The sequence below is a fragment of the Elephantulus edwardii genome, unplaced genomic scaffold, assembly GCF_000299155.1.
Source record: "Elephantulus edwardii isolate Elephantulus edwardi_28Jun2011 unplaced genomic scaffold, EleEdw1.0 scaffold00028, whole genome shotgun sequence".
Lineage (NCBI taxonomy): Eukaryota > Metazoa > Chordata > Mammalia > Macroscelidea > Macroscelididae > Elephantulus > Elephantulus edwardii.
In genome coordinates this window covers 14311770-14383326 of record NW_006399778.1, presented here as the reverse complement: position 1 = coordinate 14383326, position 71557 = coordinate 14311770, and the positions used below count along the sequence as shown (strand labels likewise).

General features: G+C 48.7%; 1 protein-coding gene across 1 annotated transcript; it reads right to left on the bottom strand.

Annotated features, from left to right (window-relative positions):
• Positions 1 to 14384: 14384 nt before the first annotated feature.
• On the bottom strand, positions 14385 to 61039 carry IFFO2 (intermediate filament family orphan 2). The gene is made up of 9 exons (XM_006883595.1): positions 60387 to 61039; positions 24875 to 24935; positions 23683 to 23778; positions 22436 to 22576; positions 21336 to 21475; positions 16696 to 16816; positions 16484 to 16576; positions 15680 to 15810; positions 14385 to 14490 (listed from the first exon to the last, which is right to left on the bottom strand). Exons 1-9 carry the CDS (start codon positions 61037 to 61039, stop codon positions 14385 to 14387), a joined length of 1542 nt encoding a protein of 513 aa, XP_006883657.1.
• Positions 61040 to 71557: the final 10518 nt, after the last annotated feature.

Sequence of the window (71557 nt, the reverse complement as noted above, 5' to 3'; positions counted from 1 at the left end):
AGGTTTCACTGCAGACGAGGGCTGGCTATGCTGGCTCCATACACGGGTGGGGAACTGAACTTGGGTCTCCTGCATGAAAGGTCTTAATTCCACCACTGAGCCACCACCACCCTCGACATCATCGTTATGTGCTGTCGAGTCAGAACAGACTCAGTTGGCCCTTCGGTGGGTTTTCAGAAGGTGTAAATCGCACAGGGAGACTGCCCATCTTTGTCCTGCTGGACAGCTGGAGGATTCAAGCTGCCTTTGGACTGGCAGCACAACTCCTTACCCACGAGGCCACCAGAACCTTATTTCCTACCCGAGGACAGACAGGGTTGCCCAGAGACAGGCAGTGCCTTGTCTGAGGTTACACAGCTGTCCACCAACACTGCCAGGCTCATCCAGGCCTTTTCCACGCCACAGCGCTGCCTCTGCCAGGGAAGGTTTGAAGCCAGGGGAAGGACGTACAGAAGGACAGATGTCTCCACCACCCGCTGACCAGAGTCAACCTCAACATATTTGCATCTTGGTAATTAACTGGAATAAACAAACTCATAATAAACATCAGAGGTCCACACCTCTCACCCTGCCACCCTCCATGCACTGCTGTTCAAGGACAATCACTCAGGGCAGAAATCAGAACGACACAGGCACACACTGAGTCTTCCAGATGCTTCAACGTGTCTTCCATGTGTGAACTCTTAACAGAAAACATATGGTGTGGTTCCTACTGTTATTTTCCAGATAAGAACATAAGTACATAGAGGACTACAGAGCAGCTAAGTGGTTGTTGTTGATTGTCGAGTTGAGTATGACTCATAGCAACCCTATGAACAAAAGAATTGAAGCCTTTCTATAACTATCATCGTTTCTCATAGTTCATAGAGTTTCCAGAGGCATGTTGTTTAGGAAGTGGATGTCACTCCTGCTTCCAAACCTGTCTTAAACTGGGAGCTCCTCCAAACATTGTCCACCATGGCTAACCATTATGGCATTTGACACCCCAATGACATAAGGTTCAGTATCACAGCAACCCCAGGTTACCTCAGTACAGCAAAGGGACAGATACCATTTAGAAGAATGTTCCTCCAAAATAACTAACTTTTAAATACAAAGGTCTCCCACGAGGTCTTGTTGGCTCTAAACAAGAGGCTTTAATAAAAAAACAGCCAATATGTTGTTGTTATGTGCTGTCACCTCATCTGAGACCCATATCAACCCTATGTACAACAGCTCTGAACCCTTCCCTGTCTTGAGCCAGTCGCACTAATTTCAACCTCCACTGTCCCATTTACTGTATCATCTGGGGTCTTCTGCTGCGCTGTTCCTCCACCATTCCAAGCATGATGTCCTTCTCCAAGGATCTGTCACTCTTGTTCACATGCCCAAAGTATGTGAGTCAAAGCTTCAAAATCCTAGCCTGCAAGGAGAGACTTGGTTTCACCCTCTCCAAGACAGAGCTATTTGTTTTCTTGGCAGTCCATGGTATGTTCAAGACTCTTCTTCAGCACAATTCAAAGGCATCAGTTCTTCTGTCCTCCTCTTCTGTCACTGTCCAGCTCTCTCAAGCATAACAAGTAATTTCAAGACCATGGCCTGGATTAGGTGCACCTAAACTAAAAGGTAAGGAGGGAACCAAATTCAAAACTCAAAAACCTAAATCTCGGTGGCCATCAAGTTGATGCTGACTCATGATGACCGTAAGGGTACAAGGCAGAACTGCGCTCCATAAGGATTGCAAGGGTCCCTGGTGGAGTAATGGTGATGTGATGGGCTTCTAACCCAAAAAGCAGGGCTTCAAATCCACCAGCTGCTCCATGGAAAGACGAGACAGTGTGCTCCCGTTACGTTTTATAGCCTCAGAAACGCAGGAAAACAGTCAGGTGGAATCAACTCAGTGTCAGTGGGTTCTGTTTCTGTTGACTATTACAGAAGCTGATGACCAGGTCTTTCTTCCACGGCACCTCAGGGTGGGTTTAAACTGCCAAGCTTTCAGCTAGTAGCCAACAGTCACACATTTAACTATGTGTGTACCCTCCAGGGACTCCAGGAGCCAATCCGCTGGTCTGGAACCAGCCCACGGTCTGTGTTCTACGAGTGCAGGCCATCCAGCACCTACTATGTGCTAATAAGCAAGGTGCTAGACACAGAAAGCCGAGAGCTAGAGCTTCCTCCAGCTGGTGGGAGGACACACACTTTTAAACCACAGCCCTATACGCAAGTCTACAGTGCTGGGGTAGTATGTTCCGAGGGCATGCCCATGTCAACCACAGCCTGAGTGGGATTTTAACCCCTTTAGAAAAAAGTATTAAGTATAAACTGTAGGTTTCATTTGCGTGTTGTGAATCTTGGTTCCAGCTGGAGAGACAGCCTCTCACATCTTGAGGAGGAACACATACGAAACTTCACTAGGGGGTCTTCTGGCTTTCTTTTTGTCCCAAGTGGGTGTTAGCAGAAGAGACTTGCCAGATAAATTGGGGGTCTCTGGCCCAGAATACGCCAGCATTTGGTCGTGCCAGAATTGTAAAATATTGAAATGTTTGGTTACGCCCTCGGGCCTATTTTTAATTGTTTTTTGGTCTAACATACTTCTGCGTCATATAGCCCTGGTGTGTCCATTTGCCATACAGAGGTAACTCATGGTGGCTGTGAAGCTGAACACTGTGACACTGTTGTGTCAAATGCAATAATGGTTACCCATGATAGACAGTGTTTGGTGGAGCTTTCTAGTTAAAACAAGTTTGGAAGCAGGAGTGGCATCCACTTCCCAAATAGTTTGCCTCCAGAAACTATGAACCTGGAGAAAGGGCGAAAATTATACAAGTGTTCAGGTCTTTTGTTTATAGGTTTGCTGAGTCGCCTACAACTCAACGGCACTTAACAGGTTTCATTTACTACACATCTACTCAGATGCTTACAGAGCACACACTAGGTCCAAGGCTTGTCCCATTATCACTAATCTTTGCCATCAGCTTCGAGATGGCTTGGCAGTGACTGTGACCATGGGCTTAAGCAAAGGACAGATTGTGAGGAGGATACAGGACCAGACAGGGATTCGTTCTGCTGGGCATAAGGCCACTACGAGTCAGAGTGGACCTGATACCATCTGACAACACAGCGTCCATTCAATGATTCCCATTTTACACTTCAGGCACATCCTGAATAACTTGACTAGAAAAAACATCAAGTGACCAAATACTAAACCTGCTCTTTTTGAGCCACTAGTGGTTCTCATTTTGCCTCTTAAAGGACACTTGGCAATGTCTGGAGACATTTTCCATTATCTTGACCAGAGGGGGTGCTACTGGCATCTAATGGGTAAAGACAAGGCTTCGTGAGCATTTTCCAGTGTAAAGGACAGGCCTCCCTCCCCCCACAAAGGGATTATCTAGATAAAAATTTTAATAGGGTTGAAATTGAGAAATCTTGTCCTATGGCACTGTGCCAGCTGCAGCAGTCGAAGTGGGACGTCAGCCAGGGAGCTGGTTGCAAAATGCTCTCCCACCTCAGGAGGCCTGGAAATTAGAAGCAGGAATGTGGAATCGGCGCCACTGTGATTTTACTTTAGTCCTTGCAGCTGCCTTAACTGGTAGGTAAGTGAAGTTTTCTCATCTGCAAAATGGGAACACAACAGGGCGGATGAGCACAAAGCCTGGCCCTGGTGCTGGACTGCTTGATGTGTCCTGTCACTATGCACTCTTCCTTTAGATTAAGGATTCTGTTCAACCAGATACAAAATCAGTTGCTGCTGAGTAGTTTGATCCATGCTGATCTAAATGTCAGAGTAAATCGGGTTCCACAGGGTTTTCAACAGCTCGTTCTTCAGAGGTAGACCGCCAAACCTTTGGATGTACACCACCTTGTGGGGATGCTTATGTAACTGTTACTGTTGTTAGGTGCCGTCAGGTGGACCATGGATCATAGTGAGCTTATGAACAACAGACTGATCTAACCTGTGGCCATCCTCATGATTTCTCTGATATGCTTATGTCCATCATAATAATTCCTACATACTAGGTTGCTGTTTTATTGTGTCTTATTATCTAAGCCTTTCACTTCCAGGTAAGCAAGCTTCTTGAAGGCCCTATGCACACAAAAATCCTCGGGGGACCCTTCATCTCCAGGGGATTTAGCACAGCAGCTGCATGCGACAGAACATCCGTCAACGTGAGGTACTATGATGGTTACACAGCCTGGGCTTCCATCTACAGACTGGTGGTCTCAGAACGCATTGAGAGGCTCGCAAAGGGGACCACACTGAGGAAGTGGCATGGGAGGCCTTGATTTGGAAGAAAGATCCTTCATATCTTTTCCCTATTCCCTCCTATTAACAGAAGATGCACAAGTGTGTTGAAACTCACCCAATTCTATCCCTTGGGGGCTGGGAGGAAAAACAAGACACTGATTAACTCAGAAAAGGGCATAGCTTAGCAGGAGGGTGGCACAGCAGGCCACAGTCCTAGGGGTCAGGCAAACAAAACTCAAATGCAGTAAGAGCTGCCCAGCTCGGAAAGGCAGGCTAAGAGCCATGGGTATACAGAGATCAAAGGCAGCCCCACCAGAATGTAAGCCCCTATAATCCAGAGCTAGATCCTCTCTACCTAGTCCAGAGGAGAGGGGCTCTGAAAATTGTCAGTGAGCCAGGTGTGAGTCTACAAATCAGGGTCTGAAATGCAGTTCCATCTCTGAATTGCCCCTCAGTCTCTTCACCTGTAGTTTTAAATAGGCCCACATGTGAACAGTTAACTTCGAGGTGAAATGAAGAGGGTGCAGGTGTATGGTGAAGGGGTCTGGTGATTGGCTTTGGAAAAAAATAAGCCATTAAAGCCATGGAACAATTCTACTGATATAAGGTCTCTGAAGTTGACAGGAATCAGGTGGTTTCATATGGAATATCTCCTATAGCTGACAGAAGGCTTGATGCCTTTGAGTTGTGGTGCTGGAGAAGAATCTTGAGCATACCATGGACTGCTAGGAGAGCAAATAGATCTGTCTTGCAGAGAGTGAAACCAAGTTTCTCCTTGGAGGCTAGGATTTGAAGCTCCATCTCACATACTTTTGGTGTGTGGCCAGGAAGGCCCAGTCCTTGGAGAAGAACATCATCCTCTTAAGGGTGGACAGATAGGTTGGAGGGGGAAGACCCCAGCTGAGATGGATTGATACAGTAACTGGGGCAATGGGATTAGGTGTGTCAGAGTCAGTGAGACTGGCTCAGGATGGGGCAGGGTACAGAGCTATTGTACACAGGGTCGCTATAAGTTGTGGTGACTTGATAGCACATAGTAACAACAAAACAGCTGACTCAATGGCACTTAACATACAGGAGTAACTAGTTTTAAAACACATAATGATAATTATAAATGACAGCTGGGTACTTTTTATACACCAGGCAGCTTCACACACTTCAAAAATTAACTCGTTTAATTCTTACAATATGAGATATGTCAAGTACCTAGCAGTCTTTGGTGCATTATACCTACTGTTGTGAAGTTGATTCCATCTCCTAGTGACCCTAAAGGACAGAGTCACCCTATAGGCACCCTAGGGCTGCCTCACACTACTTTTACTTTTTTGACCACGGAGCTGGTGGGTACAAACTGGTTTGCTTTTACTTAGCAACCGAATGCTTGCTTAACCGCTGCACCACTAGGACTCCTCAGTACATTATAAGCACCTCATATTCCTACTGGACCCCACAAAGAAGTCCCTCTTGTCCCTGCTTTTCACCCAACATTTAAACTGGAAAAGGAAGAAGAGAGTAGACTTTGAAACACAGTTTAGGTTCCCAACGTGTGTAGAGGGTGTAGAAGTTAGATTCGTGAAGTGCTAAAAATAGGTGCGTCCCTCGTGCAAGCTAATGCATTCTGGAGCGGGAAAATGTTTAAAATCAATACTGTTAGGTGCAGGCGAGCCGGAACCGACTCCAGTGGGTTGGCACAGGCAGTAAATTGCACGGGAGAACATGGGACATCTTGCCCCGCAGCGGAACTGAGTGGATTCGAACTAAGTGCCCTTGGCTCGGCAGCGCAACTCTTGATCCCCGAGGAAAGAAAAGAGAATGGAAAGCTACTTTCCGAGAACGGGACCTGGAAGAACCCCGAGGTATCCCAGGATTCAGGAAGGGAGTTCCTCTCGGTGAAGGTTAGTTACTACCTGATGGAGGATAGGGGCAGAGGACTGTAGATTTCCTGCGGGAGAAAGACCTGGGTGGAAGGCAGGTGGCACTGGGGGCGAAGACCTCGAGAAGAGGAGAGAGATTTTGGGGAAACTCGCAGGGACGGGAGCCAGGACTGTGAGACGCCCAGCACGGGGAACTCTGGAACCCGGGCTAGCAGTGGCCGCGCTCGGGCGCTCCTGGCCGGTGCTCACTCACCTGGCGACCCTCCAGGAGCGGGCCAGCAGGGCGCGGCGGAGCGCTGCAGGCGGTAACAGCATCGTGATCTCCCGGGGAGGCTGTTCCTGGGCGCTCCGCCGGGAGCCTGATAGAACGGCACGGCTCCGCCCCTCCAGGACCGCACCACCTCGGAGAGGGGTGGGAACAGAGAATGCCCGCCTTCCTCTGAGAGAGAACTCAGTTTCACCTCCTCCCTACAAACCTTCTGTTAGTAAAACTCTATGTATAGTGCCATTAAAAAGGGTCCTTGTGCGATACAAGAGAGGAAAAGCCAGAAGGGGAACCTTAAAATCTATACGCTGGCTCCCCTCAATCCTTAATGGAATGACCCAATTAATCCTTGCGGGAACGATGGGGAGAGCCGTGCATCTCATTGACCAATCAGAGTGAGTCCTGCGCCAATCAGCAGGACAGGCTGGTTGCAGCCTTCTTAGGCCGCTGAAAGAGCCAATGAGAGAGCGGAGATAGGACACGTGCTGGGGTTGGGCGGAAGGACCTGCTACGACAAGTCTTAGGTCAGCGTGGTAGGTGCAGGGAACTAGGGTCCTTTTAGTGGAGTTAGGTTTAGCTATTGGGACACTCGAAATTTGTGCATCCACCAGATTTCTCCGCTCTGCGTGGCCACACCTTGGACAGCTCCTCGGTCCAGACTCTTTGGTTCTGTCTCTTTGGCTTGAAACCCGAGCAAATCTAGGCTCCCGGTGTTTCTTTCAATGCCCTGCTGCAGAGCCTCAGTGATTTGACCCTTTCTCGCTTCCTTTAAATAATTGGGAAGAAGTAGTTTGCTTGATAAATGCCTGAACGTTATTTAAGACCCAGATTCTTCCCGAGGTCTTTCCGACGATGGAGACTTAGGGACTAATTCTGTTCCTAAATTAGTAATGGCTTTTCTCATACTGTTAGGTATTAGTTTATATTTCCTTAACCTGTGTGAAGGAAAGAAAAGTTCCTGTTTGACGGGCACAACGTTGATACGGATTCTAGTTCCTCATAAGCAAGTCCGCATGAGGCAGACCCAGGCCCAAGAAGACAAAAATAAACAAAAGTAGAAAACCTGTTGGAGGCAGGCCCGGGCCCAAGAACATCGTTGTTATTATATGCCATCGAGTTGCCTTGGCTTCAAAGGGACCCTATGTACAACAGCTCTAAAGCTTGTCCTATCCTAAGCCAGTCTCCTGATTCCGACACACCAGTTACTGTATCAATCCATCTCATCTGTGGTCTTCCTCTCCTGTGCTGTTCCTACAACTTTCTAAGCATGATGTCCTTCTTCAAGGAACAGTCATCCCTGCCACAGGCCCAAAGCAAGTGAGGCCGAGCCTCAAAATCCTAGCCTCCAAGGAGAAACTTGGTTTCACCCTCTCAAAGACAAACTTTTTTTCTTGGCAATCCATAGTATGTTCAAGACTCTTCTCTAGCACCACAACTCAAAGACATCAATTCTTCTGTCACCCTTAGTCATTGTCCAGCTCTCTGACCCATAGCAAGTAATTGCAAAGACCATAACCTGGATCAGGCGTACCTTAACCTGTAGACTGACTTGGTTGCTTCTCAGTACTCTGGAGAGCACCCTAACAGCAAATTTTAATCTTTTTAAAAAATGTTTATTATTATTATTAATTTTAATGAAAATTTACAGAGACTTTGAATTTTCATTCATTCATTGTTGCACTTTTCTCCCTGCCCCCTCATACACTCTTCTATTTGAAACGTAAAAAAAAAAAAAAAATTCTTTCATTGTTTTACAATCCCTCCCCCCAGGTCCACTCCACTATGCAACCTTCATTCTGAACTCCTGTTATGACAATAATACCTAATCACATATCACTTTTAAAGAGTTTTCTCCCTCATCTGTTTCAATGCAGCATACATTAGTTATCCCATCTTTCTTAATTTCCCCTCCACTCCAATGTCAGTCCTGTTTTACAAGAGTGGCACAATGCAGTATTTTTGACTGAGATATTTCACTCAGCATAATGTCCTCCAGGGTCACCCATTTTGAATAGTATTGCATGAGTTCCTTGTTTTTCAATGCAGCGTAGTATTCCATTGTGTGAATATACAACAGCTTCTCTATCCATTCATTTGTTGATGGGCACTGAGGTTGTTTCCAACTCCTTGCTATTGTGAACAAAGCCATGATAAACGTGTGTGCCTATATCTGTTTGGGTGGCAGTTAGGGTCTCTTTGGGGTATATTCCCAGTAGTGGAATTGCTGGGTCAAATGGTATTTCTATTTGCAACTTTTTGAGAAAGTGCCACACCGCCTTCCACAGTGGTTGCACCATTTTACACTTCCACCAACAGTGAATAAAGGTTCCAGTTTCTCCACAACCTCGCCAGCATTTGTTGCTTGCTGTTCTGTTAAATTTAGCTATTCTGGCTGGGGTGAGATAATATCTCATAGTTGTTTCAGATTTTCATCTTTTGATTTCCTAACTGCTTGTGCCAAAAGAAGACATTAGCTAAGAAAATCAGGAAACATGTTTAGCAGACCCCAGAAGCAGTGGCAGCTCAACAGCTCTAACCGTATAAGGGAGATATCAATTAAGTAATAAATACCAGAAAAACTGGCCCAGAAGCTTGGGGGGGTTGTCTGACCAGTAATCGAATGAGGGAATTTTAACTAAACCATGACCTTTCTCCCTGTGTATGGTAATTGACAAAAGGTTTAACTTACCAGTCATAATGTATGTCAAAAGTAGCCAGTAGAAAAGAGACCCCAACCACTATCTTGTAAGTACATAAAGAGAGGGCATTTTGAGTTCAGGGAGACTGACTCTTGAGAGGCTGTGGTCTCTGTCAGTTCTCCCTGTGGATAATAAAGTCTTCCTTGATTCATCAAAAGAGCTTGGAGCACTGTTTCTTCACCTGGAGTTGCTGTAAATGAGGTTGAATTCCTGCAACAACCAGGCCTCAGTTTACAGCTGGCTATAAAATATGATTAGTCACTGTTGTTAGTTGCTGTGGAAGTGACTATGACTCATAAGGGCCCTGTTTGTAACAGAGCCCTGAGCCATTTTCATGATTGTTACTAAGTGCAGGTCTATTGTGTTTATCTCATTGAGAGTTTTACTCCATTTTTTGTTTGTTTGGGGGGTTTTTTGGTTGTTGGTGGTGGTGGTTTGGTTTTTTGTGTGTGTTGGTAGCTTCAAAATGCCCCTATCAGCTTCCTTTTCCTACAGGATATCACACCACTTAAGAAATTTGGGGGGGGATGGAACTTTTTTAAAATGGTAAACTAACCTGAGTACAAACCTTAAGAGAGGGCAAAAAGCAAATCCTGGAATTGGCAGTGGTTGTTTCTAATTTTCCTTGCAAAAGATCATAGTCAAGTTGGCCCAGATGGGAAAATTAGGCCCTGAATTTGGCCACTACAGAAAGAAATAAGAGCCTGTCAAACCTAGAGCCTCTCCAGGACACTGTGGAGGTTTAAAATGTGGGAGTAGTGTGGTTATTAAGACTTCAGTCCCAAAACAGTCTATGTCCATTATTCTGCTTATGACCTCCCTGACCCTGTCTTCTACAAAATGTTTCCAATAATTCTTGTCTTGTCTCCTTCCAAAGAATCATTGTGAGAAGCAACTTAATGGGTGATGTGAGATTTCCTTATCATAACTAATTGGCTAATAAGTTTCAGGCAGTGTTTATGTGGCCCTTTGTTCTCTTGTCCCTCTCAACCCACAATTTTCATCCTCAGTTTAAAAAACAAACACCATGAATTCTAAGACATTTCTCTTTATTTAAAAGAAGCCAATATACAGGATATAAAGGGCTTGATATTTACAACAGTACAGTAAACAGGTTGATGTCCCGTAGGATCAGTAGTCTTTCAATGAGTATAACCGATCCCCCCACCCCCTTCCCCTTGATGCTAGACCCAGCTGGCAAACAAACAGCAACAATGGGGACAGACCATGGGATAGTAAGTCTCCCTGGACGGGGTTAAAAACCAGGTAGATGTTCAAATGTTCACACAAGGGTCTGCGGCAGGGGCACTGTGACTTCATTTCTTTGAAAGATCTGCTCAAGACTATCATATAGCCCGCTCTGAACCTGGGGTATTCCTTCTATGGAAAAAAAATCCCCTCAGCCATCTCGACTCTCACTCAGTGGCTGAAAGTGGAAGACCCTGGAGGGAGGGAGCCCCCTGCACTCATCCTTCAGCCTGGAGAAACACAACCCAGACTGCAGCTGAGTCTCCCTGGCCCACAGTGAGCACAAGCCAGGCCTGGGCTCGGAGCACCTCCTAGCATTTTCACTCCTCCCTATGACAACTTAGAACCCACTAAGATCCAGGCACAGAAAAAGTGTGTGCCCTGGAACCCACAGCCCGACCACCACACTCTGCTGTTTCTTGACCCTCTCCCAAATGTAACCAGCTTGGAAATGGATCTCAGCAGATCAGAGTTAGAGTAACTAAGCAGAGCCTACGGCACAGGACAGGGCAGGGTTCATGTCAGTTGTTCATAGGGTCACTCACTATAAGTCATACTCAACTCCATGGCACCTAAAAACAACAACCAGTCTCTGAAGGGGAGATTGCTCCAAACCTTGGTACTCCTGCCCCGCCTCCACCATAAATTACTAATTCCCCCTGCCCACCCACTTCCACATGCTTCCACCTCCCCCACCCCCCACAAGACTTCCAAGGGCCAAAGAGGAGGGGGTTTGGAAAGAGGAAAATGGGTGAGATGGGTCCTACACACACAGAAGTCACTCATGGCTGTGGATACAAGGAGGTGAGGACAGGAGGGTAGACTGAAACCCCCAGCAGCAGCACACACAGCATCTTGTCCACAGGGGAACGCTGGGCCACTACCACCACTGCCTATCCTAACTTAAAAAACCTTCCCTTTCATAAAAATAGACGGGAGTCTCTTGCTTTATAAATAGATTACATTTAGCTTAAATTACACCACATATTATTCCCTACCCCAATCCCTCTACCCCCATCTCAAGTCAAAGTGGTTTGAGTTCCTTAGAACTGTGTTATAGCCACAGAGCTAAGTCCATGTTGAACACAATTTCTGCCTGGTTCTTCAGCAACTTCAAAATACGCTACCACAAGAAAACAAGATGTGTTTGTTTGCCAATATTTTTTTTCTTGTGTTAAGTCTCACGTGTGTGTGTGTGTGTGTGTGTGTACATCAGGAGGCCAAAAGGAATCTACTCTCTCTGCCCTTCCCCAATCCTCTCTTTTTATAAAACCCAAAAAAAATAGGAGAGTGAGAGAGGGAAGCAAAGGAGAGTCCATTTGCCTCTGAGAATGATTCTAAAATACCAATGTCAATATGACACTGGGCTTAGAGATAGAAAACCAAACCTAAGTATTTACAGCTTTACAAAGGACAGACCAGATCGTGCTAACCTGGCCTGGTGCTGCCCCAGTGAGCGTTGGGGTCTTTCTTGGCAAGCTGTGGGCTCATGGTGAGGGGATAAGCAGGGCCCACCGGCAACTAACTCAAAAAAGAACTTGGTGAGGAGGGAGGCAGCCAGGCCAAGACCCAGGAACCAGCCCAGGATGCAGGTTGACCACACCTTTGCTGTCCTTCCCCAGAGTCACCTGCCCCAGTCCTCATTCCCACACGGAGAGCAGCTATTGGAACCCTGCAGGAAGGAGCTCTTGGACCAGCCTCTCTCTCTGGCTCCTGCATCGCCAAACTCTAGACAAATTCACAGCACACTGATGTCCAAAGACAATGACCTATGTGTATGAGGAGAGAGCAAAAATTATACACCAGACACCAGTCACCACGGTGACCTTCGTTACCCTCAAAGGCTCATACTGCTGCTTAACTGTCTTAACTCTAAGATATGTCTGTCACCCTCCCACCACCTTGAGGAACAACCAAGGGCTGGCATCCATGCTGCCCACCTGACCCATAAAGCATGCCATTCAATGTTCTCCTCAGCCCTGGAAAGAGGAGACCCACCGAGGGCAGCCATTGGCCTGCCCTCGTGGAAACGGAAAAATCTTTTCAGCAGCTGAGGTCCAAGCCCAACTGGCTCTGATAACCTTTGGTTAAAATAAAACAATAATAATAATAACAACAACAATAGTAATAAGGTGTGTTTGAACCCTGTTACCTTTAGAATGAAGGCCGGTAAGGAGGAATGGGAGAGCTTCCCTCCCAAACCACCAGCCCTCCGAGTACCCACCTACCAAGGGACCCTTTGGCTAATAAGAGATGCTGAGAATGGAAGCCCCTCAGTCAGACTGTCACAAAGAACCAGTGGGGTGTTTCCCCAACAATAAAAAAAATGAGAAAAAAAAATTCATGATAAAGGCCACCAAGGTCTGATAAGTTATAGTCACTAATTGACTCTCCCGCTCTTTCCACATACATATATGATTATATACAACAATTAAGACTGCAAAACAAAGAGAGGAAATGGAAGTGAAAGAAGGGCCTATGCTGGTGCCCTGGAGAGGAAAGACAGGGACTGCTATCCCTCCCCCTCCAAAGCCAGAGCCTCCAGACATAGGAAGTGGACAGTAAATTCTGGTCCTCCGGCACATTTTGCTTCTTTGACCTCCAGGGGGCGTTCCTGAGCCAACAATAGCAAAATGATAATTTTAAAAGTCTGCTCAGTTGGCTCCAAACTGAGATTTGGTGTGGTCTCAACGGAGCCCCCTTAAACTCAGGTCCACTCAAATCTTAGGGATCTACTGGCTCAAGTGAACACCCTACTTGGTGAGTGAATTATAAAAACAAGTTTTCACCAATCCATGAACAGAATAGAGGATGGTCCTCATTCAAGCTCCTAATCCCGCCACATTCAAGCTGCCAGCAGCCTTCACTGTCTCCCTCCTCTCTCCCTTCCAATGTCTCTTCCCAGCCGGTGGCCAAACAACAGTCAACTTGAGAGACAGTGGGGAATCAAGCTGATGGCAGGCCAACCTTAACCCGAGCTCCACTACAAAAGGGAGTGGACACCAGGCCTGGGTCCCTTCAGACTTTCTCACAGAAAAATCACAGGTCTATAACCCCTTCAAGTTGGCTGGAGAGGGAGGAAAGAGCATCAATCAGGTCATCAGGTCAATTCAAAACAAAAACAAAAAAACAAAAAAAACCCAAACACCGGTCCCAAACCAACAAGGTCCCAAAGCAAGCAAGCAGTCAGGCGGGCCAAGGGTCTTACAGAACCCAGGCGCAGCTACCAACCTGGACCGAACTCTCCTCCCAAAACAGTGCTCACCCTCAAAGGCTGCAAGAGAGATGGTCCTAGCTTCTGCCTCCCTCCCAGACCCCAGGGGAAGCCCTGGATCCAGCAGAGGGTCTGCCTTCCACAATGAAATAAGGCAAGCTGCTTTTTGTTTGGTTTTTTGCATAGTAATATAAACACAGTGAGGCTCCACCTTCCCTCACGGTGCCTCATCCCTTCACTTTGCCACTCAATCCAAAAAGAAAGAAAAAATTTATATTTGCTCCCTCCTTCCATTTGCCTCGCCTTCAAAGAATGAGGTCCCCACACAGGCCTGGAACTTTGACAGACGCGAACAGCTCCTTCCTGGGTGAGGCTGAGGACCCCAAACCCCACCTCAGCGCTGGCAGGTAGAAGAAGGGAGGGCAGAGCTCACGGCCAATCAGAGGAGCAGGTGGGAGGGTAGAAAACCACGTGATACCCGCCCTCACCTTGGAGTTTTGTATAAAAACACCTGCAAGGATTCTTTGGAGCTCAAAGTGGCTCAGCTTAAGGGAAAAGGCACAGTTAACACTGCATCGTCCGGACAGAAGTCTGCATTTGTAACGTGGAGAACAATAGAAATTGACAGCACCATTCCTTGGGTGGAAGGACGGGGAGGGGCCGACTGGTCGGAGGTGGGGAGTGTGGAAGGAAAGAAGGAAGGAAGCAGCAGTCTCTCGAGGCCTCCAGAGAAGGGAGGGCGTAGGAAGTCTGCGTCGTGAGGGCGTGAGCCCCACCCCTGGAGCCTTCGTGGCCCCATCGAGGCAGGGGACAGGGCCCGATCTCCATCCCCACCAGGCACTCGGGGCCTCAGTCATCAGCTGACCATGGGCTCCACATCTGCCTCCCGCTCGAACTCGTCCTGAATCTCATCTGTACTTCCCGAGTCACTGCTGGCCACGGAGCTCGGGGATGGAGAATTTCTGGAAGGCAAAAAGAATGGGGATACTTAGAGGGCAGCCTGGGGACCCCTGAAGGATTTGGGGGGCCAGAAGGGCTGAGTAACCACTTGTCTTAAATCTCCACTCAGAGGAACCCGACTCTAGGTCTCTACCCGATTTCTGCGCAGAAACTTCTAAGTTCTTGAACTGAATGTGGCTCTCAAGACCTCTCCAGGCCCCAACTAGCCTTGAATTGGCCAGAGTACTTTGACTTCTCTAGACTACAAGCTCTTTGGGGGAAAGAACCATGGATCTGGGGTTTAACTTCTCAGTCACCAAATACAGGTGTGGGTACACCTAATGGTGTTGGGTTCCACCGAATACATTCCAATCCACAGCAGCCCCAGGGAGCACAGCAGAACTGCCTCCAGATGGTTCCCTAGCCTGCAATCTTGGTGTTTGCCAGTCTTCTGAGGACAGACCTAGCCAGCCTTAAGTGGGAAGCTGGGAAAGAAATGGCTTCTTATGTACAATGTTAGCCCAATTGGTAGATGGAGACAGTACCCTGCCCGCTTCCTCCACTCTGCAAATCAGCAGAAAACAGAGCCTGTGGACTATGAGGACAGTGACTATGACTAGTTCTTCAGCACTGGATTCCCATAACTTTGCACTTAGTAGGTGTTCAATAAGTGATGCTGAATCAACAATGGAGAGGTGTTGTGGCAGCTCCATGACATTAGATATGTAAGGCATCGATCACACACTCATCCCAAGCCTACTGCTGCTGGGTTAATTTCAACTCATAATCATGTAGGACAGAGCTGAGCTGCCCCAAGGGAATTCTGAGCCTATCCTTACAAGAAACTGCCCAGCTTTCTCCTGAAGAGTGGCTGCAGGGTTCAATAGCAATGTTTCAGCACACAGTAAGTGCTCCAGAATATTCACTGGATGGATGGATGGATGGATGGATGGATGGATGGATGAAAGGGTGGATCAGTAGAAGGAAAGATGGACCAAAAGACGGATGCAGGATAGAAGGATCAACGATTGGGAGAATGGATGGACAAGGAGGTGCAGGATGGACCAGTGGAAGGAAGGATGGTAGAAAGATGGATGGTGGATGACAGAAGATATGCTAGGTGGACGCAATGAAGCCAGGCTGTAAGTTGCAGCCCACCAATTCCCTTCAAACACCCAACGATGGAACCCCCGAGGAGGGCAGGGCTGATACCTGTCTGCAGAGCCTTTAATGAGCCGACGACAGGTCTCCATCTGCACGTCCAGGCCCCGCTTCATGCTACACATCTCCATGTATTCATGTAAGTGTCGGTTCATGTCGCTCTTGGCTGTGGCCAGCTCCAGCTTGAGAAGAAGCCACATGGGAGAAGGGAGAGGTTATGTCACTGTCAGGGCAGAAGACTGGGCATCCTCCATCCTTGCTTCCTCGGGGGTGACACCATCAGGGCCACCACAGTTGTCCCCTTGAGACCCAGCCTCATGGGAATCATCTTCCCTTCTCTTTCTTCAGTATGACATCACAGTATTAGCAATAATTCACATTGCATACATATTCAAGTGCACAGGCTCTGTCCAGAGTCAGACAGAACTGGGATTGAATCTGTTTTCTGGCTGTGAGGCCTTGAATGAGTCATTTGGTGTCTTTTAGCCTCATTTATGTCTCTGTAAAATGGGAGGCACAATGCCTGCACATGAGGTAGCAGTATGGATTCTAGAGAAGATGTACTTGAAAGGATCACTTATTTATGGTTATAATTTCAGCAGAATTTTTGAAAGTAAAAATAACTCTCTGGAGCAGGCAGTGATCACTAGCCCCATTTTACAGATTAAGAAACTGAAGCCTCAGAATCACATGACTCTTCTAGGGTCAGGCAGGGAATTGGTATGCCTTGGGATCCTGATCCTGTGCTCTCCCCACACTACTGCCCCTGCCCACATAGGCACTAAACCCCCAGGGGTCTCAACCACGTAGCCCCCAGCTGAGCCTAGCTTACGGGCTCTGGGCCCAAGTCCTTACCTCAATTTGGCCTATCGTTTCCTGGTACTCCTTGTCTCTCGTTTTGAAGAAGGATTCTGTCTCATGGATCAAGTTGCCCAAGTTTTCTTCTTGCTGGGGAAAAAGAAAAAAAGAGAGGATTTAGATAAGCAGTGGGGCCACAGGGAAAGAGAAGGAGGAAAATTTGAAGGAGGTGTTAGGGGAAGGCCTCTGGGAAGCCGGGCGGGGCTCACCTCCCCCTGCAGGTCGAGGGTGGGATTGCAGTTGGTGAAATCCTCCCAGAGCAGCAGCGTATCTTCGTTCTCTTCCCAAGTCAGGCTGTCACAGTCGTCATCAAAATCAAAGGTCTCTCGCCTGTGGGGGTAACACAGAGGTCATGAATGGACAGACGGACAGACTCGCAGGGACTCATCACAAGGGGTGGAGTGGAGAGATGGGCATTGCAAAAGAAAAAAACTGTGATGGCAAAGGAAATATTCATTTTACCCATGGCGTTTAACTCTTAAAGTGTATAATGTATTACACATTATTTGCATAATGAAATGTTTCCTTCAAAGATGCTAGACTGCAGAGTCCGCAGGGAGTCGCAATGCTAAGCCAAAAACTATGCCTCTTCAGTGGTTTGAATCCACAGTGGCTCCTTGGGTCAAAGAGGGGCAATGTCCTCCTGTGTAATTTAAAAAGCCTTGGAAACCCAGTGCAGGGTCAGCTGTGTGTCAGTTCAGACTTGATGGTAATGGGCTTGAGTTCTGAGATGAGGTTTTAATTAGTGGAGACTTCACGCTTGGAAAAGAAAGTAAAGGGCTAGGGGGAAAGAGAAAGACCCACAGCGAGAGGGACAGACACAATGGTTGTTACAACGTGTCTGACACCGGGTGTCGGGGCACTGGGAAGTCTGAGTCTGTCGTACATGGGGTCGCCATGGGTCAAAACTGACTCCACAGAACTTTACTAACAGTGAAGAAGAAACTGAAGCTCAGAGGGCTCAGTGTCCTTGACCAACCACTAATGACTGGAAACTGAATTTGCAATGTAAGCCTGCATGACTTCCCCTTATTCCTTTTGAAAGGGGAACTGGTGATGTAGTGCATTACTTGTTGGGCTGCTAATCAGAAGATCAGCAGTTCAAATCTCCCAAGGGCTCCTCAGGAGAGAGAAAGGCAATCTCTCCAGCTAACAATTCACAGCTTCAGAAATCAATGGTCAGCAGGTGTCAGAATTGACTCAAAGGCAGAAGAAGATATTGGTTAGAAGGAACACTAACTAGTGCACACTTATTAAGCATTTAGTTGTCAATTAAAGGCTGGAGGGGAAAAAAACTGTGGCAATGGGATCCTGTCAAGACTGTTGGGTGTTTCGTTACACAACCTCCAAATCAGAGACCCTACATAACATTATAAAACTGCCCAGGCTTTAATCTTTACACATAGATCACCAGGGTTTTTTTCTCCTACAGAGCTGCATGGTTCAAAAATGGGAAGGGTGTATGCCAGGGATGTGTCCTATCTCCATACCTTTTCAACCTGTATACAGAACAGATTATCCGAGAGGCTGGGCTCTATGAGGAGAAATGTGGAGTCAAGTGTGGTGGATGATCTATCAACAATCTGCGTTATGCAGATGACACAACCCTGCTTGCTGAAACTGAGGAGAACCTGAAGCGCCTGCTGCAGAGTGTCAAGGACTGCAGCCTCCATTATGGATTGAGGCTCAATGTCAAGAAGACAAAGATTCTCACCACTGGACCAATTGGCAGCATCAGGATGGATGGTGAAGAGATTGAGATTGTTCACAGCTTTAGTTTGCTTGGCTCCACAGTCAACACTCTTGGCACCAGTAGCCAGTAAAAGGCGCATTGCCATGGGAAAGTCTGCTGTTAGGGACCTCTCCAAAGCACTGAAGAGCAATGGTGTCTCTCTGGAGACTAAGGTGCGTCTGATACAGGCCATGGTCTTTGCAATCACTTGCTATGCATCAGAGAGTTGGACAATGACCAAGGAGGATAGAGGGAGAATTGATGCCTTTGAGCTGTGGTGCTGGAGAAGAGTATTGAGAGTACCATGGACTGCTAGGAAAACAAACAGATTCGTCCTGGAAAGGGTTAAACCGGGTGGCTTCTTGGAGGCAAGGATTCTGAGGCTCCGTCTAACATACTTTGGACATGTTGTAAGGAGAGACCAGTCCTTGGAGAGGGACATCATGCTTGGGAGGGTGGAGGGACAGCGCAGGAGGGGAAGACCCTCTATGAGGTGGATTGATTCAATGACTGGGGTAATCAGGGTGGGGGTGTCAGAGACAGTGCCATTGGCACAGGACAGAGCAGAGTTTAGGGCTGTTGTACAAAGGGTCGCTATGAGTCACAAGCAACTCGACAGCACATAACAACAACAACAACAGAGCTGCTGGTGAGTTTGAACCACTAACCTATCATTTGTAAAGCTTATAGCAGCCTGGGAAACCCTATGGGACAGTTCCAATCTAACAGGGTTATATTCTGTGGGATAGAAGCAATTTGATGACTTACAACACTACCAACTATTCATTAGAACTAGAGGCACTGGGCTATTGGGGACTGAAGAGTTTATCAAGACACACTGGCTACCCTAACTGGAAGGGACCTTTAAGATCACTTGGTTTAACACAGATGTTGTTGATCTATGTGCCATCGAGTCGCCTGCGACTCACAATGACTAACACAGACAGGAAGGTTTAATCACTTGACCCAGTAAGTCAGCGACAGAAGATATGGAACCCAAGTCTCCAGATTCCCAACCCCCTGTTGCCTACACTCCCTCTCTCAACTCTTCCTGGGCACTGCTCCCAGCCTTTGGACAATGGATTATACTGGGAACCAGTGGGCTGGACCCAGGAAGAATTTCTGGTGATAAGTTGCCTAGAGCCAGGCATACTGGTTGCCTGCTGCAAAATAGTTCCTTCTGGAGCCTGTAGGTGGCTCTGTGAGTCCAAGAACCAGAGCTGGGGGCTGGTGAAGAAGGGTGAGAAGGAGAGGGAAGCCCAGCCAGCCACTGGCTACTGCTGGACAGAGCATGTGCCCCTGGGAGCCACCCATCATCGCATCACATACTCAACTCCTGACTTCACTTCCTTTCCAGCGTCTGGGTTGGAATGAAACCACAGCTGAGGGAAAGGACAGGAAGATGGACAAGAGGAGGAGCTGGGAAGAGAGCTCTCTCCCTTGATAAGTCTGGAGGGTGAAGTTAAAGGGGAGAGTTTAGGGGTGCGGGGCAGAGAGAAAGTTTGCAGATTCCTTCCCTTCTCCTTGGTCTGCATCCCAAGCAACTGATTTTAATCAAAACAAAATGCAGGTCTAACAAGGGTACATTATTCAAAAGCTCCCCAGAGCTGGCTGGGGGCAGGGTCTTTGTGGGCCTCAGCCCACAGTAAAGAAGATGTCAGTTCCCTGCCTGGGGTGGGGTAATCACAGCCCCAGCTGGAACTCCAGCAAGAGGGGGTGGTTGGTGAGTGATGGGAGAATTTTTTTTTTCATTTAGGCAACTTTACAAGCAAATAAATCTAATTGGTTACTGACTCAGTTTAGACCTGTCAACACGCAGCCAGTCATTTCCACAGCTTCTGTTCGTAGCTAGACTGTGAGCTGAACTCTATTCCAAGCCCACAAGAGGATCTGCCAGCCCAGCCCCTCCCTGGAACACCCTACACTCAGCTTTTGGGATGTGTCTCTTTGCTGGTCAGCTAAGAGATTCCCTGGCTACTTTATCAGAATGCAGGGCAAGAATTTCTTTAGAGAAGCCCATTACTTCCACCAAATGAGTCCAGCCTCAGGTCTTTTGGGGTCAAACAAATCTATCCTAGGTTCAGGAATGCCTGGAGAAAAATCTAGCCTTGCCAATGGTACTTTTTCTGCTCATTAGCAAAAGGTGAGATCAAAAGATTTTTGAAGTGATGTTGAAAAATAAATCAAGAGTCTGGAGGTCTCTATGGTACCTTCAAATAGCAAATGGCCTAAGCACAGCTTCCTGTCCCAGTTCTATTTCAAGGGGATAGTGAGAACAAGGATATCCAGGTAAAGACTGCCCATCTGCACCCCAGTTCCTACTCCTGTCCACACTTCCTGGTATCCCAACAAGTCCACAGGCTCAGCTGGCAAAGGATCCAGGACATGGACAGTGTGGAGAGGTAGATGACATCTCTTCCAAGTGTAGAGAGGAGAAGGCAGAGCACTAGGCCAAGAGTCAGGGGGCGTGGGCGTGTCACAAACTCCTGTGTATCCTCAGGGTATTAGTAAAGGAAAGAGTGACCCCTGGACAGTGAAATGCTAAATGCAAAGTCCAAGAACTTTAGAGGCAAGTGTCCAGGGATATGAAATGAATCTGATGTCAGGGTATCTGGAAGGGAACTGGTAGGTGTTGTGAAATCTGGTCAGGAGCAAAGGCTCACACCAGACCTGTTGGAAACTGCAGGGAAGGGGCCCTGCCAGCTCCCTACACACAAAGGCCTGGTGTGGGAGTAAGGAGGGGTTGGAGGGATGGAGGCCCTGGGGAAGAAGGGGGTGTGAGATCTGAGTTGATGGTCTGCAGTCAAGGGAATCCTTCAGGGCTCAGGTGACCTAAGAACGCACGCTGTGCTGGAGACACCTAACGGCTCCTGGCAATTGTGCCCTGAGAACCAGAGAGGCCCGATCAATGCAGCTTTTCAAGAGAAACTACAAATGTGACATTCCCCACATTCTAAATGCTGTACATGAACCCCAGGTCTTTGAAAGCACAGGGTGGTGAAACAAACATATTGTAGCTTCCTTGCAGGCCTGCCCAACAGTGCCACACCTGCCTTTGGATCAATGAAGAAGTTAAGGGGGAGCCCTGCCCCCCTAGTGCTGGGGGGAGACACTCACAGCTGGTTGAACATGCGCTTCATCTCATCTGTGATGTTCATGGAGCCAACCTCATCGTCTGAGAACCGGTTCACCTCTCCATCCTGCTCTGAGATGTCATCATCCGAAGCCGCCTTCCGCTCTTTCTTTTTGGGGACCACCTGAGCCAGAAAGGAAGAGATGGAGGTAACTGGGAGGGTCTGTTGGGATAGGGAGTGGGGACTCCCAGCAAAGACGGGAGTGGTATCCCCCAGAGGATGGAATGTGGCCAGGGCCAACCGCGGGCAGGAGATGAGCAGGTCCTCTACAAAGCAGCTGGCATTAGCGAAAAGCATGAAGTGAGGGGACATGCAGGACGGAGATGACGGATGGCCTGGATCCTTCCTCTGCTCTGGAAGGCTGCTGGCTGGGTTTGCCCTTCACCAAAGAAGCAGCTGTACAAGTGAGGGAAAGGAGTGGGCCAGACCAGGGTCCAGAGCCACAAGGGACATCTCAGAGCCAGCCAGAGACGGAGAACCCATCACAGAGGCCAAGACCAGTCCAAGCTCTGCAGAGTCTAGCTCACATACAAAGGCAATGGGCATCAGTGAAGGAACACACCAAGCTTCCACTCCAAGCAGACAAGACACAGGCAACATGGCTGTGAGCCTCCTGCTTCCAGCAAGGGGGCAGTGAGAAGGTCTGGAGTGACGGAAGGGCCCCCCAGAAGCACACACCTTGCCCAGCAAGGCCCAAGGTCACACACTTAAAGCAACAACACACCATATGGCCCTGGACTCAAGCAAAAGCCAGACAACAACCCAAAACTCAAGAAGCAGCTTTCTGAGAATGACATATGCCCTTTGGTCACCTGAACGGAGAGGACGTCACCCTCTGGGCCACAGGATGAAGTGGCCGCGCTAGATCATAGAGCCAGAAGGACTAGGCTAGCTGGGGCTCTACGTTCCCTGGTTCTATGTTCTCCAAGTGGAGCCCAAAGTGGGTAACTACTACCTGCTGAGGAAGGGAAATGAGCAGGGCATGGGGTACTAGGGACCTTCCCAGGCAGGAGTCGAGGGCAGGACTGCACCGGGAGGGGCGATGGCAGCCGTGGGCACTGGTGAGCAGGTGGTCCTATTCACCTGGAAGATCTTGGACACGTCTTCCGAGTTCCGCTGCTGTGCAACATCGCACAGCTTGGCCGTGATATCGATCCGGCGGCAGATGTCCATGTCCACCTTCATGGCCTTTTCTTGGATCTTTGTGTCCAGGTCTGTCATGGGCTGCAGGGAGGACAGCAGGGGTTACGTGAGCGCGGAGAGGAGCAAGGATGAGGGTGCACTGTCCCCAGGCTCCTGGCGGTGAGCAGTCCGCAGAGTCCAGGATGAAGGGTTGAGTCAACACTGCTGCTCAGAACGGGGAGGGCTGTGGGAACCAGCGTGTAGGGGGTCTAGGGGGGCTCAGGGCTTTGGCACCCAGTGGATAATATAAGACCATGTTTTCTGGTCTCCCTAGGCTGGAGGGCGTCCTCTCTGCAGATAGTCAGCATTCACTTTGTTAAAGCAAAGAACAAAGACAACTCACACTATTGAATGATAGCCTTCTCTCCCCAACCTGCAGCCCAGCCAGTCCCCCTCACAGAGGCACCTGCCGAGGCCACTCTCTCTCCTGGGTTCCTCCACAGCTGACAGCTGAGGAGACATGGAGGGTACCCCTGCATCCAACCGATGCTCCACATGGGAAGTCTCCTGATAGCCACACTTAGCCCCGTGGCCACTCAGCACCAGGAGCTGAGCCAGGCTGAGCCGTCAACTCCTTCTTTCTGCGCACTGGGCGCAGGTGGTAGGAAATGCAGGCCCCCAGCAGGAAGGACATCTTTGCTGCCAACAGCTCCATGACCCCATGGCCCTCAGGGAGACACCGGATTGTCAGAAGTATACACTGACCTCTCTTGATGCTCCAAAGCAGCCATGCTTGAGGCCCGTGGGTCTGAAGCCCCCTAGGCTGCAGAGACTGGACCTGGGGTCTCCCTCATCCCCACAGGGGGCCCTGATCTGCCAGTCTCCCAACTATGCCCAGACATAGAGGCCAGGGTCACCACTGGCCCTCATCGACGACAACCCCAACTGAACACACACAGCCCGTCCGAGGAGCCCTGGGGAGGGCGGGATGGGTTAAGCAGCAGATTAATGCATCTCTACTCAGACCAAGGGGAAGCGGGAGTAGGGGGAGGGCGCCTGGTCTCTGATGCATCTGTCATCCTCATGGTCAAACGCAGCAGCCAGGATTCTAACTAGAAGCCGAGCTCCGGCCGCCTCAGTGAATGAAGCTTTTGCATGATGGGGGTGGGGAGATCATGGTGCCTGGGGTGGCAGCCAGTCGCACTTACATCACTCATGAGGCCCTTAAACACCACCAGCTCCGCTTTGAGCCGCTCTATCTTCTCGTTCATCTCCTCCTGGATGGCGTCCGCCTCCTGTGCTGCCTGTGGGGATGAAGACCAGGGTGCCTTAGGGAGCCAGGAGACCCTGAAGAGGTGAGGGGACTGGACACTCAATATTCAACCTTCAAGCCTGGGAACAGGGTGTCAGCCTGACTTCCCACAGAGTCCTGCTGACTACAGGGCACGGCTGAGCCAAAAACACTTTTCAAAAGACTATTTGGTGCATGGAGAAGAAAAAAAGAAAAAGAAAAAATCCATGGCAGATATTAAGAGAAAAAGAGCAGGTTCATAAAACAAAGTATTTCAGCATGTTAAAATATGAGGTTAATTGATGTGAAAGTATCAATATTTAGTCCTGGCTGGTCTGGAAAAATTCCAGCCAAGTCTATGCATGCAGGGTGGATGTATGTTTGCACAGAAAAGGCTGCAGGGTTACATGCCAGTTTGTCAACTGTGGGAGGGTAGCACTAGAGGCAATTTGTACTTTCTTCTCTGTTTCTCTGCATTTTCCAAATATTTGATCATAAACATATTTTTTATTATTCAAGAAGGGAGGACACTTGCTCTTTTCCTTCTGCACATATGTATTATTAGAATCGATCTTGACTTTTTTTTAAGAAGATAGATGCTTTAAATATAAAAAAGTAATTTATAAAAATGTTTTAAAGAGCCTCTCACGCCTTCTCAGGGGATTGCTGCTTTTGCTGCTGACTGAGAGGAAAACCAGAAGCAGGAGGCTGAGCCTGGAATGCGGAGCTGCTGAGCTGGGACAAGGCTCCTCCGCCCGCCCTGAAGAGTCAGCCTGGGCTAGGCGCTCACCTCTTGACACACCTACCCACCTGTCCCAGGCATTCAGCCCAGAGTCACACAGCCAGCTGGGGTAGCTGCTGGCACTCGGACCCTGGCTCTTCCTATCCAAGCTTCCTGCACTCCTATGTTGTACACTGCCACTTCCCAAGTGGGAGAAGAGCTGCAGCCTCTTAACTCCCTGGAGGAGAGGCTGGGGCGCGAGAAGGCAAGACAGAGGTGGACACTGGCTGGGAAATCCATTTCTGGCTTTGCCCCATGAAACCTGTGTCCCCTGGCCACAAAGGCCTCCCTCGCACCTCTTCTTGTTGGGACCTCTGAGAGCTCTTACCTCCTGAAGCGTGTCCACCATGGTCTGCAGGTTCATGCACTTGGCGAGCTCCTCCTCCCATCTGTAAGAGCCAAGAAGGACAGGCAGTCAGTGACCTCCCTGTTGTGGTCGAGTCAGCAGACAAGATACCAACACCTACCCCAGCTCTGCCCCAGGCTAAGCAAGGGAGACACATGGGATAATACATCCCTGCGTGCTGCCTAGCCCTCAGGTGAGGGGGATGGTGGGTGCAGTGGGGAGAGCAGTCAGGTCTGCACATAAACACAATTGCAGGTGACAGCCATGAGAGCCATGACTCAGCTGTAGCCTTTGCTCTGTGGGGAGACAAAGGCAGAGGGGCCACCACTGCTTGTCTCTGTGCAGGCTGTGAAGTAGTGTGCAAATAAATGTTGCTGCTATATGATGCAGTAACAAAACTGGTCCTCTGAAGCATGGCTACAGACCGCCCCACAGTTGGGAACACCTATGTACCTATAAGAAACAACCTTGTTACACTAAGATTGCAATCTTACATCTATTTGACTATAGCTTATCCTAATGTAAAAATCACCTGTGTGGATATTCCTGTTACTGTCCCATTTTACAGATGGGGAAACTGAGGTTCGGAGAGGTAAAATGTCCTTCCCAAAGACAACAGGGCTGGGGAGCTCTGGCTGTACAGTCTATAGTAAGCTGTGCCGCTAATCCAAAGGTGACATGGCTAGTCAGTGGTGGTGATGGAATTCAATCAGGGCTGATTTATTACATTAAAACACAAAGCAATACACATGGCCCTCACTTCCTCAGTGCTGGGCCCACCTCTCTTCCCTTAGCCTGTTGCATTGTGATGGCTTGTGTATTGCTGAGATCCTGGAAGCCATGCCGTTAAGTTTTTCGAATGCTAGCAAAGTCATCTTTGTACACAGGTTTCAGCCTGGTGATCTACTTCTAAAAATCAGCCAGTGAAAACCCTGTGGATCTCAACCAAGTTTTGCCCAGTCCAGTGCTGAAAGCCACAGTGCTCTTGGCTAGAAGGCAGCAATGGACTCAAACCTGTGGGCACCACTAGGCTGGCACCTCGTGGATAGGGCAGCATTTCATTCCAGTGTACATAGATCACCATGAGTCAGAGCCAAGTAGGAAAGCAACTAATAACAAAATAGCAAATGAGCGAGGCACAGTTCCAAGGACTCCACTGGTCCACGCACACAGCTGAAGCTGAACGGGAAAGGATGGAGAGGGAAGGGACCACGAGTGTCAAGACGTGTGTCAGCCTCAACTAGAGGTGCACTGGACGAGAACAGCTGAGCAAACTGGAACCATACAGGTTCACCCTCACTGAGCACTTAACTTGGTTCAGACACTGCTGTGTACAGGAGTCTCTGAGTGGTGCAAACAGTTAAGCATTCCATTGCTAAATAAAAGACTGGTGGTTTCAATCCAGCCAGAGAGTCACCTTGAAAGGAAGGTTGGGTGATCTCCTTCCAAAAGGTCACAGCTGTAAAAATCCACTGCAGTTCCTCTAGGACACACATGGGTCACCACCGTCAAAGTGGACCCAGTGGTTTTTTGGTTGAGTTTGTAGCTATACATGAAATGAGTCCTGGTAGTGCAGTGGTTAAGTGCTCATCTGCTACTCAAAATGTTTGAGGTAATATCTTATCCCCAAGTGAAGAAGGAAGACACAGGTCACATGACAAGATCAGAGTGAGGAAGGGTGGAGTCGAGACTCGAACCCAGGTATTGAGGCTCCATCCAGATGGAGTGTTTTTAAACCACCTTCCCGGGTTCCTCAGACCCAGGAAACATCAAAACACAGAGGCTTTACCCTGACTCTCCTCATGCAGGAGCCGTGGAGAGGCAGGTTTCTTCCCTCCCTCCATCCCAGGGCAGACAGACAAGATTCTCTTTCCTCACTGGCTGCTGCTCTCCCGACAGCCTCAGAGCAGGGAGGTCTGGGAGCCTTTTAGGATGTTGTCGGGGCCAGCTAAAAATAGGCCAGAGGGGAGGCATGGATGAAGAGCTGGTTACGTCACCAGCTTTTGGAAACCAGAGAAAAACGGATGCTGTTTGCACACACAGAGGAAAATTCCTTCTCTCCCACACGAGACGGCCTGGCCAGGGCTCCCAGAGGACAAACACGCCTTCCCTCTGCCTGGCTGGCCCTGGTCCCTGACCAGCCCCCAGTGCTCACTGCCAGGCTAGCTTCTGGGGATTGGGTCTCCCGATACTGAGAGCAGAGGGCAGTGAGGCTGGGGCTGGGCTGATGCCAGGGATGAAGGGCATAGAAAGCACTGAAGAGGCTAGGATGACACAGCAAGAGACCCAGATGGGACCACTCCATGGAATCCCCTCACTGGACAGACAGGGAAACTGAGTCTTGGGGAGGTACAAGCAGTTTGTCCAAGGTCACCCCATATGTGAAGGGCTAGGACTTCTGGCCCAGATCTCTTCTTGCTGAGAAAACCAGGCCCAGTGTGGGTGACAAAAATCCCAAGTAGGGAGAAGACTGCAAGCCACCTCACTTTGCCAGCAGCAGGGGGCATCCGGGGCTTCCTCAGGGCCTGAGCTGAATCATCTCTCCTGGCCGAGCTGCCCTGAGGGAGGAAGGGGACTAGATTGCAAAGGCTCTGAGCAGTGCGAGCGCACAGGAGCGGCAGAGCGTGGCCTCAGCCTGGCTCCTGAGCCAACCTTGCCACTGTGTCTTGTGACAACAGCAGGAGCAGCAGAGAAAGGGGCAGTGAGGGGGATGAATGACATGTTTATTCCCTTGGACACAAGGACCTAGCACTCAGGGGAATCTCACGGACATATATCCTCATTCCCCCGGCTCCCTAACACTGCACCCTCTCATTCCTCCTTTGATCAATCTTCTTAGCAGGAATCTGGAGAAGTCCATTGTACAGATGAGGAAAATGAGACCTAGAAAGAGAAAGTTGACCAAAGCCAACCCATGAACACAAGCTCACAGGTTTAGATTTCTAGACAAGTTAACGCCAGCAGCACCCACTTATTAGCAAGCACAGACAGCAGGGCCCCACATACTGGGCTCAGTGCCTGCACACACCTATCGTCTCCTTTAAGCTATGCAGAGAATCACTAACTCAAATCCATTTTGCAGATAAGGACATTGAGGTTCAGAGAGGTAAAATAACTTGTGAAGGTCACATAGCCAGGAAGTGGGGAGCTAAGATGCAAACCTGGATCTAATGATCTCAAGTAACACACTCAAGCGCACATGTATCCTGAGGGAATCTCGCTAGCATGCGGACCTTGATTCAGCAGGTCTGGGGTGGGGCAGAAGCTGCACTTCTAATACCCACTCGGCTCCACGCAGACGGCACTCTGCTCTGGAGGACCACACAGTCCAGTCTCTCCACCTTCAGCCCTCCACCCGCTGCTCAAGCCCCACGCCTTGTTGGTGCTGACTGAGCCACGTCCCAGCAGACGCGCTTGCACAAAGGATTTCACGGGCATCTCAATTCCAAAGCCAGGCTGGGTGGGCAGGCGGCTGGCCCACTCCCAGGACTCGCAGGATGGACCCTTGTGTGTTGACAGCAGCTGGCCAGACAGCCCGAGCCTGCTGCTTGCAACTGACCTCCCTCCCCGCAGCAACAGGGAAAACCTGGCTCCGTCAGCTCCGATGTTGACGGTGCAGAAAAGCTTTGCCCTTCAGCTGCTCCGGCTGCCTGGGGTGAAAGGATGGGTGAAGTGTTTCTCAAGGTGTTCCAGACACCCTATGTTCTCTACAGTACAGAGGGAGGGAGCTCTCCGTCTAACCCAAAACTGGTCAACCGAGTTGATGGCTCTGAAATGTCAACACCTGCTTCCCAGACACAATCCCTTCCTTTGACCTGGATCTGCCCACAGAGCGTAAGGTTTCAGAAGGGAGGGTGCTTCAGGCAGAGGGAAAGCATGAACGAAGATGGGGGAGGCACAAGTGAGTCGTCTGTTTGCTGTGAAGAATGTACCTACTGAAGGCCTAGTGTGTGGTGGGTGCCGCTTCCTTCAAGGCTAACTATTCTCATTTGTCCCTCCTCTCACATCCAGGTCCCAGCCGAGCAAATGTGCACAAGGAGGCAAAGTCACTTGCCCAAGGTCAGTGCTGCTAGGAAATGGTAGAGCCTGGATTCAAACCCACGCCTGGCCAAACTTCACCCCTCAGCCCATGCAGGCAGAAAGGGCAACTTGAGGTACCTGTGGCTGAGATTTAAAGGAGGAGCTGGGCCACCAACATTTGAGGCATGACAGTGAGGCCATATGCCTTTCTAGAAGTCTAGGAATTGATCCTCCATGTAGGGAGGGGGCACGTGAGGTCTAAGGATATCACCCGCCCCAGCATGGCCCAGGAAGGAGCTATCATTGGAGAACATCAGAGCAACAGGCACGTTCCAAATCTCTGTAGGAAGCCATGACCATTAAAGAGCTCTGTTGAGTCCTATTGTCTCACACGCAGTGGGCTGTGAAACTACTGAGAAACTCTCCTCCCATTTTACAGATGGAAAAATGAAGGCTCAGGGTCACAAAGGTCTGAATCACTTAGATTCCCTCATTCGAAAGCTCATGTAACCCCCAAATTCTTCATCCTTCTTCAAATGCTAAGAGGAGTCAGAGGAGGAACCCTCATTGCTCACCTCCTGGGGGGGGGTTGTGCTCAGAACCATATATATATATGGTATCACTTAATCCTCTTCTCAGGATCACCTCCACTTTGTAGATGAGGAAACAAAGGCTCAGAGGCTAGGCAACGGGCTTCCCCTTCCCAGCCTTCTGAAATTCTATCCATTCTCCTAGGCTTGTCTCAAATGTCACCTCTTCCTCAAGCCTCGGTGTCTATTTCAAATGCTCTGCCTCCTTGAATATGTCTGGTCATGGGTGAAGGTGAGTAGGCCCCAGGATTCCAAACCCCCGCTTGGCTTGGCCATGGTGTCGCACCACTCCAGTTCACAGTGACCCCTTGCAACAGAGTAAAACTTTCCCATGTGGTTTTCTTGGCTTAATCTTTCCAAGAGCAGACTGCTTGGTTTTTCTCCTGAAGGGCTACTTGAACCATCAACCTTGCCACAAGCAACCAAGCACTTAATTGTTTCACTACCTTGAGGTGGAGGTCATTATTATCCACCTTGTACTGAAGAGGCCAACATACAAAAAAATTAAGTACCATACCCCAAATCACACAGCTAGGAGGACATCTTTTATAGGGAGGGCGGCCCCAAAAGTTAAAGCGGAAAGGAATCACAGAATTTAATTAGTCCAAACTCTGAGGGCATAGATAAGGAAACTGAGGCCCAGGACAGGCAATCATCAGCGCAGCCGCACACGGAGAAGTGATGGCAAAGGGCCCTCCACTGTCCTCGCTCAGCCAGAGCTCCCAAAGGGGAGGTGGAGAGATGGGAGTCTAAACTCCAGGTGCCTCTCCTGGCATCTGCCTCCGCTTCTCAGAGGCTTGGCCTTTGCATCCAAAAATGGCCGTGTGTGTCCCACACTTCCAGACACACTGCTCCTCATATTCACTAATGGTCATATACCTGGTCCCCTCTGGCTGAAGTGAAGTAGGGACTCAAAAGCTTTGTCTTGGCTGGACCTTACCCTCAGCCCTCTGTGACTTGTCATCCAAATCCTCCTAGCAATGACCCATGTGCCCAGGCTTTCCCGCTGCCCAGAACATAAACACCAATCAGGTGTCCCAAGAAGGAAGGGGCTGACACCCAACATTGAGATGCCAGGAGTGAGCCATACATGGTGGTCTGGGCAGGGAGGTGGAATGAAGGGAGGTCAGCAAGGAGGACCTGAGTGCCCACACAGTGGCAGGCAGGTAGATTTAATCACAGAGCTGTGGGTGTCAGGAGTTGGGTCTGTGCACAGGTGAGCAGCAGGACAAAGCACTGTAGGGACCAATGAAGAAGTCTGGAAGCACCTGTGCCCAGGTGGGGCAAGGAGGAACATGATAGGACCCTTATTCTGGGTGGGGGCCCGGAGGAGGGGCTCCTACCCCAAGAGTCACTGGAGGGGCTGGGACATGAGCTGCAGTGGCATCACTAGTGTTGGCCTCATCCAGGGTGATAACTTATGGTGTGCCACCCTTCCAGCATGGACTTCCTCCCACACAAGGCCACAGGGAATTCTTAGTAACGTTTATCATCAATTTTAATGATAAAGCTGTACCTCAATATTGTAGCTAAAATATCAGATAACCTGACAAAATGATGTTATGTTCCGCCGAGTAGACTTGAGACTCACAGAGACGCCATGGACAACAGGTCTGAACCCAGTCCTATCTTGTGCCATCCTCACCATCTCCAATATACTTGAACCCATTGTTATAATCACTATGTCAATCCATCTTGTTGATGGTCTTCCTTTCATATGCTGGCCCTCAACCTTTCCAAACATGATCTCCTTCTCCAAGGACCAGCCCCTCCTGAAAGCATATCCAAAGTGTGTGAGACAAAGCTTTGCCATCCTTCCTTCCAGAGATCACCCTGATCGGACTCTCTCCAAGACAGACTTGTTTATTCTCTTGGCAGTCCCTGAGGTATTCAGTGCTCTTCTCCAACACCACAACTCAAAGGCATCAATTCTTCTTCTAACATCCTTAGTCATGCCCCAAACTTTAGATGCATAGCAAGTAATAGAAAAAGACCATGGCTTGGATCAGGCACACCTCAGTTTTTAAACTGATATCCTTGCTCTTCCGCACTCTGGAGGGGTCCTGACAGTACATTTTCCCAGTGTAACTCTCTTTTGATTTCTTGACTGCTGGTGCCAAGGGTGTTGACTGTGAATCCAAGCAAGGTGAAACTGGTGACAATCTCAATCATTTCTCCATCTATCATGATGTCGTCTAAAAACAACAGTGTGTGTTTTTAACACATGCAGGAAGCAAAACATGTGGTTTGATGTGTTATTGAAATTGGATAATAACAGCTCTGATCAGAGTACATTTGAAGGTTCAAAAAGCAAATTTGCAGTTTTAGCCTAGTAGTTATACTTGATACATGTTAGATGGACTTAAAAAAATTAAAAAAAACAAACAAACAAAAAAAACCAGGGAGCTCTGGTGGCCTAGTGGCAAGAAGCTGCACTGCAATCCCAGAGGCGCACGGTTCAAATCCACAAGATGCTCTGCTGGGGAAGGAGGGGCAATCTCCTCCTGTACCAGTTAGATCTGATTTGACGGTACACAGACACACACACACACACACACACACAAAATAATAAAATAAAATTTTAAAAATTTAAAAAAAATAAATTAATAAACCCAACCCACTGTTGTAATTAGCCACAAGGATTTTTTTATTTTAAAAATAATAAATTTCTGCTAAAAACTACATAAAAATTTTATGTACTGTCATTTTAGTGTCACCCCTCTGACAATGTCACCTGTTACAATCTACATCCCCAAACCATCCTAGAGAAGTCCAGGCACCCCTTCTCAGTGTGCTGGGGACATGGCCTTCATCTCCATTCACTACTATACTTCCTGCTTCTAAGTCACCAGCACTTGGAAAAAAGTCAGGTATGAATGAATGAATGGCCAAAGGTGCTCACTCAGCCAAGGCTTCAGCCACATTCCCAGCACCAGGCTCCAAGGTCTGCTCTGTCCACTGTCCGGACCTCTCTCCACAGTGAAGAGGCCGGGTTAGGGAAGGACTTCCAGGACAGGAAATGGGCAGGGAGAAGGAGGAATCTATCCTCTCCCCATTCCCACAGCCCTCCAGGGGCCAGGGGGGGAGGAAGGGACACCAGGACAATGGTGCAGGGAGAGGAAATGACTTCACATAAAGACACTGCAGCTGAGCTGGACCTCACCAAAATCTTAGCCGAACAGAGCACACAGGAAGGCTGGGGGCCAGGAGAGGGAGGCTGCTAGAAGGAAGGGGGGCCAAGACAGGGAAGTAACTAGGAGGGAGATGTGGCCAAGAAGGGGAGGTGGCAGAGAGAGAGAGGCAGAGGTACCACCCCCAGATGGATGTGTTCTCCCTGCATTCTGGAGGTGCCACATTGCAGCCATTCACTGGACAGGAAATCTCAGCTGACCACTGTGGGGAGGAGTGGGTCTCTTCACCACTGGCTCCCTCCTCCAGCCAACACTCAAGGCCACTGCCTCCCCCATCTCTACCCCCATCAACTCATTATGACACACAGACCGAAGGAAGGGGCTGACAAAGCCCAGCCTACAGAGACATGGAAACCCAAGCTGAAGTCACTGGCAGATTGACTCAGATTTCTCATTTCCTGTTCTGTCAGCGAAAGGGGTTCAGGGCTCCAGCTCCAGAGGAAAGGGGGTGAGCTCCAGCATGGCAGTCAGGGCTTCAAGACAACCTGATATCCCAAGGATCCCTCTGAAGAGTCTTGGAGATTCCTGGGCAGCAAGAACCTGGGTTCAAATGTAGCCTCTACCACTTTCCAGCTGTGTGACCTTGAGAAAATTCAGTACCTTCTCTGGGCCTGAGTTTCTCCCTTTGTAAGATGGGGAGCACAATGCCCCTTTCCAGAGTGTGGCTATGAGAACTACCCCAGGCAGTTGGTGAAAACACCCGGTCCCACCCCAGCCCACAGGACTTCGAGCACCGATTTGAATTTTTGAGCGCCAGGGCGCCAGTGACAGACAGGGCTGGGAGGGAGCCACAGGAATGGTCCACACCTTGCCGGGGAAGGTGAGGCACGCCCAGGACGACTCACTCAGGTGATGGGAAACAACTCAGGTGAGGTTGGGCCAGAAATGTCAGTGGAAAACTTCATTCAGGGCCAATTGTAGGCCTGGCCTCAGGCGGAAGGCAGGTGGGGGTGGATGGCAGCTTCCTCCTCAAAGGCCGGGTGTCCTCTCTGTCCCCACCCTGGCGCTCACCCCCTGCAGGAAAGTTAGGTGCTAGCTACCAGGGGCAGCTCAGGTATGCTGGGGAATACCAGCTGTAACTACAGGGCATTTGCCCAGCCTGTGCCTCTCTACTCCTGGTCTGTTTTACTCTCCCTCAGATGCATATGGCACCTGCCCTACCCCAGAGTGAGCAGAGTACAGGGCAAGGCAGACAATATCCAAGCCTGGCGCCAGGACAGACAGGTTCCTCTCCAGTGTAATGCCCGAACTGGAGGAAGAGGAGTTGCATGGCAGGGACACTTTCTTCAAGTGACCCTTGTCAGACGCTGCCAGATCTGAGTGGGCTTCGGTGGAGTGAGCACTGTGAGTGAAAGTGCCAACCCCACCCCTGCCACCCCAACTCTGCTGAGCCCCTTACAGGGATTTAAAACAGGCTGAGTCAACTTCCTCATTCCACACCTCCCCCCTTCTTTCTTAATGCCACAAACAATTCACACTTGTGGCAGAAGGGAGGATATAGACAAGCAAGATGGGCAGTGGGAGTGGGGTGCGCCAGGAATGAAATAATGGGGCCCCCACTCTCAGGAGCCAGGACTTGTCCCCCTGGGGCTGCTACTCATAGAAGCATACAGGCTCCTCACATCCCAGCGGCTGTGTGTCTCCCGCCCCATTCACTGCGGGCATCTTCTCCCCTTCCTGGGTAACGGAGGGCCACTGAGCTCCAATTACCTGTACAGGTCACTCTGCCTACAAGTGCTTCCTCAACTCGTCTATTTGCCTAGGTCCCCAAATCCTGCCCCTCATGGGACCCTGTGGACTCTGCTGCTGGAGAAGGGAGGCCTCGAAGGCATGCCCACCCAGGGCTCTGCTGTCCAGCTGCACTCCACTGCTTGAGGAAGGAAACACAAATTAAATGCCAACTGATTGTCTCCACGGAGGAGGTATTAATTTAATGTGAACACTTAACCAGGGCAGCCGATTCCATTACAGGCGGGCGGTAATGGCCTGGGCAGGCTGAGCACAGGCTGCGAATGGCAACGGGGCTGGGTCTTAGGAGCCGTCATTTCGAGTGTGCCCCATGCACTCGGCATGCTGCCACCACACAGACAGACACACAAAAACCTCCCTGCCTCTATCCGAAATATGAGTGCCCCACTAAGGGCCCAGGGGCTAACGTCAAGGTCTGTGTGACGTTCTCAGCAGAGTGGGCTGGAGTCTAATGTCTACACACTGAGAGAGAAGATGCCACTCTCAGAGGCAGTGGTCCAGGTTCAAGCCTCAGCTCTGTTGCTAATGCACTGTTAATTTCAAAGAAAGGCAGTCCTTTCTCCACACTGACATTTGGTCCCTCCAGCCATCTGTAATCTGGTCCCTAAGAAGCCCTGTGGATATGACACTTGTAAGCTATTTGCAGTCCCTCAATGTGGCCCATTGATGGAGTCCTGAGAAGGTGACAACCTCAGAGATACTAACCTGATCCAGAGTTATCCTGGCTAGTGGCATCAGGACAGCAGACAACCCAGAGAGCTCTCTCTCTCTCCTTTGCTGGTAAATAGGTGATGGGGTAGCAGCATTCATTCATCCACTCCTCCATTCATTCATTCCACACTCACAGATCTTGCACAAAGATGGCAAGAATCTCTGCAGATCCACAGACATGGCATACCCTCCAAGAAGGAGGTCTACACTGTGTGATGCCTGGAGGGTCTGCATATTGAACCCCAGTTTCCTGTTGTGTAAAATGGGGTGGTGCAAAAGGTTAAGCCCTTGACTAGTAGCATAAAGGGATTAGAACCCACCCTGGATGTCCCTGGAAAATGGAAGGTCTCAGCCCTGGAAACCCTGTGGAACATAGTTCTGCTCTGCACATGCAGGAAATGGACTTGTCGGTAATGAACAACAGCGTTCGTGGATGAACTCAGTGAGTAGGTACGAACACATACATACTCTCGATAAATGAACGGCAGCTACTCTCATCCTCAGTACTGCCCTGGTGTGCATGCCTGAGGAATGAGGGTGCGACCTCAGCAGGAACACTTTCTCATCCTGTCCTGACCCTCTGGTCATTTGGCAGCAAATAGAGAAGGTGGCTCTGGAATTCAGGTGCTAATGAATTTTCCCAGCAAGGAGGAGAGAGTGAGCTCTGGGGATGAGTTACAGGGACTTGTCCACAGTCTCCTGGACTTTCTCCTGCTGATCAGAGAGGGACAGCCCAGATAAACCAGAAAACACTTGCCATGCTTCCTGGACAAACATCCTGCTCTGGCCACAGAGTTCTCTGGCTGGCCACAGGGTCTCAAAAGCCAGCTAAGATGTTGATTGGGCCTTGAGTTCAAATCGATGTGTAGACTGGCAGGGGCAGTATTGGATCTTGAGTTAGAAGGCCCTGGGATCAAATTCCTTTTCTGCATTTGTCAGCTCTGGGACCTTGAGCAAATTACTGACTCTCTCTGAGCCTCGGTAAAACCACCAACCTCAGAGGTATTCTTGCATATATTAAATGAAAAGGTGTCTCGAGCCTGCCTGACATACTGTAATAAGTGTCATCAACGATTGCATTTCATCCTCATGCCCTCCTAATCACAGATGCCACCCAGAGACCAAGAGAATGGCCCAGGACCACACTGTAGGTGACGGGACCGGCCCCAAACCAAGCTCAGACTCCAAAGTCATTATGCCACCATTGATTATAATGATAATAAGCTAGATGTCGCCGTGCGCTTCCTGCATGCCCTGAGTGGGTGACACGTGGGGAGAAGGGGTGGCAGAGGGCAAGAAGCCAGATGCTAATGCTGCTGATTTCCTCTAGCCAGTAAAACCCACCAAATGTCCATCCTCCACAGAGACGCCTCAAAAATTAATCAACACCTGCCTGGCCCTTTGAGATCCGTGTTGGCAAGGGTCACCTCAGTTCAGGTGTGACCACAGGTAGAAGTTCCACTAGTCAGAGTCCAGCTGCTCTCCTAGTGCCACCTGACAGGCAGAGGCAGACTAGTGGGTGGCTCTCCAGGGTAAAGCAGGACTCAGGAAGGCCCTGGTCACTTGCTCTGATGCCATATGAGCCACCTGCCCCAATTTCCCAGCAGCGTCAGCACTCGCCCAGGTCTCCAGTGTCACTCCCTCTTTGGTGCCATTTATTGAAAACACCCTTGAGCAGCAGCAGCTCTGGGGACGCCCCGTAATCCAGAGTTGTGGGCTGGGCTGTTCCCTCCTTTAGTATCTGCCTAGAAACCACACCTGCACAGGGACTGCCCCCTCAGACCAGGCCACTCTGAGATGCAAAGTGACTCAAGGAACATCTCACAGTGAGGGGGAATCTGGGCCCCACACTGCAGGCCATCAGTGGTTGCTGGGATCCCATTCTCATCTTTTCCAGGCACGGGCACATTTCTATTACCTGCTCCAGGGAGCCCTTCATGATTTCCCCAGGACAAGTCAATATCCACTCCTGGTGCTACACCTTCTCTCTCTCTGTGTCAGTCAGTCTCAGTCTTAAACTTGCTGTCTGAGCATGCTCACCTTACAGGTAAGTAAACTGAGGCCAGACAATTCCCACCCCTATCCTGAGCCGTAGACAGGTGGATGGCTTGCTCAGAGTAACCCAGTTATGCCTGACACCCTGCTTGAGCTGCTTCTTTGCAGTAAGGACAGTGCCTCATTGGCTCCATTGGCCCCACTTTTTTGTCCCCCTGCACACTGGTTGGAAATGTCTCCAAGTTACAATGTCAAAGCCAGGTACACAGCGCCCACATGGGACCATAGGCTCTGACTTGAAAAATGCCAGCTCAGCCTCTGTGCATGCTTTGCCTGCTGACGCGCTTCTCAGAACCCCAGAGCAAGGTACAGAAAGGCTTTTTCATCCTGCCGTCTTCCCTGAATGAGATGACAGGTGCCCAGGGCTTGAATGAGATGATAGGTGCCCAGCGCTCTGGCGTGGGCAATCCATAGCCCAGACACCTGTCCCATCCCCACAACCAGCTAGGCTAGGCAAAAAGTCACCAGATTTGAAGTCAGACAGAACTGAATTTAAAAACCTATAATACTGGCCACAAGCTCATGGGCAGGAGGACAAATGATTTCCTATTCTATGACTCCACTGTGTCATCTGTGAAATGGGGCCCATACAATTCTGTGATTTAAGATGTAGGTACTCTTCACCTCCCTGTCCTTCCCTCCCTGTCACTAACTAGGTCTGGAGCCTGAGATAGAACCCTTGTCCTTCTGGGACATTTGTAAAGTGGTCCCAGTTTCCTTCCAGCCCTGCTGCTCTATGGAAACAGTGAGTACGAGGGGCTGCAGTGTCTCACCAGGCACCACTTAACCTCCTGAGCTCGGGTGGCCTCTTTAAAGGCAGGGCCTTGACTTTGTGGAGCTTTAATGGAAGCACTGAAGTCCTTTGGTGGTGTGAACAGCTAACCTGAAAGGCTGGAGGTTTTAGTTCACCCAGAGACCCCTTGGAAGAGAAGACCTGGCAAGCTACTTCTGAAAATTGAGCCCTGTGGAGCTACTATGAGAGGCATGAGTCGCTATGAGTCGTAGTCGACTTGACTGGTTACTGGAAGCAGCTACCTTGTGAGGCTTTGGGATTAAATGAGTCAGCACGTGGTCATCACTTAGAACAGGCCCCAAACCACAGTCACTGCTCCTGAGTTGACTGCGACTCACAGTGACCCTGAAGGACAAGAGCAGAACTGCCCATATGATTTCTGAGGCTGTCAATCTATGGCAGAAGCAGGCTTTTCTCACCTTTCTCCTCTACAATAAAGCTTGTGAGTTTAAAACCACCCATCTTCTGGTTTGCAGTCCAACTCTTAATCCACTGCATCACCAGAGCCCTCGAATAGGACTTAGCTTCTAATAAATGCTCCATTAAATGGAAGCTGTGATTAGTAATGAAACTCACGGTCTTTATATTCTTTTGTAGGCATGAATCGTGGGTATCTCAGCTTAGGGTAGCAGCCCTGCCAAGTGTACTAACCAGGGCTGAGCATCAGGCAGGTCACTTGAGTGACAAATCAGACCCCTGCTAGCAAGTCCTGATAATACAGGAGGCTGTCAAAGACAAACAGGAGGATGTCTTACGTCCTCATCTGTAATGCAGCACCACCTCTCAGTGCCCGGCACCAGATGTGGTGTGGAAAAAGCCTCTGAGCCAGTGTTGGGTGATTCTGGAGAAGTGTGAGCCCAGCAGCCTCTGAGTGTCTGCTGTGGTGTGACGCTGCCAGGCTGCTGACTTAGATTTCATCTTCTTTCCCTGAGATAGAGTCAACAAACACTTCCCAAGTGCCCACGCAGGAGCCCAGTGCTGGGGCACACATTCTCCCCCTGGTCTCCCTCCCACCAGGGGAAGGAGAAGGGGGAGGTGTATTCCAGGACTCCCTCCAGGGCAGGCCCTCCAGCTCTGCTAGTATCAGGTCTCCACTGCCTCCAATCTGCAGGGGTGCAAAGATCTGGCTACCACCTGGAGATACAGTCTGGAGCCCGTGCTGTATGAACAGATATGACCTTCCTCCTCCCAGTCAGGCCTCAGTTTTCCAGAACAACCTTGCAGTCCTTGCCAGATCTATCACAATTCTTCAACTACCCTCCTCTCCTCAACTCTGCACACGGGCCAGCTGACAAGGAAGTTTGGTGCCCATGACTCTCCGTCCCCGGAGTTTTGCCTTTAAGCCTGGTCCTGGAAAGCTCCCAGAACCTCTCACCTAGACTATCATCCCCAGGGTCAAAATCAGCTGCTCTCGGCCTCTAGGTTCCAGCTCTTAATCAAGTCCAGTACCAGCAGGGGCATCTAAGCAGCAGGTCTTTGGTCTCCCCAGTTGGCCATGAAACAAAGAGGCCCAGGGGGTCTGCACTCAGAAGGGTGTAAGGGCCCCACCCAGGAGTATATTTACAGCTCTGAGAAAAACAGCAACTCCCAAGGCTATTTCAGAAAGCTAATGTGCACTTTGGGTCTCTTGTTTATTCCAAGTGTCTGTTCTGCCCACAGGTAAAGCCGGGCCACTGCGGGTCTGCAGCTCCGCGTCATCTCTCCATCCGAGCCATGTCACTTGCTTGGAGCCGATTCACCCCAACAATCGTGGACCAACAGCCTAGATCCCAAGAGCCCCATATTAATCTACAAAGTAGGCAAATGAGGGGCAGGCAGCCAAGGTGAGACGAGAAGGAGAACTGGCACACACTCCTGCCTGGGTCTGTGGTCGTGAGCACGCTGCCTCTCCAGGTCTACTCTCCCCATCTATAAAATGGGAGAATGGCCCTCACTTGGATTAAAAGAGGGTAGGCAAGCTCAAACAAGTTCCACGTAACCAAAATTAAAAAAAAAAAAAAAGGAGAAATTGAATAACATCGAGCCCTAGCTCCATAAGGGCTTCGTTCTGGTCCCTTGTAAATCATAAAAATGAAACTCAGAAGGGTCAAACGACGTGCTTAGGATCATGAGGCCAGACACATGTACAGTGGGGACTGGAACCCAGGTGTGACCCCAGACCCATGTGCTTCCTGCCACATCACGGGAAACAGGAGAACATTACTAAGCGATCACCAGGGAGGAAGGAGAGAAGAGTGACAGGGGCCAAGGAAACAATTACACATTACACACGGGGCTTGTGCAACTGAGGCTGGCTCGTGGCAAGGACCGCCTGGGTGTGAGCGCTGTAATTGTCATAGCTGGTTGAGGAAGGAGGCAGGCTCCAGGCTCAGCTGGGGCAGGTAATTAGAATGGCAAAGCCCTCGCCAAGAGAGGGATTAGTGACTAAACGCAGCTCAAGGGGACGACAGACTCATTACCTTGCCGTGGCAGGACCTGAACATTCAACTTGATGTGAACCAGTGGTGAGGGTGGGCTGCAGGACACTGGGGCATCCCTCTAACACACACACACACACACACACACACACACACCATGTCTGCTTCCTATATCTGAGGCTGGGGCACTGCTCAAGATCAAGGAGAGAATGAAATGGAGCAAAGATCCCCAGAGACGTTCCTGTGACAGTAAATCCCATTGGATGGCATCTTGCTCGAGTTTCCTCTTTCCTTGGCTCGAATCTGCAGCTGGGGAAACTGAGGCCTAAAGAGGTGAGGTAGCGTGCTTAGGGTCATGTATCAACTAACAGTGTAGAGTATCAGTATGTATTGAACACTGTAACTCATTTAATCCTCACAACAGCCCTTTGAGATAAGTATTATTCTGAAGCCCATTTCACAGATGAAAACAGACAGGTGAGAAAGCATGGTAACTTTTACTTGTCCAAGGTCACAGAGTTGGTAAGTGGAAGAGCTGGGCCTTGAGTCCAGGCAGTTTGGCTCCAGAATCCAAACTGTCTTGCCTGTTCTCCTTACAAAGTAAAGGGCACAGATTAGAACTCAGGTCTGTCTGACCCCAAAGCCTAGAATACTTTCTAGGTGTCAAGTTGCCTCAGAATGGGAGGGGGCATGTGTGCCTCAGTCTCCCACAGATGAATGTATGTCCCCCAAGTTACACTACCCCCAAATTCTAACGTGCTGTGTGACTTGGTCACCCCTTGTGCCTTGTGGGCTTGCCAGGAGGTAAGTGTGTGACCTCCAGGCTAGCAGGCTGAGGTCCTGCTTGGCCCTAGATGGCTGTCCCATTGGCTTGGAGAGCACAGCCTTGAGACTCTCAGAAGACCAAGGTGTCATATAGACACACTGGAGATCCTCTAGATAGAGGGGGGATAAAAAAAAAAATAAAATACAAACAAACAAAATAAAAAATCAAGCCAAACTCCCTGCAATAGAGTCCATTCTAACTCACAGCAACCCTCCGTCAGGTCTCCAAGGCCGTAAATCTTTAAGGGAGTAAACTGTCCATCTTTCTCCCAGGGAATGGCCAGTGGACTTGAACAGCTGCTCTTATGGTTAGCAGCCCAATATGTTAATCACTATACCACCAGGGAAAAGGACTCCACCCTCTAAGCTTTGCCTGGATCCTGCCAGGTGCCCAGCCCATAAGGAGACAGAAGATCATCCTGCTGACCTGGCAGAAGGGACTCTGCCTCTCATAGACTCAGTTTTCTCATCTGTAAAAGGGGGACAGCAGTCTCTGCCTCACGTGCTGTGAGGACTCTGCACTGTGAGAATTCTGGAAGATCATGAGTGCCGTGCACCATGTGTTGTTTTACTCATCTTCTAGCTGCTAGGGAAGGCACTTCAGGGCCAGGGTGATGTGCCATTCTCCCTCTCAGAGGCTTTGTTCTCTGGGTTCCCTCTCCCCAAAATGCCAGAACTAAGGTGATATCTGGTGTTCAAATCTTCCAAGTGCAACGTGTTGTTTAGGCCCCAACCAGAATTTATAGGATGAAGGAGTTTGTAAGCTGGAGCCCCAAAGCAGGACAACCAGCAGTGCCTGGGGAATCCCAGTCTGCCTGCACTGATTTGCTGGGTGACCTAGAGCTGGTTCCTGACCCTCTCTAGGCCCATCTGTACAAGGAAGCCCTTATGCCTTTCAGAGACCCCATAAGGCAACCACCCCCACAGCAGTAGGGAATGTGGCCAGAGGGCAGCCTGCCCAGTGGGCCCTTTCTGGACTGTCCAAGCCTCTCAGGGACAGACAGACTGGCCCACGCCCACACAGCAGGTCCACAAAGCCAGCAGGCGGGCCTCCTCCTGGTGACTTTGCCTACGGACAGATGGGACATGGTGTGGCTTCTGTCAGGCCAGATGGCCTGGCTGGCCTAAGGGGCCAGGACACCAGCTGGGAGTCTGGCCCCTGCAGGCTGAACTACTTAACCCCTTCCTGCCCCAAGAGCTAGTACTCTCTTGTGTCTAGGCAACATTATCATTGTTGCAACCCCAGCTTCCTGTCCTCTCTCTCAGGGTGAGGGACATCCTGGAATCTACAGGTAGACAGAGAAGCTACAGGATAAAAGAAAACCGTAGGAGAGTCAGAGTGAGGAAGGGCCACAGGTCAGCTTCAAGAGTAGCCCTGGACCACCAGGACTCTGCCAGCTCCGGAAGGCTGGTTCCAGGTCAGGGTTGAACCCCTGCTGTTTTGGCTGTAGCACACATCCAGGCAGGGGAAGAACAAGTCAGCAAGAGAGCACTGCTTACCTGCAGTGTGCCAGACACCCAAGGCCCTGCCCAGTGAAGGAGGAAACCCGACTCTGCCCAGCTGACTTAATGGCTGCAGGCAATGGCTCAATCCCTCTGGGCCTCAGTTTGCCCACCAGGAAAGGCAGAGAGGTAGGGTGATTGCTGGGCTCCAGGGCCACTTGTAACTGAGATTTTTACCTTTTAACTCCATGACTCCAGGGGAAAGAATGTGCCTCCCTCCCAGGAACTTGTGGGATCCTAAAGAGATCAGCCAGATCCTTTCTACACCAAGAGCAGGTCCCAACTGGTGGACATGACTCAGGACACAGGCTCTCCCAGGATGCTGATGAAAGAGGAATTTTAGGCGGAAAGAGGGTAAGCTTCTGGGGCTTAGAAGGAGTGATGCTGCCTTGACAAGTAGGGCCAGGTCATCATCAGGCCTTGATAGGCCCATTCCCTAACTCTGAAAGGTTAAACAAGGAGAAAGGAGCACTTGGGACTATGCCTAGAGACCAGGAAGCATATCCCAAAGGAAAGGGTCATGAGGACCTGGACAGCAAAGTTAGAGGTTCAAGAGGGTTCTTCTATGCAGTAAGCTCCTTAAAAGCAGGATTTCCAAAATGGGGTGGCATAGTGTGTAATCAAACCAGGCTACCAGCCCAATGGTCAGCAATTCAAAACTAGGTGGCGGCTCTACAGGAGAAAGATGGATGGATAGTTTCTTCCCAAAGAGACTTGTAGCCTTGAAAATCTGATGCAAGATCACTTCAAGTCAGAACCAACTCGACAGTGGTGAATTTGGTTTTGATTTTTGAGTCTCAAAGCAAATGAATAACAAGGTGACCTCTGCAAAGCCCTCTGGAGACAGGAAGCCAGTGACCAGCAAGAAAAAGTAAAGCAGGGCCTTGAGTCTCTGCACTCGGTATTCAGCCAATATGATGTTCCAGATGTGGCAGGGTTCAGAGCGGAGCATGACCCAGCTCAGCTCTATCCTGGGGACCTCACGCTTATCAGTAGAGCATCTCTGGACACCTCTCAGGGCACAGGCAGCAAAGCCCTCCAGAAAAGTCCAATACATCACTGCCAGCAGACAGAGAGCAGCTCTGTTTGTCAGTCACCAGCTTTGGGCTAGTCTTACAGTCACAGCTCTGTCATCAACTTGCTGTGCAACCAAGAGAAAGTTACTGCCCCTCTCTGGAAACAAAAACAAAAAAAAACAAAAAACCCCAAACAAACAAAACAACCAAAAATGTAACCTTGGGAAAGTTACTGCCCTTCTCTGGAAAAAAAAAAGAAATCTGTCATAGGGTTGTTGTTGTTGTTGTTGTTGTTGTTGTTGTTGTTGTTAGGTGTCATCGAGTCGTAGACGACTCATAGCAACCCTATGAATGAAAGGCCTGAGCACTGTTCGTACGTAGAGTTTCCAGAGGCAAGCCATTTTGGAAGTGGATGCCACTCCTGCTTCCAGCCTTGTTTCAGTCGGGAAGCCCCAGCAAACACTGTCCACCATGGGTCACCATTACCACTTTTGGCACATCAGTGTCCCATAAGGTAGGACTAAATAAAATCTAAAAACTCTCTACTGATTGACATGATTTGACATGCTTACTACAATATATCTACTTGTTTGGTTCATGGAGCATGGTCCCCAAGGCCCAAACATAGGGGCACAGGAGCATCAAAAATCCCAGATAAATTAGTGAATTAATCAATGAGTGACCTAATCAAGTAGGTAATTTCTGAAAAAGATGACGAGAAGGTTCTAAGTATGCCCTGGGATTATTCTGTATACCTGTCTACAACCCCCTGGAATTACTTTCCTTTAAATGCAGACCTTTCATAAATGCCATGCCCAATCCTCTTCTCTAAATTGTACAGGTATATAATCACACACATATGTACATAACATAATCACTCCAAACACAGTAACCCAACTCTGAATCCTGAAGAGAGAAATCAATGTCCCAAAGCCAGAGGCATCTCTGCTCCAGCCTTCCCAGGGTTCAGGGTCTCTGAAATAACCTCCCTAAGCTTAGTCCAACAGTGGTGGAACCCAGAGTGATGACCTTTCAGGCAGAGAGATCCAAGTCCACATGTCAGCCCTACCACTTTCTAATTATGATGAGGGATACGTCATTTCACTTGTGAGCCTCAGGTTATTCATCCACGCAATGGGCATAACCACAGCTCCTTTCAGGAATGTTATGATATTCAAGAGATCAAGTCCATGAAGCTTCCAGTGCCACAGTGAGCACATGAGGTGCAGGCAGGACACAAGTACAGATGGGTATTACAGACGACAAGAGTCCAGCTTGCTTCTTAAAACAGACGGTGAACCCAGCCTCCCAGGGCTTCTCTGCTTGGGCCCCACAATCCCTTCCACCTTGCTTCCCACCTCAGGGGCGATGTACATGGACTTACACCAGAAAGAAGCTACAAAGCACCCTTTGTCTTACAGATGAAACCCTAACCTCACTGCTGTCCTGACGTCAACCCTGGAAAAACAATGCCAACACAACCTCCAGCATCACCACTCTGCCAGGTCTGGGAGCCAATGCTGCACCCACAAGGCCATGTAGAGGCAATCTGGGAGCCAGACACGGACTCGGAACCCACCTAACAGCAGCCCTACAGAGGCCCAGGAGCAAGAGTGTCTGCCCTGCTGCCTGCTGAGGGTGAGGGCAGCACCTGAATCCATCCCTAAACTCGGATGCAAGGTCTATTTCAGGAACAATTGTTCATTTCTCAATCTGGGAGACTGAGCCAGAGAAGGTGGCTGAAAGAACTCCAAGTCAAGAAAAAAAACCACCAAGAAACCAAATCCACCACTACCTAGTCAATTCCGATTTACTGTGACCCTGCCAGACAGAGTAGAACTGCCCTACAAAGTTTTCTATGTTCTAAATCTTTATGGGAACAGAACAGACTGCACTTCCTCCTTCCAGGTAGCGGTGGGTTGGTTCGAACCACTAACCTTCTAATTAGCAGCCAAGTGCTAACAACCACCATGACACTAGTGCTCCTTCAAATTTACCACACTGGCAGGTTGAAATTTCAGCTCTGCCCTGCCTCAGGCCTGAAAGATATCCCCACAGACCATGAATTAGAGGGCCCCTCCAGGGCGTTCTGTGGCACCCAAGGAGGCAGGATCAGGAACTAGCTCCCCTGCTCCAGTCCAGTCTCCAGCAAGACCATGGGACATCACATGTTCCTGGTGACCCACTGCACTGGACGTAGCCCCTAACACTAGGTCTTGCCCTTCTGGTGACCCTGTGCTGACAAACTGTTAGGGAGCAAAGGGACTCTTGTGACCTCCTTGTTGGCCAGGTTTTGCTAGGGAAAGGAAGTTCCTTGAATACAAAAGACCGGCCTAAAGCCGGAAGGGGGAGGGAGCAGGGAGTTCTCATTGTCTGAAGGCCTGGAGGCTGGGGAGGGCCAACCTTGGTCAGAGTGACAACTAAGATTCAGTGGGTCCTCTTTTGTGGTTGAATCACACTTGGTGCAATATTTCACTGAATCTTCTTAACACTGTGAGCTAGGTTAGTATTCCCATTTTACAGATGAAAGAACTGAGGTACAGAAAGGCAATGTAAACTCGAGCAATTCCACTAAGAGCCAGAATTTCTCCCTGCATGAAGGCTAGGGTCCTGGGCCAACCTGAGAAATCAAGGAAGAGGGGAACAGAGTCATTCCTTTTGAATTTCCCAGGAGTTTATAAAGCCCAACCAAGCTCAGGAAGGACCGGCCCATAAGATGGGGGTGGAAAGACCTTGAACATCAGGTTAATCCTGGCACTGGTAGTAGCCTGCTAAGCTTGGACCTCAGTTTCTTCAACTTGGGTTAAGTTCTGCTGTTTTCAAAGTTAACGTGTACTTTAATGGCTAGTATAAAGCCAAGTGCAATATTAAGGCTTTCCACACAAAGACATGTTTTCAGGCCATAGTCTCAGAATAGGGGTCTTAGAAAGCAAGGCTTTTTGTTGATTTTTGTTTTGTTCTGTTTTTAATTTATTATTAATTTCAGTGAAAATTTACAGAGACTTTTGGATTTCCATTCATTCATGTTGCACTTTTCTCCCCTCCCAACCCTGTCCCCTAGTACACTACCCTCTTGGAAAAGCAAAAGAAAAATTCTTTCACTGTTTTAGAAACCCTCCCCCAGGTCCACTCCACTATACAGCCTTCGCTCTGGACTCCTGTCATGACAAAAATACCTAATCACATATCCCTTTTAGTTTTCTCCCTCATCTGTTTCAATGCAGTATACATTATTGAACCCATCTTTCTCAGTCTCCCCCCAACCTCAATGTCAGTCCTGTTTTACAACAGTGGCACCATGCAGTATTTGTCCTTTTGTGACTGAGATACTTCACTCAGCATAATGTCCTCTAGGGTCACCCATTTTGAATAATATTGCATGAGTTCCTTGTTTTTCAAAGAAAGCAAGGTCTTTGTAGAGATTGGCGGATCAGCCTTTATGGGCCATCCAGCTCCAATGTTCAAGACCAGATTCACAAGCCTTCCAACTTTGGGGCTGATCCCAGAGAAAAAGAGACAGGAACAATAGGTTTATCAGCAACCATTTGGGCCTCATTGTTTGCATTTCACACAAGAGGAAACAGAGGCACAGAGGAGTGATATGGTCAAGCGCACAGCAGATGAAGGCTGCAAGCTCCAAAAGTGGGCTGAAGTCAGGAGAGTCCTAAGAAGACAAGCCCATAAGGCAGCCCCAGTGCTGTCTGCCTGGGTCTCTGTGGGCTCCACTGTACATGCTCCAAATGAGACCTCAGGCAGAAGCTCCACCACTCATGTGCTCCAGCCTGTGAATTTTTCCCCACAAGAAACTCTTGCTTAAAAAACTAGCAGCCCCAGATGGGGCCATTAGCTAGTAGGTTTCAAAACAGCCTTGTTCAGCAGACAGAGATGAGAAGACCTGGATTCCAGCCCCTCCTCTGATGTGTAATTCACTGCTTGCTTTCTCAAGGTCTCAGTTTTCTTATCTGTAAAACGGTCATGGGTATGTGAGAGAGAATAGAAAGAAAAAGACACAAAACAACTGTAGGATGAATTCTCAGAAGGTCTTTCAAAATAGAGAGATGGCACTTCTACTGGCCTGGGATGGTAAGGGAATGATTTTTGACTAGAAGCAGGGACCTGTTTTAAGTTACCATCGAGCCAGCCGCCGACTCATGGCAATGCCCTCTCCACCTTAGAGGATCTGATCCACAGTGTTTTTATTGACTAATTTTCAGAAGATCATCAGGTCTTTCTTTCTAGCCCTTTTCTCTCTAGAAGCTTCAGAGAAACTGTTCGGTATCATAGCAACAGGCAAGTCTCCACTGACTGTCAGGGGGTGGCTGGGCAGGAAGTGCACTAGCTAGGAATCAAACCTTGGTCTCCTGCACAGAGAATAAGAATTATATATACCACAGCCACCAGGTCCCCTTAAATGACCTCTGTGGAATTCTCAAACTCTCTGGGATGCCAGGGAGAAGAGAAAGTCACAGGTATCAGGGGAAGTACAAGCAGAGCAGTCAGGCAGAAAGAGATCAGGAGCCTAGCATCCCCTGTCCCTGCTTCCTATCTGTGTCTAGTTTTCTCAGCCCTAGACTCTGATGGACTCTGGGAAAGCTGAAGGAGTCCTGGCACCACAACAGTTAAAGCACTGAGTTAGCTGCTAACCCAAGGCCAGCAGTTCAAACCCACCAGCAGCTCTGTGGGGAAAAACATGTCAGTCTGCTTCAGGACAGTCTTGGGAACCTTACAGGGCATTTCTACTACATCCTACAAGGTCACTATGAGTTGGCATTGACATGATGGCAGTGAGTGGAAGAAGCTGAGGTGCCCCTAATGGCCAGTGTTGACGCTATCCCTCATAGAAGGCCTGCCCTTATCATCTCAAGACTCCAGCCTTGTAGTGCAGGGGCCTTAGGGAGACCAGGGTGGCTTGGTCTGGGCTTCTAAGTTCAGAAAGGGAAGAGAGAGGGGCTCCCAGACACATGCTCAGTGCACGTGCATATATGGCTCACAAAACCCCAGGCGCAGACTAAGAGCCACCCACCAGGGCCTGGCATCTAGCTGAGGGGTGGGAGTAGACCCAGGCAGAGGCCTGCAACCCCATCTCATAACCCAGGTCCTGCCTCATTAGGGGGACAGTCAACAGCGTACGAGACAGCCATAGGGGTCTGAAGCCAAACAAAACAGTAGGGAAAGAGAGAAAGAGAGCAGAGACAAAGAGAAATAACAAAGGAAAGAGAACCGAAAAGGCCAAGAAGAGGGAGGACGGGCAAGATGGGAGAGAAGATAGAGCAGGGCAGACTCATCTCAGCCACGTCCAGACCCCAGCCTGGGTCCAAGAACAGGCCCCCTGCCTGTGCCCTCAATGACCATCTTATCCTAGGCCTTTGTACAGCTGTCCTCACTACCTGAAACACCCTTCACCCTTCTTGTCCATGCTCACTGGGCCTTCAAGACACAAGCCAGGTAATGCCTCCCCTTCCTGACACGCCTAAGCTGGCTCATGTGCCTTTTAGAATCCCTAGGATTCGGGCATCCAGGGTTCCAGCCAGAAGTTAAAGGTCCTCGGGTTCTGTAGCTTTGCAACAAGTTTTCCCCAAGTCTATTCCATCAGCCCCTTCATGACGGTTTTCTGTCCATTACCCTGTGGGTTAGGGGCCAAAACTGGTACCCAGTAGGCCTTGGGAATACGGCTCAGACTCGCCCACAAAGAAGCCTGTCTGCCAGGGAGTTTTACAAGGTCCACTTAGACCAGTAGCTCTTCCCCCTCCCCCAAGATAGCAAAGAAATGGCAATGAGCCAAGGCCCATCTTAAATAACCCAAGTAATAAAAGTGGCCAATTAAGAGGGGGCGGAAGGCAATGTCTCCACTGCAGGGGCCTCTCTCTGCAGCAGTTGGTAGGTAGGTGGGGGCTGGGAGGAGATGGAAGGGGGTTACTCTATGATCCTAAAGTCAGAGCCCACTGACCAGAGGGCACAGAGCACGCTGCTCAGGGACAGTGTGGAGACAGCCCTGCCTGGTCTAACTGGGTAGAAGGGCTCCTGCAGGGCTAAGGGCCAAATGCCACTCAGTTTCTGTTCGGCTCCTCTCCTGGGGACCCCTAGATTCACTGAAGCACTAACACACCAGCTGCTAGTTTCTAAGCACGATTATTTCATACGTTTCTTCCTGTAATTCAGGAGATAGAGCTCCTTCCATTTTGCAGTTAATGAAGATGCAGAGAGACAATGATTCTCCTAAAGTCAAACTGCTGATAAATAGCAGCGATGTTCCCAGCTTCCGAGTCCCACACCGGCGCTCCGTCCAAGCTGCCTAATTTAGCAGTTTCTATCCAACACTTGTGGACATAAAGGAAAGGATGAGGTATTTAATTGAGCCACAAATAGCCCCAGGTTACATGGAAAGTTGGAAAAGCAACAAAAAAGGTGGGCAGATCCCTGGGCTTTCAAATATCTCTTCCTCACTCGCTCGTGTACAGTGCTTCCACAGGATCACTGCATAGAGTGCTCCAAACAGCCTCTTAAGGTCAGAATACACGCACACACACACACACACACTTCACAAACGTGATAACTGAGGCTCAGAGCAAGTGAACTGCTTACAACAGGCACAGGACTAAGGTTGGGTCTGAAGCCTGACTTCCAGGGTTGAATCTTGGCTTTGCCACTTGGAAGATGTCTTGATCCAGATCCCTCAATGTCTCTTACGACTCAGTTTCAGTCTAAAATGGGCTAGTGATCGTACTCAATTCATTGGTTTTATTCTCAGTTTTACAAATTAAGAGTCTATAAACAATGCCTGGCAAAGAGTAAAACTCTTTGTCAATCCTAACTCATAGTGATTGTACTAGACAAACTAGAACTGGCCCATACACTTTCCAAGGCTGTAATCTACGGAAGTAGTAGCCTCAGCTAGTCCTTCAGGGGAGCCAGTGGCTTTGAACATCACACTTCTGCTCAGCACTAGGGTTCCTTGACAAGGTGAAAGAAACATAAATAATTGTTTAATAATTAACTAATAACATGTACTGAGGTCCTCATATGCATCAGCACTGTTGCAGCAGGTATGTAGCATGTGATATTGTCATAGGACATGGCCCATCTGCCTGTGTACTCAGATTCTGAGCTCCTGAGGGCAGGTGCCTGTGTGAGCTTCACCTTAGTACCCAACCAGGAGTCAGGCACAGACTCTATGTCCTTGTGCAGAGAACAGCAGAACGTTGACTTTCGGTCGCCCACATCCAACAGTTTTATCTTCTCCAACAAGATGCCTGGGATGATGTAACTAGTTCTCTATACCTGGCAAAGTACATGGCTCTGCCTGAAAATAAGTTAGCCCCCAGGTCCCAGAGGCAGGCCAGCTTCCTCCTTTAACTCTAGAATTCCAGAAACTCCTGTTTGTCATAAGCTGGAGATGACTCTGGACACTGCGGTGTGGCTACTTGGGAAAGGGCATCACAGACTTGGAGGCTGAGACACCTACATCCAAATCCTGCCTCTGCCACCCCCTGGCTATGAGACTTGGGGCAAGTTACTTCTGCCCCTAAGTCTCAGTTTCCATCCTGCAGCATTACTGAAAGACAAATGAGACCACACGAGTTGTGCCTGACAGGTAATGATATGCGTCCCCAACTCCCTATCCCTTCCCTTTCCAGACCCACACCTACATGTGCCATACTCTGTGGATGACCAAGAAGTCCCCGTCCCCCAGGATCTGCTCATCTCCAAAAAACAGAAGAGCTGGCGGGCTGCTATCGCTGTCAGTGATTCATTTGCTTTTCAAAAAAATAATTACCGTAAAGTGACAGCAGGAAGCCTACCCAGCACAGCAGCTGCCTTCTGCTCTGCCACCTATTGTGGCAATATTGTGACCGGCGCTGGGAGACCCTGCCCGGGCCTGCCTTCTGCCTGCTTCCTCACCCTCGGTCTACTCTCTGACCTACACAGTGCCAGCCTGCCTGTAATATAGGCTAAGGTCAGCACTGGGTAAGGCACTGGACTTGGGTCTGGGGACAGAGAGTGAATTCACTGTAGACCTGGGAGAGATATATCTACCTCTTTGAGCTGTTCATCTGTAAAATGGGCATATTCAATTCCCACATCCTGGGTTTGCCATAATAATGAAATATCCTTTATTTAAATAAATCAGATAAAGCAAATAAATCACAGAGCCTACTCATTGCTGTTCAATTGATCAAGACACATAGCAACCCTATAAGACAAGAGTAGAGCTACGTTATAGAGTTTTCAAGATTTCATCTTTATTGCCAAAGGTTCAAGGCCCCTCAGCAGCTCCACAACAGCAAAATGAGCACTTTCCTCCTGTAAAGATTTACAGCCTTAGGGGGGTGGGGATTGAACAAGACAGGCAGACTAACACTGGCAGCTGTGAAACAGGGACTCTAACTAAGCTGACAGTCTCTGTGTATTGTGCAGCCTCCTTCCTGGTCATTGCCAGGCTGCTAGGTGTTTGTGGCTCCTGGCTAGATGGGACGTGATTGCTAACCCTGCCCTCCCCGCCACTGTGGCACAAGGTGCTTGACTTCCTGGGCAGGATGTGGCTTCTCCCTCTAGTCCCTAGTACAAAAAAGCAGTTGTCACTTGGCAGCAAGCCTGATAATCTGACTCCTTCAAGGGGCTGCAGCCTGGTTGGGCCTCCTGATAAGGGGGTGGCACAAGATAGCAGGAAATGTGTGAAGTCTAGGTGTTGTCCCTGTCTTACCCAAGCGACCTGCGCTTTGCGTTGTTCATCTGGGGTTGGGCGTCCCCAACCAGGGAAGTGAGCATGCCAATGTGATTGTACAGAGTTCATTGTCTTATAACCTTATTGTAGTGGTTTATGCTCTGCACGTGTCATTTAGTCCCTGAATCTCAGTTTGGTTTTCTGTAGAATGGGGATAAGTTTTCTCATGGGGTCTACTTTCCAGGGTTGATGTGAAAGTCAAAGTAACGGGGTATAAAAACATTTGGAAGAAAGTTTAAAGGCAAACCAAGATGATGTAATAACTACTCTTTATTGATTTGCTAGACTCTGTGAAAGGAGCTCCGGTGGTGTGGCCATTAAGTGCTCAGCTGCTAACCAAATGGTCAGCAGTGCAAACCCACTAGCAGTTCTGTAAAAGAAAAGACTTCATGCCCTGCTGCCAGAAAGTTACAGCCAAGAAAACCCAATGAGGTGGTTCTCCTCTACATTACAGGCTCACTATGAATCACAATCAACTTGAAGGCAGTGGCTTATGTATTTGCTTAAAGGAGGCCTGATGGCACCGTAGTTACATGCTCAGCTGTGATCCGTAAGGTCAGTGGTTCAGTCTTACCAGTGGTTCTGCGGTGGAAAGATGTAATCTGTTTCCATAAAGGTTAAACCCCGACTGCTTCCAACTTAGTTAGGGACCTCTCTCCCACAGCTTCCAGCTTGGTCTGCCTGTCTCGTTCACCCTCCCCACCTTAGGGCGCCCACCCCTCTGCCTGTAAAACTTCCCATATAACTAACTCACACTGAGCTGGCAGTTTACAAAGTGCTGTCACCAACTGAGTGCATCTACTCCTCCCCAACCCTGGGAGAAGGCTCTGCATTTTTAGAGACACTGAGACCCAGGCTGACTGTCTAGTCCAAGATCAGTGTTTCACTCTTGTGCTACATCCACTTCTTGGAGACAAAGACTGGGTTACCCTGGTACCTGATAGTTGGCTCTGGGTGTTCATTATCATGCGCTGGAACTGAACCCCCCTAGTCTTTGACTCCTGAACCCAGTCTCTTCCTGGCACAAGATGCCAAGTCCCCTAAGAGCAGAGCCTGGATTGTACATGCCTCACACGAGCACCTCTCACCGCATCCCCATGTCTAGTCGCCAGAGACACAGTCCCCAGTCATTGCGTGGACTCTGGCCCAGGCTGGGTTCTGTGAGTACACGACAAAGCAGACAGTCCTCACCAGAGTTGGTCCTCAAAGAGCTGACCAACAATTAGCCGGAGAGGAAGACAATTAGGAATTTCAGGCAATTAGGATTCTGGTGTGTGATGCTCCAATGAGGAGATAGATCCTGGACTCTCAGGAATGCTTCAAAGAAGAAAGGCAGAAAAGAGCAGGAAGGCTCTACTCCTGAGAGGAATGGCAGGGCTGCATTCTTCCCTGCCCCAGGCCTTCAGCCATCCATGACATCGGAAATAAGCAAGATGTCAGCCAGACATCTTCTGCCGATGCCATAAACTGCCAGAGCCCTAAATGCAATGTCCATAACTTCCATATCACTGATACACGACATGGTTTAAATCAATTCCCCTGGAAGTCGATGCAGCGGATGTGTCCTTCAGATACTGATGTGTGTGAGGATATGAGTCGCGGAGAGAGCTCACGAGTGTGGATGTATGTGTGTGCGTGTCGATGCCTACGTGTGCGGGTGTGTGGATGCCTGCGTGTGCACATGTGCCTGAGTGGATGTGGGAGAGCGTGCTGGGGGGCCCACAGGCTGAGCATCCGGTCTTCAGCAAAAGCCCCGCCTCACATTCCTCTGAGAAGGAATCCTCAGCGTCAGCTGTCTCCTGCGTCTTTTTCTTTTCTGGGATCTCATGGCCCTCCCTCTGAAAATCTCCCCCAAATTATTTCCCAAAGAGAATGCTAGCCTAGCTGAGAGACTTAAATACAGCTCTCCAGTGAACTGCGGCGCTAGACGGAAGGATTTTTGAGTGTTTCTCTTGGGAGAAAGGGGGCTGGTGAGAGATTTCCGGAGACACAAATCAAGCGCTAAGAGTAGGAAGAACACCCTTCTTAGATTCTGGACAAAGAAGCGGCCCTTCTTCCCTCCGCCCCCAACACCATCTCTGGCGCCTTTCATGGGACAGAGAGCAGCAACGTGCCCTGAAATGGATTTGTTGGGCTTCCCAGGGCTGGGTGGAAAAATCCCTGTAAATTAATGGAACAGACATCATGGGGAGGCGGGGGACATCCTGGGAGTCAACCAAGCCCCAGGTCCCTTAACATATGAGCTCATTTATTCCCTCCTAAGCCCTCAGAGAATGGTACTATTATCCTCTTTTATAAAGGAAGAAGGGGAGGCTCAGCAGCTCAGAGAGGCCAAGTAACTTGTCCACAGTTGCACAGGACAGCCAGAATGTCAAAGTTTCCCACCATCCCACACTGACTGACAGATAAACTGGAAAAAAACAATCCATATCGTGGTAGTGTCAGAAATAACCAGTGTCAACGGAAGTGACAGGGAATGAAGCCCTCTTTCCTGGACATCCAGGGGCCAGCACCCACCTGCTCAAAGGCCTCCCTGGGGTATGTCGGGAAAGGGCAGGGAACACTCCAGCTGACCCACCCACCATTTGTTTTTGAAGACCTCCATTCTGACTGACACAACCCGGCCCCTTCCGGCTTTCAATCAGAAATAGCTGTGACAAAGTCACTCTGATCCCTCAAGATGCCTTTTAAAAAATATGCTTCAAGGAAAACATAAGGGGGAAAGGTCATAAGAATTTGAGAAGCCCCATCCTCAGGACAGTGAGGACAACTCTGAACAGCAGAGATGAGGGATTTAGGGTAGGGCCACTGTCCCCTGGACCTCAGTATACCTATCTTTAAGATGAAAGGACTCAGCAGAATCAGTTATTTCTGTTTTTTTAAAAAAACAGAAGAAACTCTGTTTTCAAATAGACTCCGAATATCCATCTGGAAATCAGACAGAAATGGCTGATGGGGGCCAAATCACACAGCTCCCAAAACCACTCAAGGCACCCTATTCCAGGCACCCTGCTAAGGGCTCTCTGACCAGCTAAATGGTCACCAATACTGTCCTACCATAGGACACAACTCTGTGATCCCTCCAGGCACCAGGGAAAAACAAAGCAAGCCCTAAGGCCAGGGGTACAAACACTCTGTCGGCAACCTGCAGGGGAGGGAAGGAAGCAAGCAGCTCCAAATCATACTGACTGAGGCCAGAAGGGCTTCTGGACCGGCAGCAGCATCATTATTCCAAAACATTTCCTCACCAAAAAGACAGCCAGGTAGTGCCCTCTCTGTTAGGCCCAGGGCAGCTCCCCCCTCTGATGCCAGGTTAGAGGGAATTTTTCCTTAATCTCAGAGTATTCTTTCTGAAGCCAATAAGAGACAGAAAACTTTCATCCAACCTAGGTAGCACTCCTCCTACCTTGAGCCTGTAACCTAGTAATCTGAGGATGAGAAGGAAGATGGAAGTCCAGAACAGGGAGGCCACATTGAACATTGTCAACCCAGGAGGTAAACTCTGATCCAAGGCCCTTAGAGTCCCTACGTGTAAAAGGAGCCAGGAGGACATAAGGAATGCCCTCATGTAAAAGGGAAGAAGTTGAGCCCCAGAAAGGGCCAGGATTGGCCTAAGGTCACAGAGCACCAAGAGACAGAAGCTGACCTAGGGCTCATTCGGAGCCCTCTCTCTGCTTGAGTACAGTTTGTTGGGATCAACAGGAATCTCCCAGGAAAAAGTCCCCAACTTGCATATTCAGAATTGGATGTCTTGTTGGTGCTGGGTAGTAACAGGGTATAGATATTTGTTTTGGTTTCCAAACCAACACTTGACAACCTTGTTCACAGTACAGGTTCAGAGACCACAATGCTCACGTGGTAAGGGGCTCAGGGCTCGGCTGGCTGGGCAAAGAGGAAACCAAAGTTGTGGTGAAGGGCTCCCCCCTCTGCGGGACCTGGCATCCAAGGCCTGAGGCACTGCTTTGGGTTGGCGTTTTCGAAGTATGGTTCCTGCAACACTGGAGGCAACATTCTAATGACTTCTCAAATTTAAAACATATTGAATATGTAAGTGAATGGATAAGCAGAGCATGCACCATCCATACAATGACATATCATTCAGCAACTAAAAAGAATGTGCGGCTGATACATGATTTGCAGCCTTGGAAACCCTATGAGATAGTTCTGCTCTGCCGTGCAGGGTCACTATGAGTTAGAATTGACTCAATGGCAATTTGCTATCATTATTATTATTACTGATACTTGCTATTATATGGATGAAATTCAAAAACACCAAGTAAAAGAAGGCAGTTGCAAAAGTCTGCATCTTGTATGACTCCATTTACATGGTATGTCCAGATCTACAAGAGACAGAAAGATTAGTGGTTGGTTAGCTAGCCTGAGGGAAGGGATAGAATAGAGATTTACTGCAAAGAGTCACAAAGGATCTTGGAGAGGTGACGCAAGTCTTTTAAAGCTGGATTGTGCTAACGGTTGCACAACTCGGTGAATTCACTAAAAATCACTGAATGTATACTTCAAACAAGTAAATGCTAAGAACTGCAGTCATACCTCCATAAGGCTGTCAAAAATACTTTATGTAAATAACAGGGCAGGAAGGAAGGAGCTCTGGTGGTGCAGTGGCTAAGTATACACCTGCTAATGGAAAGGTTGATGGTTCAAATTCATAAGAGAAAGAAGTGGCAGCCTGCGTCCAGAGATTACAGCCTTGGAAGCCCTGTGAGGCAGTGTTACTCTGTCTGGTAGGGTCTCTGAGTCTCAATCGATTTGACAGTAACAGTTCTGGTTTTGTGGAATTTTGTTGTTTGTTTTTAGTTCATGGATACAGTAAAAAGTCACGAAACTGAAACTCAAAAATCCCCAGCCTGGAGAATCTGAGATTTCCCTTTGAAAAAAATTAAGCAAGAGAGTTGAAGACTATGGGTCCTCCAGGTGGCCCAGAAAAGATCCTGGAATCTTTCCTTTGCACAAGGCCTTTCCACTGCTCGGTCCTGTCACACCATGCAAGGCATCCTAAAAGGATCTAAGACTGTGGATGAAGACATCCTGACAAACACCTTGATCTCATTCCATAATTTGTGATTTCTCCTGTAGATAGGAGGGTGACGGATTGAGAGTGGGAGCTCAGATTCATGTATTGTCAAGACTAGAAAAACCCTTTGAGATCAACTAGCCCCATAGTTTTAAAACAATTCTTAAAGTTGGTCATACACTCCCCACGCATCCCTCAGGAAGAACAAACAAAAAGAAACCACAATTCTTAAGAGAAACTCAAACATATAAGAAAGTGAAAAACATAATGTTGCCTGTAGGTTCAACTATATAACAGTTGTTGACGTTGTTATGTGTTGTCAAGTTGGAAATGACTCAAAACGGATCCCCTGGCAGGTTTTCAGAGGCAGTAAATCACACAGGAAGAGACTGCCCATCTTTGCCCCCTGGAGCAGCTGGTGGATTTGAAACATGTGCCTTTGGGTTGGCAGTGCAGCTCCTCATGGTGAGGCCACCAGAGCTCCCTACGTAACAGTTACCTATCCTAAATTCGATCAATGAGCTTAAGGAGGCTGTTTTGATCCATCAATATTTAGAATCAGAGTCAAGAATGATGTCCTGCATCCAGTTCAATCTTGTCTTCAGTTTTGACTGCAGAGCATCAAGAGACTCCTGACTCACACAGAAAAGTTGTTACAAATGAGAAGAGTTTTTCATTCTCTTGCTTTACAATCTCAGACTATTGTTCAGACAAAGCAGGCAAGAGAGAGGCCGACTATTCACAAGTCTCTAATGAGTTAAGATTTAAAAGTGTGAGTACATTTTTATGATCATAACATATTTTTAGATAATAATTTTATTAAATATTTAAGGAATCCCTGAAGCAGCTCAACAGAAGGCTGAGAATTCAAGCCCACTTTCAAGGGGCAGAAAGTTGATCTTTCCATGGTGGGTTACGGAGACACTCATGAGTCTTCAGTTCTAACCCATCTAACACAACTTATAGACAGAAAAACCAAGACTTGGAGAAGGGGAATGCATGTGCTTTGGAAAAATCCCACCTGAACCGTGAACCAACCTCCAGTGCACGAAACCATGGAGAAGAGAAGGTATGCATGCACCTTCCCAGCAGGGCGGGAAGAGTGACACCCGCCTCCACCTGTCTCAGCTACACCAGCTCATTCCAGGCCTGTGCCAGAAGCTGACATCACACCCCACACCCTGGGTGCAACTTCAACAAAGCATTGCCCAATTCCAACCCATCTCCTTTGAAGACTGGGCAGTTTTTCCATCTCCCTAGCAGCCGAGTCCAAAGTGCACACACATCATAAAACAAATACAACACAAACCTGAGGCATGACGACACCACCAACAGTGATTGACAGCAGGGCCCAGCCCTTGCGAGTTTCACCATCAAGACCAAGTGCCTGTTTCTGTACTTTACCCAAACAAGGCTGTCCACAAGGACAGAAAGGTTATCTTCCCATGGCAGGACATTCTCAGGTCTTCAAGATAGCTACCCCAGAGAGATCCTTATCTCTCAGCAGGTTGATCCCAGAAAGGCACAGCCTTGACACTCTGGGCATTCCTGCTCCCTGCTAGCTTGACACTATGCCTGCCATGCTGAATAGGGACTTTACCTTCCCCAAAGCATCACTATCCCCATCCTACTCTCCCCTCACACAGCTCTGGATGAGATTTGCTATTCCCATCTCTCTAGTGAGGAAACTGGCTTCTAAGTGGTTCAATAATCTCACTGGTAGGTGGCAGAGCTCGCATTTGAACTATCCAGTGGCCAGTCAGCCCAGTGGAAGGAAAAGAAAGAAAGTAAGAAGATCCATCCAGTTCCCTGAGCAGACCTCTGTGCCATTAACTCTACTGTTAATGTGAGCACCAGGGCTCAGAGGTGGAAGGAAAAAAAAATCCTTCTTGGTTCATCCTTCAAGCTCTGGAGTACCAATCAATGGGACCCATCCATGCAATACCAATCCATCAAGGGCAGAGAGCCCATCCCCCTCATAGGTCCCAGAAGCTTTAGACAGATTCCCCCTCCTATCAGAAAGTTGAATAGGCAGCACTGTTAGCCTGGTTATAGTCAGGAAGTAATGTCCATTTCCCAACTGGGAAATCTGGGCTGGAGCAAGAATGGAATGGCCAGTTCTGTGGATAGTCTAGCCAGAGATGGTGCTCTGGTTCCGTTCACTATCTAGGTTGGCCAACCCCAGGTTCTGTCCTCCATGACTTTTCAGGATGAGTTTCTTAGAGCCAAAGAAACCATGAGACTAGGATTAAGTGGAAGAAGAGGGATTCGAAAGGAAACATCTTTTTTAAAAAGCCTGTGGTTAGTGTGGTCTGGTTGTCCAGTTGGACCTTTCAGAGATGAAGCAGAAATGGCAGAACCCAAGTTCATGCAATTCATCTATTTCTAGACACTGATCATATTTAAGTCAAGAAACAAAAGGGCAGTGGGTAGTCTAAGGGAATTTCCTTCTCATTCATTGAGAAGGGAAGGGAAATAAATCCACCTCCTAGGCTGAGAGAACGAACCTGAATGAGTTAAAATTACTAGTTCAAATCCTGGCTCCCCCACTTCAAAGTCAAGTTACCTTATAGGCAACTTGACATTTCAGTACCTCAGTTTTCCGTATCTACAAAATGGGGCATGTGACTGCTTTGCACTCTGCGTTGTCCCGAAGATTAAGATCAGATACAATACCTAGAAACCAACATTCCCGGATCAATAACGGTGCCCGGTTCTTGTACCTAGCTAAGTCTTCCAAACGTGTGTAGGGTGCTCTGCAAACCACTCTACTTGCCGGGGCCAATCCACCCCTCGGATCTCCTCCCAATCAGACAATCTGGTCGCCCCTCCCAAGGAGAGACAGGAGGTGGGCGCAGCCCCCCACTCACCTCCGTTTGTACTCGTCGCGCTCGCGCTTCACCTTGGCCAGCACGTTGTAGAGCGCGCGGATCTCCGGTGTGATGGTGTCGATCTGCACACCCACGCCATCGGGATGCACCCAAGACACCCCAGGTCCCTGTACTGTCTCCACGCCGCCGCCGCCCGTCCGGCGTACCTGCGTGTAGCTCCAGATGGTCCCAGGCAGGCGGCCGTAGTGCTGCGGGTGCGAGCCGCCGCCGGGGGGCAGGCCGCCCAGGGCTATGGCGTTGGCGTTGACGCCGGCCGCCGCGCCGCTGCCGTGGCCACCGCCGGGCGCCAGCGGCCGCAGCAATTCGGGCCCTGTCTGCACAGCCTGCTCGCGGGAGAAGGTCTTGTACCGCAGCCGCCGCTCGCGCTCGCTCTGCTGCTGCTCCAGCTGCTTCTCCAGCAGCCGGTTGCGCCGCTCCAGTTCGTGCACCTTGGCCAGAAAGCAGCGGAAGCGCACGTTGAGTCCCTTCAAGAGGTGGATGTTGGAGCCCAGATCGTCCCGCAGCGCTGCTGTCACCGGCGACGGCCCCGGCCCAGCCCCGCCACCCCCGCTAGGACAGCCCCCGCCGCCACCGCCGCCCGGCGGGCAGCCGAAGGCCAACGCCATCTCCCCGAAGAGCAGCGAGTTCACCATGCGCCGGCTGCGCGGCTCAGGGCCCCGAGCCCGCGGCTCCAAGTGAGGCTCCAGCTCCGAGCCGGGCTCCCGGCGCGGCCGGGCCAGGGCGGGCGCGGGCTCCAGCGCGCTAGCCGGGCGGTGCCAGATGCGCGCCAGATGCGGCCTCCGCAGCGACGCGCGCCGGCTGCTCCCGGATGTGGGCTCTGAGACGATGGCCGGAGCTGGGACGCGTTCGGCCGCTTCTCTGGCGGCAGAAGAGGCCGCGGCAGCTGTGCGAGGATAGTGAGGTTCGCGGACCCCACCGCCGGCGCTGTCAGGGACGCTGTGGAAGGGCCGCGGCAGCCGCAAGCAGAGGACTCTCGGCGGGCACTGCCCCTTCTGCGGCGGGCCCCGCCCACTGCAGACTAAGGCCCCGCCCCAAGAGCTAATCCCGCCCTCCCGTTCTCCCTCTGCGGTGCTCTGAGAGCCTTAGGCTCCGCCCAAGAGCGGTCTGCACGGTCTGGCCACGCCCAAGTTCCTCGTGGCCCCTCCCACTCCTTGAGGTTCCCTGTGTCTCTGCTGCCAAGACCGGCTGTCTAAATGCTGGCTCCGCCCCGCACCGCCGACTAGACCACGCCCTCTCATGCGCCGGTTGCAGCCGCCTGGCAGAGCTCGGGTTTTCTGTAGTGGATGCGGACCGCAGAGCTGCACTAGGGACAGAGCTAACTGCAAACGCCGCAGAGCTAGCCCAGCCTCTTAAAGGGACCAGACAGCCAGCCATTCGCTTCCCCTTCTAGGGTCCCCCCTCCCCCACGTCTTCTGCCTTGGAGGCTCCGCTGCTCCCTTTCCCCCACCCCCAACTCCCTCAGCTTAAGACAGTGGAGACCTCGGACAGGAAGGTTACGGAGACTGGGTGACCGCAGAATGCGAAGGTGCACTCGCACCCATCCACATTCTAGCTTGGGACGACCTAGATCGATCTTCCCAAGAAATGGCAGAGCTGCTGCGGGCACGTCTCCCACGTGGCAGACTGGGGATTGGGCTCCTCGATCGCTTCCCCAGCAGCAGACTCGTCCCGAGATCTCCCTGGGCTCAGAGGAACCTTCTGCTTCCCTGGTCCACAAAGATGCCCCCTAGTTGGGGGTGGGGATTGTGGGAACTAATAAAAAACCCTCCCGGAATCTGGCACCCGCCAGCTCGTCTGAGGCATCCCTTCTCTGAACTGCTCCGGCCCTCGGGCCGACCACCTCCCCACCACCGCGCATGTACGCACACTCGGCTGCAGCTGACCCGGAGCTAGAGCTCCCTTCTCTTTGTTCGTTATGTTTTCAGACCTACTTACCCTAAAGACTACGTTCTGCAGGCACAAAGATCTATTGTAATTGTTTGGGTTTCCCCTCTTGCTATTCTTTCTTTTTTACCTTTTTTAAAAACTTTTTTTAAGTTTGTATACATTGTGTTGCACACTACTGTTCATTCACATTGTGTTTCATACAATCATTTCCATTCATCGTTTTATAAAATGAATCACCATTGAACTATGCTCACTATTATTACCCTGCCTTTTCAGATCCCCGAGGAATCTTTCCCATTTCCTTTACCCGCCTCTCCCTCCATCCACCAAATTGTGCAACCCTATGATTTCCTTTCTACCCATCTTCACCCCTCTGTTCCTACCCTTCCCCACTTGGATCCTCATACATGTGTTACTAGTTACCTTTTTATTTCTACAATCATGGTCTTATGCCGTATTTGTCCTTATGAGATTGAGTTAGTCACTCAGCGTAATGCTCTCCAGTCTCTCCCAAGTTATGTAGTGATTTTCTAAATCATTGCTTCTGAGTGCTGTATAGTATTCCATCATGTGAAATGTACCACAATTTCTCAACTTCCTCGATTGTGTTTGAACATTTGGGCTGTTTCCATGATCTTGTGATAGTGAATAACACTGCTATGAAAATTGGTGAACAAGTGTCCATTTGTGTTTTAGTTCTAATTTCCTCAGGGTCTATTTCTAACAATGGAAGAGCTGGGTCATATGGAATTTCTATGTTCAGCTTTTTGAGGAAATGCTAAATTGCCTTCCAGAGTGGTTGTATCCAACCAACAGTGTATGAGAGTTCCTCTCTCCACATGCTCTCCAACATTTATTACTTGCTGTTCTGTTAAACTTTGCCCCTGCTAATTTGCATCTCTCTGGTTGCCAGTGATTTTAAACATTTCTTCATGTGTCTATTGGCCATCTGAATGTCTTCCTCTGTAAAATCTTTAGCCCATTGTGTAATTGGGTTATCAGTCTTTTGGTTCAGAGACCCTATGTATTCTGTAAACTTTTTTTATGAGACCCTTGTGTGAAATGATATTGCCAAATATTTTTTCCTAGTCGGTAGGTTTTCTTTTCAACCTGTTGGGAAAAGTTTTTTATGTGTACATGGATTTAATCTTTAGAAGGTCTCGTTCAGCAATAGTTGTGTATTTCTGGATGTATTTGTCAACCTTTTTATACCATAGACTAGGCCTTCTAAGCTTGGACCCACTTTGTCTTTTATGATCTTTATGGTTTGGGGAAGTGCAGACTGGGTTTAGAAGAGTACTAAGGATGTTATAACTAATGTAGGATGGATGGATCTTGGCTGAAAGCAGAGAGTACCAGAGGAATGTCTATCTGTGTTTCATTGACTATGCAAAGCTATTTATTTGACTGTGTGGATCATAACAAACTGTAGCTAACTCTAAGAAGAATGGAAGTTCCAGAACCCTTGATAGTGCTTATACAAAACCTATACTTGGACCAGGAGGTAGTCATTAGAATAGAGCAAGGAAACACTGCATGGTTCAAAATTGTGAAGGGTGTATGCCAGGGATGTGTCCTATCTCCATATCTTTTCAATCTATATGCAGAACAGATTATTCGGGAGGCTGGGCTCTATGAGGAGAAATGTGGCATCAGGATTGGAGGTAGACTCATCAACAATATGTGTTACACAGATGATATAACCCTGCTTGCTGAAACTGAGGAGGCCCTGAAGCGCTTGCTGCAGAAAGTCAAGGACAGCAGCCTTCAATATGGATTGAAGCTCAATATCAAGAAAACAAAGATTCTCTTCACTGGGCAGATTGGCAGCATCATAATAGATGTTGAAGAGATTGTTAACAGAAATTGATTGTTAACAGCTTCAGTTTGTTTGGCTCCATGATCAACACACTTGGCAACAACAGATAGGAAATTAAAAGACAAATCTCAATGGGAAAGTCTGCTGTCAGAGACCTCTCCAAAGTACTGAAGAGCAATGATGTCATTTTGGCGACTAAGGTGTGCCTAATTCAGGCCATTGTCTTTGCAATTCCTTGATATGCATCAGAAAGCTGGGCAATGACTAAGGATGATAGAAGGAGAATTGTTGCCTTTGAGCTGTGGTGCTGGAGAAGAGTATTGAATATAACATGGACTACTAGGAGAACAAACAGGCTCATCCTAGAGAGGGTGAGACCAGGCTGCTCCTTGGAGGCAAGGATTCTGAAGCTTCGTCTGACATACTTTGGACTTGTTGCAAAGAGGGACCAGTCCTTGGAGAGGGACATCATGCTTGGGAGGGTGGGGGACAGCACAAGAGAGGAAGACCCTAGACTAGATGGATTGATTCAGCGATTGGGATAATGGGGGTAGGTGTGTCAGAGACAATAAGATTGGCACAGGATAGAGCACGGTTTAGAGCTGTTGAACACAGGGTTGCTATGAGTCGCAAGCGACTCGATGGCACATAACAACAAGAAAAACATATTGAGTTCTCATCCTTGCTGAAACTGAGGAGGACCTGAGGCATTTGCTACAGAAAATCAAGGACTGTAGTCTTAAATATGGATTGAAGCTTAACATCAGGAAGACAAAGATTCTCACCATTGGGCCAATTGGCAGCACAGCACCATGATGGATGAAGAAGAGATTGAGGTTGTTAACAGCTTTAGCTCGCTTGGCTCCACAATCAGCACTGTTGGTACCAGCAACCAGGATCAAGAGAAATATTGCATTGGGAAAATCTGCTGTCAGGGACTTTTCCAGAGTACTGAGAGTTAATGGTGTCAGTCTAGAGACTAAGATGTGCCTGATCCAGTCCATGGTCTTTGTAGTTACATGCTAAGCATCAGAGAGTTGGACAATGACCAAGGATGAGAGAAGAAAAATTTATGCCTTTGAGTTGTCATGCTGGAGAACAGTACTGAACATATTATGGACCACCAGGAGAACTAATAGGTCTGCCTTGGAAAAGGTGAAACCAAATTTCTCGTTGGAGGCAAGGATTTTGAAGCTCCATCTCATACACTTTGGGAATGTGGTCAGGCAGGAGGGACCAGTTTTTGGAGAAGGATATCATTCTTGGAAGGCTGGAGGGACAGCGCAGGAGAGGAAGACCCCGTATGAGATGGATTGATATAACTGGGGCAATGGAATTAGGTGTGTCAGAGTCAGTGAGACTGGCTCAGGTTAGGGCAGGGAACAGAGTTGTTGTCCATGGTGTTGCTATGAGTCATAGCTCAATGGCACATAACGATGACAACATCCCCATTTTACAGAGAAAGATACTGAGTCTTGAGAAGTAGAAAGCAATCCCAAAGTACACACTCCAACTTAGCCTTTTTACACTGCTGACCTCTTATCCATTATCCTATTTGATCTTCACCACAAACTTTGGAGGGGAGGTGACTCCCACTCTGAATGCCTGTGGCTTGCCCTCTGTGTGTTTAACCAGACATGTGACATATTTCTGTTTCTTCCAGCCTCACTTTTTAATTCCAATTTAATTTTTGTCTTGTTATTAACCTACTGTTTGTTTTTTTTAGTCATTATGTCTAAGCTTCAGGGCAGATACTCTGTCTTTAAAAAAGACAATGTTATGGTGTTCTCTGCAACAAAAGAGATGTCGGATATCAAGGCTGCAATGTTAGGCCATTGTGGGTTTTTTATTCAATCACAAAAGCAGACGTTCATTCCCTTCCCTTGCTCCCTGCCAAAATGAAGTCACCTTTAACAAACTCAGCTCTGCAATCCACCCATCTTGAAATATTTTTCTGCTTAATCCAAGCCACTCTTTTCTCATTGTTTTCTTGTCTTCCAGTGGTTTTCGTCTTTCTCTAAAGAATTAAAAAATCTTTGGCTTAAAAGGAGGGGTTCATGGACCCTTGTCCCAAGGGGATCCAGGAAAGAATTATTTGTCCTTGGCTTTGGAATAAACAAAATCCATATCATTACTTTCACTAATGGTACATTTTGGTGTGCTGTTTGGGGTGATGCATTGCTAACCCGTAGGCCCTGCCTCTCTACTGGTTCTAATCCACCAGCATCTCCACAAGAGAAAGATGGATAATCTCTCATGTGACTTGTAGCCTCAGAAATGCAATGAAAGTTCAGCTATGAGTCAGCTCCAGCCAGATGGCAGTGAGAATTTGGAGTTTTATTATGAATACAAGCAACATCCCTGTGATTTTTTTGTCACTGATAAAATTCACAAATATTTTCTGAGCACACTATGTATAATGTTGCTATCTCAAACATCATCACTTCTCTGAAATTATGGTCAATTTAGACTTCCTGCTAACGTGTATTATTTAGTGTATTAGTAAAGAAGCACATATGTTAATAGAACCATAATTCTTCAAATATTTAATGTCTGAATTTTAGTAAATTACTGAAGCTTTGTTACATACTTTGGGCATATTGGTAGAGGTTATTTCTTGGAGAAGGACACCATAGTTGGAAAGGTGGAGGGATGGCGAAGGAGAGGAAGACCCTAAACCAGGTAGATCGACACAGTGACTGCAGTAATTGGCTCAAGTGTGTCAGAGACTGTGAGGATGGCACAGGATAGGACAGGGTTCAGATCTGTTGCTTCTAGGGTCGCTATGAGTCATACTCAACTCAACAGCACCTAACAACAACAACAAATGCATTTTCATTGTTCTGAGGAGTCCACAGGCCTCACTTAAATGGCCCATGGAAAGAGTTAAGAAGTCACACTCTCCATGCGCTTCCTCTCCAGAAAGCATTATTCAGTCAACAGAGCTGCCCTGGGGTGATGATATGAAACACTGGCATCCAGGGGATCCAGCCCTGTTCTAGGCACTGCAAAGGTTCAAGCATTTCATGATCATTTATTGAGCGTCGGTTTGGGGCCAGACCGTTCACTAACTCCTAGGGATACAGCTGCTAAAACGGCACACTTGGGGGGCTTCAGGAGTTGCAGGGAAGCTAACAGGGAGACAGGCTGCCAAACAGGCCATCCTGAATGTGGGTCTTGAGAAGGGCTACAAGGTGAGGAGTTGTAGAGCAGAGAAGCCTGGCCCAGGCCTGGAAAGCTTCCCAGAGAAGGTGGTTGGGTTGAGCTCAGAAGGTGGAAGGAAGTGGGGTCTGGACTTGAAGGGGTTTTCAACTGAGTCATGTTGTTATTGTTGTTGTTAGGTGCCACTGAGTTGTGCAATGTGTTAATACAGTGCTTATGGAGTAGTTTAGTAGTCACATACGAACAAAACCTTGCTCTTATGTCTAGCTCTTCCAGGTAGGAGGCTGAACAGAAGGTATCTCCTTCAAGCTAGGTGACTAAGAGTCTTGATCTGCAGGGATGTTCCATGATGCTGGGCTTGAAGTGCTAAATAAAACTCAACAAGTCCTGAGTAAACAGGGCCATGATGGTCACCAACTTCCAGCCAAATGGGTCTGGAGACAACTAAGGCCGAAGGTCACCTGTCATCAATGATCGCATGAGTACAGCAATCACCACGGCTTGTTTGAAAGCCAATGAGGGGTAGGGACCAGCCCAAGGTCACACAGACTATGAGTAACAAAGCTGAGTCTACAGTTCTAATCCTGATCTCCTGATCCCTGACCAGTGTGCTGTCCTAATTCCAGACAGACTAGACGAATTCAGTGGTCCCCTCCTTCAGCCCCAAATACCTCACACTGGCTCCTCTAACCTATGCTGAAGGGCAAATAAAGTCCATCTCCAACAAAGGAGCATGCCTGGGCAGGGGTGTTTTTAGCAAGGCACTTTCAATGCCTTCAGATCTCAGTGGTGTGTCTAACTCATTCCTGCTTTTTCTTGAAAGCAGGAGGAAAAACTGAAAAGAGATGAGATTTTGAGCTAAAATTGGTGTCAGTGTATATCTCTGTTCCAGATGAGTACTCTGGCAAGTCCATTCTCCTCTCTGATGCTCCACTTCCTCTCCAGTAGAATAGTCATAATTGTACCCACAAACCCCTTCTTAATCCTTATCTCTGATGGCTGCTCCTCTCATTTGTCAATCAATGAGAAAATGAATGAGTGAACACATGACTTTTATTCACCATATTCTATTCCCAGTCATTTAATCTGGTAGCAAATCCTCATCCTTCAGGTCCCAGTCTCATATATAAAACTTTCCATGCCTTCCCAGTGAACCCCAAAGTTGAGTTGGGAACACTTTTTCTGAGCTGCATCAGCACCATGTTCAACCTGTGACAGCCCACAAGGACACGCTCTAGTGGTTGCTGATTTTCTCATCCTTCTACATCCCCGTTATAATCACATGGAAGCAAAATACTGCTGAAGACCATTCTATAATGGCTAGAACTGTATATAAATAGGTAACTGCCAGTTCAAATAAGATTTTTGAAGAGGCCATGACATTAGGGATATCATTTCTGATGTCAGATGGATCATGACTAAAGTAAAAAAATAAAGAATCCCAGAAAATTTCTATTTGTATTTTATTAACTATGCAAAGATATTTTATTGTGTGGATCATAATGAGTTGTGGCTCACATTGAAAAGAATGGGCATCCCAGAGCACTTAATTGTGTTCATGTGGAACCTATGCCTGGACCAGGAAGCTGTTGTGTGAACAGAGCAGGTGAATACTGCATAATTTAAAATTGAGAAGGGAGTATATCAGGGTTGTATTCTTTCTCCATACCTATTCAATCTGATGAGCCAATTATCTGAGAAGCTGGACTCTAGGAACAGGAGTGTAGCATCAGGATTGGAGGGCGATTCATCAATAACCTATGTTAGACAGATGACATAACTTCACTTGCTGAAAGTGAGGAGGACTTGAAGCACTTGTAGAAGATCAAGTAATGTGGCCTTTGGTATGGATCACATCTCAATGTCAAGAAAACAAATATTCTTGCCACTGGACTGATAAGCAATGTCATAATGGATGAAGAGAAGATAGAAACTATTAACAGATTCATCTTGCCTTGTTCCACAGTTAATACCCTTGGTACCCACTTGCAGTGAGGAAATAAGAAGACACACTGCACTGAGAAACTCTGCAGTTTAAGAACCTCTCCAAATTATTGAGGAATAATGTCAGTTTGAGGACTAAGGTGCATCTAATGCACACCATGGTCTTTTTGGTTACTTGCTATGCATCTGAGAGCTGGACAATGAATAAAGATTACAGAAAAAGAATTGATGTCTTCGATCTGTGATGTTGGTGAAGAGCATTGAACATCCCATGAAGAGCTGAGAACAAACAGCTATGTCTTGGGAAGAGTGCAGCTGGAGTGCTCTTTGGAGGCAAGAATGATGACGCTTTTTTTCACATACTTTGAACATGTTGTTAAGAGGTGCTATTCCTTGGAGAAAGACATGACGCTGGCAAGGGTGGAGGGTTGGTGATGGAAAGGATGACCCTCAACTAGGTGGATGGCTGCTGCAATGGGCTCTTCTGTGTTAGGAAAGTGTAAGGATGGCACAAGATAGAATAGGGTTTGGATCTTTTGTTCATAGGATCACTATGAGTCATACTCAAATTACTGCACAGACAACAACAACCACTGCCTCCCCACACTTGCTAAAGCTTGCTTGATCTCCATGAAAGCTGGGACCTTAAACCAGTCCTAGTTCATCACCATATCTCCATATGCTAATGTGGAATCTGGCACAAGTAAGTATTCAACAAATAGACGATAATTGGGTGATCTGTGTATAATGGAGAATATGTTTATAAAACGCATGTTGTTGTTGTATACCATAGAATTGAAACCAATACATAGCTCATTGTCCAGCGGGCTTTCAGAGGCAATTAATTGTACAGGAGGAGATTGCCCATCCTTCTCCCATGCAGTAGCTGATGGATTTGGACCGTATGCCTTCGGGACTGCAGTGCAGTTTCTTACCACTAGGCCACCAGAGCTCCCTATAAAATGTAGTTTCCATAAATGTTTGCCTTTCAAAAATTCAATTGCCTTTTTTTTTTTACAACTTTAAGAAATTATTTGCCATCAAATCAATTCTGATTCATGGAGCCCTCATAGGACAGACTAAAACTGCCTCATAGGGTTTCTGAGATTGTAGTCCATGCAGGAGCAGACTTCCAGATGTTTCTTGTAAGGAGCAGTTGATGGGTATGCTCCACAGCACTTTGGGTTAGCAGCGGAACATTTAACACTACACTACCATGGCTGCTTTTTACAAGTTTATACAAACATTTTATATACATCAAGGAGTCCTGGTAGTGAAGTGGGTTAAGGGGTGGGCTACTAATTGAAATGTGAGTAAATGTACCAGCTGCTCCATGGGAAATTCAAGAAAACAGTGTGCTCCCATATAGATCCAGTGCCTTAAGAATCCAAGGGGGTAGTTCTTCTCTGTCTTATAGGGTTGCCATATGTCAGGATTGATTCACAGCAGTGGTTTTTGGTGTTGTTTTGGGTTTTGCACATCATATAACATGCCCATTTCAACGGTTCTTAGTAAATTTATCTAATTGCGCTGCTGTTGTTGTTGTTAGGTGCTGTTGAGTACAACTCATAACAACACTATGAACAAAAGCTACAAGCCCTGTTCTTTCCTGTGTCATCCTCACACTTCTGACACACGAGTCAATTGCAGAAGTCACCGTGTCAGTCCACCTGGTTGAGGGTCTTCCTCTCCTTCGTTGTCTTTCTCCAAGGAATAACACCTCCTAACAACATGTCCAAAGTGTGTGAGGTGACGTCTCATCATTCTTGCCTCCAAAGAGCACTCCAGCTGTACCCTTTCCAAAACATTGTTGTTTTTTCCTCTTGACCGTCCATGGAATGTTCAGTGCTCTTCTCCAACATCACAGCTCAAAGGCATCAATTATTTTCCTGTCACCCTTATTCATTGTTCAGCTCTCAGATATGTAGCAAGTAATCAGAAAGACTATGGCCTAAATCAGACACATTTCAGTCCTCAAACTGACATCTCTACTCCTCAATCATTTGGAAAGGTCCCTATCATCTCTCCCAACAAAAGGTTTGGTGCCTTTTTTACTGTCAATCCCTATTCCCAATCTACCTCAGACAACCATTAATATACTATTTGTCTCTGTAGATGAATCTTTTCTGGCATTTCATATTCCTTCAAGTCAAACACAAGCCCAAAAAAGCACTCGACTCCACAAGCCTACCACAACACCTATGCACACAACACCATGCTCTCTCTGGCAACCAGAGGTCACAGCAACCCTGGGCGGAGCCAACCAAGGAGAACATGGTCACCTTCTCTCCCCTCTCCCTTTAGGCCTTAAAGCCCCCTCCTGCCTTAGACCCTAGGC

What these genes read in the sequence shown, in the direction of transcription:
- IFFO2 (XM_006883595.1), bottom strand. Translation starts at nt 61,039, where the DNA reads ATGGTGAACTCGCTGCTCTTCGGGGAGATGGCGTTGGCCTTCGGCTGC. An exon ending in ACGTGTCCAAGATCTTCCAG is followed by an intron (nt 21,476 to 22,435) that starts GTGAATAGGACC and finishes TTTCTGGCTCAG; the next exon opens with GTGGTCCCCAAAAAGAAAGA. An exon ending in AAACGATAGGCCAAATTGAG is followed by an intron (nt 15,811 to 16,483) that starts GTAAGGACTTGG and finishes CTTCTTCTCAAG; the next exon opens with CTGGAGCTGGCCACAGCCAA.